The sequence below is a fragment of the Salmo trutta genome, chromosome 6, assembly GCF_901001165.1.
Source record: "Salmo trutta chromosome 6, fSalTru1.1, whole genome shotgun sequence".
In the NCBI taxonomy this organism is placed as follows: domain Eukaryota; kingdom Metazoa; phylum Chordata; class Actinopteri; order Salmoniformes; family Salmonidae; genus Salmo; species Salmo trutta.
The window spans coordinates 12,651,963-12,713,761 of record NC_042962.1 but is presented as its reverse complement, the minus strand read 5'-3'; the positions used below and the strand labels follow the sequence as shown (position 1 = coordinate 12,713,761).

Below are 61,799 nucleotides of genomic sequence, written 5' to 3'. Positions count from 1 at the left end.
AAGTTTTAACCCCACAGTCTGTGTGGACAGTTTTGTTGAGCAGGTGTTTCACTGCCATGACAGAGGGTATCACGTCTGCTGCAGACGCAGTTGAAGAGCTTATTTCTCCAGTCAGTAGTTTGAATGGAGCTAGGAGTGTGTTCATGTTTCCAGTGAGAGTCCACTGGTTTGTAGTGACTGTTACAGGTAACTCGTAGTCGGCTGCGTACACGCCAAGCACTCGTTTTTGTTCCAGCAGGCTCTCCATCATGTAAAAAGTACTGTTCCATCTGGTGGAAACGTCTTGCTTAAGCCTTTTCGTTTTCACTCCAAGTTGGGCTTAACTCTTGTTAGCTGATAAATGGACTGAGTCAAATGAAACGTAATTAGCGATACTGCCTGATAATATCAGTGATGGTGTAGAACTAAATCAGCATGTTGTTTGTGCAACAGTACCTTCTAAATCAAAGAGGATTATGCAAAGCATGAATATGTTAGCTACATGAAGTACACTAAAAAGTGTGTGGTCACCCCTTCAAATTAGTGAATTCTGCTATTTCAGCCACACCCGTTGCTGACAGGTGTATAAAATTGAGCACACAGCCATGCAAACTCCAAAGACAAACATTGGCAGTTGAATGGCCTGTACTGAAGAGCTCAGTGACTTTCAACGCGGCACCGTCATAGGATGCCACTTTTCCAACAAGTCAGTTCGTCAAATTTCTTCCCTGCTGGAGCAGCCTGGTCAACTGTAAGTGCTGTAATTGTGAAGTGGAAACGTCTAGGACCAACAACGGCTAAGCTGTGAAGTGGTAGTCCACACAAGCTCACAGAACGGGACCGCCGAGTGCTGAAGCGCATATCTCACTACCGAGTTCCAAACTGCCCCCGGAAGCAACGTCAACGCAAGAACTGTTCGTCTGGAGCTTCATGAAATGGTCTGGGGCTGTTTTTCATGGTTTGGGCTAGGCCCCAATCTTAACACTACAGCATACAATGACTTTTTAGACGAGTCTGTGCTTACAAATTTGTGGCAAGATATTGGCCATATCGCCCTACACACACACACACACACACACACACACACACACAGAGAGAGAGAGCGCTGAGGGGATCAGTAAATGAGGGGGTCAATACATTCATCAACTTCGAGACAACATAACTTGAGTGGTACAAAACAAGAAAATGAGCACAATATTCATATTGATATTTACACAGACATACGCACACAAACCCATGACTAATGCTTCCCCCTTTCTCTCACACTCTCACACACACACACACACACACACACACACACACACACACACACACACACACACACACACGTTAAAAGATATCGATGTGAGTGGTGGCGCTAGTTGAAGGGAGAGTGTGTGGTAGGTCACCGCCTGTCTCTAGAGCAGTGTTCTAGGTTTAAAAGTGCTTCTGTTCGACCTTGAATAAAAAATAACTTTGATTTTTTGCAATTACCCTATGGAAGCATGTGGCTGATTTCAACTCCAGTATTCCCTACTCACTCACTCACTCACTCACTCACTCACTCACTCACTCACTCACTCACTCACTCACTGACACACACACACACACACACACACACACACACACACACACACACACACACACACACACACACACACACGTTCTATGGAGTCACAGTGTACCGCAATAGATCTCTGTCCTACTGTGTGTTTGCTCGTACACACTTGTGTGTGTGGGGTGGGGATCAGATTCCAGAGGGTCTGAATTCTTGAGAAAATACTTTCAATGCTTGACTAACCGCTCTCTCTTTCTCCCCTCTATTTCCCCCTCTCTCTATTTTCCCCTCTCTCTATTTCCCCCTCTCTCCATTTCTCTCTTGCTCTCTCTCTCTCCATTTCTCTCTCTCTCTCTCTCTCTCTATTTCTCTCTCCCTATTTCTATTTCCTCTCTCTCTCTCTCTCTCTCTCTCTCTCTCTATATATATATATATATATATATATATATATATATATATATATATATATATATATATATATATATATATATATATATATATATATATATATATATATTTATTTATTTATTTATTTCTCTCTCTCCAGGACCCAGCTGGTATATTTGAACTAGTGGAGTTGGTGGGAAATGGAACCTACGGTCAGGTCTACAAGGTAAGACACACCCCTCACCACACACTCAACCTATCAGACAGGAGCGTGCCTGATGACTCCTCCCACATGAGCTCTGATCAACCAAAACGGGCAGGTCAGCTCTGTCACCTTCCCTTGAACTGTAACGAGTTGCCAATGAGGGGAGAGAGTTGAGTTTTATTTTGACATGTATTTTTTTTAACTTCAGGGCACAGTCCAGAAACAACCCCTAGCCTTGCCCCTAAACCCAGGCACTTGTGAGCTAGTATCTCATACCTATTCAATATACATTAAGGGTAAGGCAATTCCACAGTAACGGAATGACTTCGATTCCTCACTTTAAAATGTATGCCAAATAAAACACAAAGTTAAACAAGCCACATAACTCTATGCAGAAAGACTACTTTTAACAATTTCCACAAAGTTTTACAAAAAACAAATTTACTGGAAGAACAGTGCAGATGTAAAGTTTGGAAGAACAGTGCAGATGTAAAGTTTGGAAGAACAGTGCAGATGTAAAGTTTGGAAGAACAGTGCAGATGTAAAGTTTGGAAGAACAGTGCAGATGTAAAGTTTGGTAACAGAATGACGGTAAAATCCCCCTGAGTTTTTAATTTCACCAAGTTTTCAAAAAATGGTTAAATATCTACTCAGAATTAAGATTACAAGATGTTCTCAGAAAGATACGACACCTTGAGTTAGAAAAACAAATATTTTGGTTATAGAACATCAGTAAGTGAAGTGGATTAACACTTTAAAATAATGACGGTAGCGAATGACATCATGGGTCCCTGAACTGTACAGAAATGCATCATTATGTATGTTATCCTCTTCATGGTGTATCCTGAATAGTAACACAAAGGTAGACAAATGTAATATCCTTTTTTGCATGTTTGGGTATTATTCACACACAAGGAATTATTCTAATGAGCTTCGCTCCAAAACATAGAAGTCTATGTTTCACAAGTGTGGGCATCATCAGTACAGTAGAGTTCAGTACAATACAGTACATTGTACTGTAGTGTGCTCTACTGTACTGACTGTACTGTAAATTTACTCTACTCTTCTGTCCTGGGGAGTGTGCTTTCCAAACTTGTGAAACAGACGTCTATGATTGGTTCAGATTTGAACTGACGAAATTCCAACTACGTTTCAATGTCTATGGACGTCCGGTGTTGGTCGGTGCTCAATTTGCGCCAGATACTGCCGGAACAGGATCCGGTAACTCTTCATTTCGCACCGTTTAGTTACGGTATCTATTTGGCCAGATCCGGTACCTGTCATGGCATGGAACATTTTATTTCCACTTTTTGCAATGTAAAACTTCAAATGAAAGCGATCGAAGTTCATTCGAGTTGCCTCTAAATTGTTAATTCTTCTGTCCCCGTAATGTGAAAAAAGTTGATTTCCAGCTTATTGTTTGCTCAACATTGCAACCTATGTTTGAGACCAACGTGTGGCCGTATGAGAAGCACGCGTCTCTCAAAGAACGAGAATGACATTCACTTTCTATGATCTCTCTCTGCTCTGATAGACATCAGCCTGCAAGGCAAAGTCGTGGCTATTTGAAGAATCTCAAATATAAAATATATTAGATTTGTTGAAAAAAAAATTGGGTTACTACACGATTCCATAGGTGTTGTTTCATAGTTTTGATGTCTTCACTATTATTCTACAATGTAGAAAATAGTCCAAATAAAGAAAAACCCTTGAATGAGTAGGTGTTCTAAAACTTTTGACCGTCAGTGTATATAATTTATTTTCCTTATAGAATCAAGATTTTGGAGTCTCAAGTCAGAAGTAGATGTTCATCCACAATATTTCTTAAACTTACAGAAGGCAAATCATTTCTGAAAAACTAAATATGTTGATATTAGTTGGCAGGGGTCCCCCCCTTTGCTTTTGCTGCTATAACAGCCTCCACTTGTCCGGAAAGGCTTTCCACTAGATGTTGGAACATTGCTGCGAGGACTTGCTACCATTTAATCACGAGCATTTGTGAGGTCGTGCACTGATGTTGGGCAATTAGGCCTGGCTCGCAGTTGGCATTACAATTCCTCCCAAAGGTGTTCGATGGGGTTGAGGTCAGGGCTCTGTGCAGGCCAGTCAAGTTCTTCCACACCAATCTCGACATCCCATTTCTGTGTGGACCTCGCTTTGTGCACAGGGGCATTGTCATGCTGAAACAGGAAAGGGGCTTCCCCAAACTGTTGCCACAAATTTGGAAGCACAGTCATGTCTAGAATGTCATTGTATGCTGTAGTGTTAACATTTCCTTTCACTGGAACTAAGGGGCCTAACCTGAACCATAAAAAACAGCCTCAGACCATTATTCCTCCTCCACCAAACTTTACAGTTGGCACTATGCATTGGGGCAGGTAGCATTCTCCTGGCATCTGCCAAACCCAGATTCATCAGTTGGACTGCCAGATCGTGAATTGTGATTCATCACTCCAGAAAACGGCGTTTCCACTGCTCCAACGGCGGCGAGCTATACACCACTCCAACCGACGCTTGCCATTGCACACGGTGATCTTAGGCTTGTGTGCGACTGCTTGGCCATGGAAACCCATTTCATGAATCTCATACGAACAGTTATTGTGCTGATGTTCCTTCCAGGGGCAGTTTGGAACTCGGTAGTGAGTGTTTCAACCGAGGACAGAAGACTTTTACGCGCCTCAGCACTCGGCGGTCCCATTCTGTGAGCTTGTGTGGCCTACCACTTTGTGGCTGAGCCGTTGTTGCTCCTAGACATTTTCACTTCTCAACAGCACTTACAGTTGACAGTTGACCGGAGCAGCTCTAACAGGGCAGAAATTTGACGAACTGACTTGTTGGAAAGGTGGCATCCTATGACGGTGCCACGTTGAAAGTCACTGAGCTCTTCAGTAAGGCCATTCTACAGCCAATGTTTGTCTATGGAGATTGCATGGCTGTGTGCTCGATTGTCAGCAACCAGTGTGGCTGAAATGGCCAAATCCCCTCATTTGAAGGGGTGTCCACATACTTTTGTATATATAGTGTAGCTCGGTATGTAAGTTAGGCTAACCAACTAACAATGCTGTTGAAGACACCAGGGGTTGGAGTTAGGGGTTGTTTTTGGATAAGGATCAGGTATCACTTGATGTGGTTGCAGTAAACTCTTTCTCTGCCAGGGACTTGATGTTCACATCAAACCGCCCTGATGCACTTGTTGCGAGCTAGCTTGTGGGATTACAGCCTCGGTCGGCTGTTCAGGGAGTCTGACAGACAGCGATATGTGGTTAGTGTGAAGCTGTTAGCCTGTTTGTTTTAGATGTTATCTAGCTTTTCACTAGAAGAGTGTTGTTTTGTAGGCCTCATAGCCCATTCCATCTCTCTCTTTCTCTCTCTCTCTGACTGGCGTGTGGGGTCTTGTCAGTAGGGTAGCAGGTAACCATACTCAGGGGGGTCAGGAATGCGAGGAGTCTGAACCAAGGAGTGTTTATACACACACACACATAAAGTCGGAAGAATGTTTGTCTCTGTTTACCACGTCATTCGATCAGATTCCTTCTCTTATCTATTACTATATCTATGTTTCAAGTATTGTTTTATCTGGGTGGACAAAACATTAGGAACACCTGCTCTTTCCATGACATGACATATACTGACCAGGTGAAAGCTATGATCCCTTATTGATGTCACTTGTTAAAAACACTTCAATCAGTGTAGATGAAGGGGAGGAGACGGGTTAAAGAAGGATTTTGTTCCATGGAGGGTGAATGAGTAAGACGATAGATATGTGCGTTTGAATGGGATGTGGTAGTAGGTGCCAGGCGCACCGGTTTGAGTGTCAAACTGAAACGCTACTGTGTTTTTCACGCTCAACAGTTTCCTGTGTGGGTCAAGAATGGCCCACCATCCAAAGGATACCCAGCCAACTTGACACAACTGTGGGAAGCATTGGGGTCAACATGGGCCAGCATCCCTGTGGATTGCTTTCAACACCTTGTAGAATTAATGTCCTGACAAATTGAGGCTGTTCTGAAGGGAAAAGGGGGTGCAACACAATATTAGGAAGGGGTTCTTAATGTTTTGTACACTCAGTGTATATTTCTATATATATTGTTTTAAGCCCTTACAATCGTGGGATTTAGCCTATATGGATAGGGTAAGATTTAAATGTTTCTTACAGAACAAATATGGAAAGCATAACCAAGGCTATTAGACTGAAGGTGAGGACACAACCGTTCACCTGACACAAGACTGGATCCAAACATTACACTGTTGAATTTACTGTACTTTTCACCGCATTTGTTGATAACAAAATCTGAAAATACCCAGAATACATTATATAAGACCCCAAAAATGTACAAGGTTTTGAGGGAGAGGTCTAACTGGTGTCTTCAAGTGGCCACACACCTCTGTAACATTTGCAAAGTTCCTGATTAAATTCAATGCACTTTTATGACTCAAAGAAGAGTCAACTATAAGGTGTTTTTGTAGTTGTTTTGTGTGTAGTTCTTCTAGCTGTGCCTTTGAGGAACTAGAGCAAGCAGACTGGGAGTTGTTTTGTGTGGAACACAGTCCTGCATCCCCGCCATCACACAATTACTGTTGTTGTTTACGCAATTCAAAAACGGTCCATTTTTAAATCACAATCTGGGTCAGGTAGGCATCATTCTATTGCCAAAATAGCTATCTAAATGATAAAATACAATCTTAGTGTTAGGCTTTCACAAAGCAATTCAGAGGAGCAGATGGTCTTTTTGGTGCGCATGGGATGGAGTAATGAGGGCATTCAGATGGGTGGTCCGCAGCAAATGTTCTTCACAATACAACAAACAGGCTCATTGTGTTCAGGACAACCCAGGGTATAATGCCACGTCATCTTGTTACTGTTCTATATCAAGCATTGCGATCATAAGCGTTGACGCTGTATTTTACATGAGTTTTATGATATGGACATTTGCCTTGCTTGTATGACATCAAAACAGTCATCATCTTTCAAAATACATCGAGTCCTCTTAATTTAAAGCTTTCCCTCACTCAGACATCGTTATTTTTGCAAAAGTTGCCCAATTAGCAGGAGGAATGGGGGCAACTTCTTGTCACGTGCGGTGCTCAAGTTCAGAGCGGCTGTCAGTCAAAACCCATACAGAGCTGTGAAGTGGAGACAGATCTCTGATGTCACATATAGCTTGTTACTGTACAGCCACTACGTTCCAAGTTAGGACCTTATCAGTGTCCAAATCTGCAATTCTTTCAACCTGTATACGGGTACGAGTGTGATGGGCTTCTCAGGATGTAGAGTTGTCATCCAATCTGCTCCCACAGAACCATAAGCTACAAGCTTCCCAGGAAATTACACCTGATCTTGTTTTCTTCCTGTGTGTAATATACTTTCCGCATATCTGCCATTCCATTTCCGTTTAAGAGTGTGTGTTTTCTGGCGTGCGTGTGCGGGCTCGCGACCTAGCTTCACTGGTGTTGTGTAAGGGAGAGTGAGTCAGTATGCCCAGAGCGTTTAGGACAGTCAGCTACACACCTGGACCAAGCAGAGTCCTCTCTCTCTTCCTGTCTGTCTGTCTGTCTGTCTGTCTGTCTGTCTGTCTGTCTGTCTGTCTGTCTGTCTGTCTATCTCGGCCTGGTAGGGCAGAATGGAGTTGTGGGTCGTCAGCTGTCTCACAGCATGTCTGAACGAGATGAGAGGGTGAGAGAGCGAGAGAGAGTGAACGAGGGGGGTGGGGTGGGGGGGGGCAGAGAGGGGAAAGGAAAGAACAGTTTAGTTCAGCTTCTCTGCCCATCAAATACAGTCAGTGTGTCTGATGCAATACTGAGAAACATACTGTATTATCTGTGTGTGGTATAGCAGTGATGTGTGAGTTCTTCCACTCCACACAGACACATGCTGACTCAATCCTCATCTTATGTTACATCTTGCTGTTTTGGGCATTATTTAACTTCCCTACTGTAGCTGCCTCTGCTACACTGAGTGTACAAAACATTAAGAACACCGTCCTAATATTGTGTTGCACCCTCTTTTGCCCTCAGAACAGCCTCAATTCGTTGGGTCATGGACTCTACAAGGTGTTGAAAGCATTCCGTAGGGATTCTGGCCCATGTCGGCTCCAGTGCTTCCCACAGTTGTGTCGATTTGGCTGGATGTCCTTTGGGTGGTGGACCATTCTTGATACACACAGGAAACTGTTGAGAGTGAAAAACCCAGCATCCTTGCAGTTCTTGACACACTCAAACCGGTGCGCCTGGCACCTACAACCATACCCCGTTCAAAGGCACTTAAATATTTTGTCTTGCCCATTCAACCTCTGAATGGCACACATACACAATCTATGTCTCAATTCTCTCAAGGCTTAAAAATCTTTAACCTGTCTCCTCCCCTTCATCTACACTGATTTTAAGTGGATTTAACAAGTGACGTCAATAAGAGATCATAGACTGACCAGGAGAATCCAGGGGAAAGCTATGTCATGAAAATAGGTGTTCCTAATGTTTTGTCAACGCAGTGTACAGATGGAGAATTGTCAGTGGGCATCAGCAGCAGTCCTGTGTGTGCTGGCCTGCTGTCAATCAGCCGTCTTTGTCAGGCTGAGAGCTGGGTGACAGGCTGTGGCTTTGGGACTAAAACACAAACTGGTTACATGATGGAACTGTTGGTAAAACTGCTTTATTTTAGATACTCATCTCTCTCTCTGTCTCTCAGGGTCGCCATGTCAAAACTGGCCAGCTTGCCGCTATCAAAGTTATGGACGTCACTGGCGTAAGTCACAGACGCACACACAAAACCGTAAAAACCAAAAACTGCCATTCAGACTCATTTTGAGAAATCCCAAATCCTGTCGACTGTGTTTGTGTACCACTCTAAGGTGTGTGTGTGTGTGTTCCAGGATGAGGAAGAGGAGATTAAAGCAGAGATCAACATGTTGAAGAAGTACAGCCACCATCGGAACATTGCTACCTATTACGGTGCCTTCGTCAAGAAGAACCCTCCTGGCATCGACGACCAGCTATGGGTACGTATGCCTGTGTGTGCCTGTGTGAGTGAGTGCTGTTCAGTTTGGTGTGTGTTAATCCCACTCTCTCTCTCTCTCTCTCTGTAGTTGGTGATGGAGTTCTGTGGGGCGGGCTCAGTAACAGATCTGATTAAGAACACCAAGGGGAACTCTCTGAAGGAGGAGTGGACTGCCTACATCTGCAGAGAGATCCTCAGGGTAGAATTCAGTTCAATTCAAAGGGCTTTATTGGCGTGGGAAACATGTTTACGTTGCCAAAGCAAGTGACAAAGATAAGAAACAAACGTGAAATAATCAATAAAAAATGAACGATAAACATTACACTCATGTTTCAAAGGAATAGAGACAGTTCAAATGTCATATTATGTATATATACAGTGTTGTAACGATGTGCAAATAGTTAAAGTACAAAAGGGAAAATAAATAAACATAAATATGGGTTGTATTTACAATGGTGTTTGTTCTTCACTGGTTGCCCTTTTCTTGTGGCAACAGGTCACAAATCTTGCTGCTGTGATGGCACACTGTGGTATTTCACCCAGTAGATATGTGTAAAGGTTGAGGAACTGGTGGCAGTGAAGTCAGACGCAGGAGAGCAGAAATAGGTAATAGCCGGAGCAGTTTAATACAAAACCCACGGCAATACAAAAATAACCTACATGGGTACAAAACCCAACGGGCACCAGTAACATAGAGTACAAGCACTTACAAACAAACAATTCCACACAAGGACATGGGGGGAGCCGAGGGTTAAATACACAACAATTAATGAGGGAAATGGAAACCAGGTGTGTAAGAAAACAAGACAAAACAAATGGAAAATGAAAAGTGGATCGACGATGGCTAGAAGACCGGTGACGCCGACCATCGAACACCGCCCGAACAAGGAGAGGAAACGACTTCGGTGGAAGTCGTGACAGTACCCCCCCCCCCCCCCCTGATGCGCGGCTCCAGCAGCGCACCGACACCGGCCTCGGGGAAGACCCGGAGGGCGAGGTGCACGGCGATCCGGACGGAGACGGTGGAACTCCCGCAGCCTTGACGGGTCCAAAACGTCCTCCACCGGAACCAAGCATCTCTCCTCCGGACTGTACCCCTCCCAGTCCACGAGGTACTGAAGGCCCCGCGCCCGACGTCTCGAATCCAGTATGGATCGAACGGAGTACGCCGGGGCCCCCTCGATGTCCAGAGGGGGCGGAGGAACCTCCCACAACTCAGACTCCTGGAGCGGGCCAGCCACCACCGGCCTGAGGAGAGACACATGGAACGAGGGGTTAATACGGTAATCTGGGGGAAGTTGTAACCTGTAACTCACCTCGTTCAGTCTCCTCAGGACTTTAAATGGCCCCACAAACAGCGGACCCAGCTTCCGGCAGGGCAGGCGGAGGGGCAGGTTTCGGGTCGAGACGCACCGGGGCCTCACTGCGGTGACGGTCTGCGCCGGCTTTCTGGCGCAGCACGGCGCGCTGTAGGTGAGCATGGGCGGCGTCCCATGTTTCCTCCGTGCGCCGGAACCAGTCGTCCACCGCAGGAGCCTCGGTCTGACTCTGATGCCAAGGAGCCAGAACCGGCTGATACCCCAGTACGCACTGGAAGGGGGAGAGGTAAGTGGAGGAGTGGCGGAGCGAGTTCTGGGCCATCTCTGCCCAGGGCACGAACGCTGCCCACTCCCCCAGCCGGTCATGGCAATAAGACCTCAGAAACCTACCCACATCCTGGTTTACTCTCCACCTACCCATTACTCTCGGGGTGAAAACCCGAGGTAAGGCTGATCGAGACCCCAGACGTTCCATGAACGCCCTCCAGACCCTCGAAGTGAACTGGGGATCCCGATCAGACACTATGTCCTCAGGCACCCCGTAGTGCCGGAAGACGTGTGTAAACAAGGTCTCCGCAGTCTGTAGGGCCGTAGGGAGACCGGGCAGCGGGAGGAGACAGCAGGACCTAGAGAAACGATCCACAACCACCAGGATCGTGGTGTTTCCCTGTGAGGAGAGAAGATCGGTCAGGAACTCGATCGAGAGGTGTGACCATGGCCGCTGTGGAACGGGTAAGGTGTGTAGCTTACCTCTGGGCAGGTGCCTAGGAGCCTTACACTGGGCGCACACCGAGTAGGAGGAAACATACACCCTCACGTCCTTAGCTAAAGTGGGCCACCAGTACTTCCCACTCAGACAGCGCACCATCCGACCTATGCCTGGATGACCAGAGGAGGGTGACGTGTGGGCCCAATAGATCAGCCAGTCACGGACAGCAGACGGAACGTAGAGACACCCAGCGAGACACTGGAGGGGAGCGGGCTCTGCACGCAACACCTGCTCAATGTCCTCGTCCAGCTCCCACACTACCAGCGTCACTAGTCAGGAGGCCGGGAGTATGGGGGTGGGATCCATGGGCTGCTCCTCTGTGTCATACAGCCGGGACAGTGTGTCTGCCTTCACGTTCTGGGAACCTGGTCTGTAAGAAAGGCTAAAAACAAAACGGGTGAAAAACATGGCCCACCTTGCCTGGCGAGGGTTCAGTCTCCTCGCTGCCAGGATGTACTCCAGATTGCGGTGGTCAGTCCAGATGAGAAAAGAGTGTTTAGCCCCCTCAAGCCAGTGTCTCCACACCTTCAAAGCCTTGACGACAGCCAACAGCTCCTGGTCCCCCACGTCATAATTTCGCTCCGCCGGGCTGAGCTTCCTCGAGAAGAAGGGGAGCTTCGGTGGCGTACCCGAGCGCTGAGAGAGCACAGCTCCTATCCCAGCCTCGGACGCGTCCACCTCCACTATGAATGCCAAAGAGGGATCCGGATGGGCCAGCACGGGAGCCGAGGTAAACAGAGCTCCCAGGTGACCAAAAGCCCTGTCCGCCTCAGCCGACCACTGCAAACGTACCGGTCCCCCCTTCAGTAGTGAGGTAATGGGAGCCGCTTCCTGACCAAAACCCTGGATAAACCTCTGGTAGTAATTGGCAAACCCTAGAAACCGCTGCACCTCCTTTACCGTGGTGGGAGTCAGCCAATTACGCACCAGGGACACATGCTCGGCGCATGTAGCGGAGTATATCAGAATGTTATCAATATACCCCACTACACCCTGCCCGTGCAGGTCCCTGAAAATCTCGTCTACAAAGGCTTGGAAGACTGAATGCTCTGATGGAGCATTCATCAACCCGTACGGCATGACGAGGTACTCATAATGCCCTGAGGTCGTACTGAACGCAGTCTTCCACTTGTCTTCCTCCCGGATACGTACCAGGTTGTAAGCACTCCTGAGATCAAGTTTGGTGAAGAAACGCTCCCCGTGCATTGACTCAATCGCCGTGGCGATAAGAGGTAGTGGGTAACTGTACCTCAGTTATCTGATTAAGACCGATAATCAACACACGGGCGCAGACCTCCCTCCTTCTTCACAAAAAAGAAACTCGAGGAGGCGGGGGAAGTGGAGGACCGAATGTACCCCTGACGCAGGGATTCAGAGACATATGTTTCCATAGCCACTGTCCGCTTGTGACAGAGGATAGACGTGACTCCTGGGAAGTGCAGTGTCTACCAGGAGATTTATCGCACAATCCCCCCGTCGATGGGGTGGTAATTGAGTCGCCTTCTTTTTGGAGAAGGCGAGAGCCAAATTGGCATATTCGGGGGGAATGCGCACGGTGGAGACCTGGTCTGGACTTTCCACCGTAGTAGCACCTTTGGAAACCCCTAAACACCTTCCCGAACACTCTTGCGACCACCCCATGAGAGCCCTCCTTAGCCATGAAACAGTGGGGTCATGACAAGCTAACCAGGGTAGGCCTAGCACCATGGGAAACGCAGGAGAGTCAATGAGAAAGAGACTGATTCTGTCCGTGTGACCCCCACATCACCATGCCCAGAGGAATGGGGGCCTCCCTAATCAACCCTGACCCTAATGGTCAACTATCTAAGGCGTGAACTGGGAAGGGTGTAGCCACAGGAACGATGGGGATCCCTAAACTATGGGCAAATGAACTGTCAACAAAATTCCCAGCCGCACCTGAATCGACGAGCGCCTTATGCTGGGAATGCGGGGGAAACTCAGGAAAGGTACGAGCAAAAACGTGTGCAACAGAGGGCTCTGGGTGAGAATGGTGCTTTCTCACCTGGGGTGACGCCCGAGTGCCCTGCCTGCTGCCTCGACCCCCAGAGGAACCAACCCGGCACCGACCGTCAGTGTGACCTCTGCGGCCACAGATCTCCGGTCTCCCTGAGCGCAGCACCTCCCAGCTCCATGGGCATCGGAGCAGTGGTGCTGGGGGATGGAACCAACAGACCCCGATCTGGACGTCCGCGGGTAGCCAGCAGGTTATCCAGCCGAATGGACAGGTCCACCAGCTGGTCGAAGGTAAGGGTGGTGTCCCTGCAGGCCAACTCTCGACGGATGTCCTCGCGCAAACTGCAGTGATTGTGGTTGATGAGGGCCCTGTCGTTCCATCCCGCTCAGGAGGCCGGGGTCCGAAAGTCCAAAGCGAACTCCTGTGCGCTCCTCATCCCCTGCCGTAGGTGGAAAAGCTGTTCGAAGACTGCCCGGAAACGACGGGTGAACTCCTCAAAGTTTGAACTCCTCAAACCCCAGTGTCCTGGCTAAATTCCCAATCTGGCCCTCATACCATCACGGCTGTCTAATCATCCCCAGCTTACAATTGGCTCATTCATCCCCCTCCTCTCCCCTGAAACTATTCCCCAGGTCGTTGCTGTAAATGAGAATGTGTTCTCAGTCAACTTACCTGGTAAAATAAATAAAATAAAGAAAGTGGTCTAACACCGCATCTCCTTCCACCCACACGGCGTTGGCCCACTTTAGGGCTTTCCCCGAGAGGCATGAGATGAGGGCGGACACCCTCTCACTGCCCAAAGGAGCCGGGTGGAAGGTTGCCAGGTATAAATCCAACTGCAGTAGGAAACCCTGGCAGCGAGCAGCCGTCCCATCGTACTCCCCGGGGAGGGTGAGGCGAATCCCACTGAAACCGGGTGCAGGGGGAGTGAGTAGTGGAGGTCCCTGTTGTGCTGGGGGAGGCACTGGAGGAACTCCCTGTCTCTCCCAGGGGTCCATGATTTGGACAACGCGGTCCATGGCGGCGCCGAGATGGTGGATCTTCGCCTCTTGCTCCAGGACGCGCTCCTCGACCCTTATACCAGGGGCACCTGCTCCTGCTGACTCCATATGGTGGTGTGAAATTCTATAAGGGTTGCGGAACTGGTGGCAGTGAAGTCAGATGCAGGAGAGCAGAAATAGGTAATAGCCGGAGCAGTTTAATACAAAACCCACGGCAATACAAAAATAACCTACATGGGTACAAAACCCAACGGGCACCAGTAACATAGAGTACAAGCACTTACAAACAAACAATTCCACACAAGGACATGGGGGGAGCCGAGGGTTAAATACACAACAATTAATGAGAGAAATGGAAACCAGGTGTGTAAGAAAACAAGACAAAACAAATGGAAAATGAAAAGTGGATCGACGATGGCTAGAAGACCGGTGACGCCGAACGCCGAACACCGTCCGAACAAGGAGAGGAAACGACTTCGGTGGAAGTCGTGACAATATGGCAGTTTATCAACATTGGATTTGTTTTCTAATTATTTGTGGGTCTGTGTAATCTGAGGGAAATATGTGTCTCTAATATTGTCATATATTTGGCAGGAGGTTAGGAAGTGCAGCTCAGTTTCCACCTCATTTTGTGGGCAGTGTGTGCACATAGCCTGTCTTCTCTTGAGAGCCAGGTCTGCCTACGGCGACCTTTGTGAATTGCAAGGCTATGCTCACTGAGTCTGTACATAGTCAAAGCTTTCCTTAATTTTGGGTCAGTCACAGTGGTCAGGTTTTCTGCCACTGTGTACTCTCTGTTTAGGGCCAAATAACATTATAGTTTGCTTAGTTTTTTGGTAAATTCTTTCCAATGTGTCAAGTAATTCTCTTTTGGTTTTCTCATGATTTGGTTGGGTCTAATTGTGTTCCTGTCCTGGGGCTCTGTAGGGTCCGTTTGTGTTTGTGAACAGAGCCCCAGGGCCAACTGGCTTAAGGGACTCTTCTCCAGGTTCATCTCGCTGTAGGTGATGGCTTTATCAAATCAAGTTTTTTGGTCACATACACATATTTAGCAGATGTTATTGCGGGTATAGCGAAATGCTTGTGTTCCTAGCTCAACCAGTGCAGTAATATCTAACAATTCACAACAATACACACTAATCTAAAAGAATGGAATTAAGAAATATATAAATATTAGATTGAGCAATGTCAGTGGCATTGACTAAAATACAGTATATACTAATGAGATGAGTAAAGCAGCATGTAAACATTGTGTTCCATTATTTAAGTGGCCAGTGTTCCATTATTAAAGTGGCCAGTGTTCCATTATTACAGTGACTAGTGTTCCATTATTAAAGTGACTAGTGTTCCATTATTAAGGTGGCCAGTGATTCCAAGTCTATAGCAGCCTCTAAGGTGCAGGGTTACATAACTGGGTGGAAGTCGGCTAGTGATGGCTATTTAACAGTCCGATGGTCTTGAAATAGAAGCTGTTTTTCAGTCTCTCGGTCCCCGCTTTGATGCACCTGTACTGACCTCACCTTCTGGATGATAACGGGGTGAACAGGCAGTGGCTTGGGTGGTTAATGTCCTTGATAATCCTTTTGGTCTTACTGCGACATCGGGTGCTGTAGGTGTCCTGGAGGGCAGGCAGTGTGCTCCCGATGATGCATTGGGCAGACCGCACCACCCTCTGGAGAGCCCTGCAGTTGCGGGCGGTGTAGTTGCCGTACCAGGCGGTGATACAGCCTGACAGGATGCTCTCAATTGTGCATCTGTAAAAGTTTGTGAGGGTTTTAGGTGACAAGCCAAATTTCTTCAGCCTCCTAAGGTTGAAGAGATGCTTTTGCGCCGCCTTCACCACACTGTCTGTGTGGGTGGACCAATTCAGTTTGTCCGTCTACGCCAAGGAACTCGAAGTTTTCCACCTTCTCCACTGCGGTCCCGTCGATGTGGATAGGGGCGTGCTACCTCTGCTGTTTCCTGAAGTCCACGATCAGCTCCTTCATTTTGTTGACGTTGAGTGAGAGGTTATTTTCCTGGCACCACTCTCCCAGGACCCTCACCTCCTCCCTGTAGACTGTCTCATCATTGTTGGTAATCAGACCTACTACTGTTGTGTTGTCTGCAAACTTGATGATTGAGTTGGAGGCGTGCGTGGCCACACAGTCATGGGTGAACGGAGTACAGGAGGGTGCTGAGCACGCATCCCTTGTGGGGCCCCAGTGTTGAGGATCAGCGGAGTGGAGGTGATGCTTCTTACCTTCACCACCTGGACGCGGACCATCAGGAAGTCCAGGACCCAGTTGCACAGGGTGGGGTTCAGACCCAGGGCCCCGAGCTTAAGGATGAGCTTGGAGGGTACTATGGTGTTGAATGCTGAGCTACAGTCAATGAACAGGATTCATACATAGGTATTCCTCTTGTCCAGATTGGGGCTCCCGAGTGGGGCAGTGGTCCAAGGCACTGCATCTCAGTGCAAGAGGCGACACTACAGTCCCTGGTTCAAATCCAGGCTAAATCACATCCGGCTGTGATTGTGAGTCAAATCGGGTGGTGCACAATTGGCTCAGCGTCATCCGGATTTGACTGTGGTAGGCCGTCATTGTAAATAAGAATTTGTTCTGAACTGACTTGCCTAGTTAAAGGTTAAATGTAAAAAATACAAATGTAAAAGATGGAAATGGGCAGTGTGCAGTGCGATGGCAATTGCATCGTCTGTGGATCTATTGGGGCGGTAAGCAAATTGATGTGGGTCTAGGGTGTTCGGTAAGGTAGAGGGGATACTATCTTTAACTAGCCTATCATAGCACTTCATGATGACAGAAGTGAGTGCTACGGGGCGATAGTCATTTAGTTCAGTTACCTTTACTTTCTTGGGTACAGGAACAATGATGGACATCTTGAAGTGGGGACAGCAGACTGGGATAGGGAGAGATTGAATATGTCCGTAAACACTCCAGCCAGCTGGTGGAAGGTTTGGGAGGTTATGGCTTTGTTATGGAAGGTTTGGGAATCACTTCTTTTTAGGTGGTTGTAGAATTTAACAGCTCTTTTCTGGATTTTGATAATTAGCAGCCTAATTCTGCTCTACATGCATTAATTGGTATTTTACGTTGTACACAGAGGATATTTTTGCAGAATTCTGCATGCAGAGTCTCAATTTGGTGTTTGTCCCATTTTGTGAATTCTTGTTTGGTGAGCGGACCCCAGACCTCACAACCATAAAGGGCAATGGGTTCTATAACTGATTCAAGTATTTTTAGCCAGATCCTAATTGGGATGTCAAATTTCATGTTCCCTTTGATGGCATAGATTAGAAGTTCCTTCTTGCCTTGTCACCCTCTCTCACCTCTCATTCTCTAACTCCCCCACATCTAAACTAATGCAATCAACATATTTGGAATGAAACCTGCTGACATGAAATAGTGATAAGTTTTGAGGGCACTATGGTGTTGAACGCTGAGCTGTAGTCAATGAACAGCCTTCTCACATAGGTGTTCCTTTTGTCCAGGTGGGGAAAGGGCAGTGTGGAGTGGAAATTGCATCCTCTGTGGATCTGTTGGGGCGGTATGCAAATTGTAGTGGGTCTAGGGTTTCTGGGTTAATGGTGTTGATGTGAGCCATGACCAGCCTTTCAAAGCACTTCATGGCTACAGACGTGAGTGCTACGTATCTGTAGTTGTTTAGGCAGGTTACCTTAGTGTTCTTGGGCACAGGGACCATGGTGGTCTGCTTGAAACATGTTGGTATTACAGACTCCGGTAGGGACAGGTTGAAAATGGCAGTGAAGACACTTGTTGGTCAGCGCATGCTCAGAGTTCACGTCCTGGTAATCCGTCTGGCCCTGCGTCCTGGTGAATGTTGACCTGTTTAAAAGGTTTTACTCACATCGGCTACGGAGAGCGTGATCACACTGTCATCCAGAATAGCTGATCATGCATGTTTCAGTGTTACTTGCCTCGAAGCGAGCATAGAAGTATTTAGCTCGTCTGGTAGGCTCGTGTCACTGGGCAGCTCGCGGCTGTGCTTCCCTTTGTAGTCTGTAATAGTTTACAAGCCCTGCCACATCCGACAAGCGTCGGAGCCGGTGTAGTACGATTCAATCTTAGTCCTGTATTGATGCTTTGCCTGTTTGATGGTTCATTGGAGGGCGTAGCGGGATTTCTTATAAGCTTCCGGGTTAGAGTCCCACTCCATGAAAGCGGCAGCTCTACCCTTTAGCTCAGTGCGGATGTTGCCTGTAATCCATGGCTTCTGGTTGGGGTATGTACGTATAGTCACTCTGGGTACGACGTCATCGATGCACTTTTTGATGAAGCCAGTGACTGAAGTGGTGTACTCCTCAATGCCATCGGAAGAATCCAAGAACATGTTCCAGTCTGTGCTAGCAAAACTGTCATGTAGCTTAGCATCTGCTTCATCTGACCACTTTTTTTATTGACTGAGTCACTGGTGCTTCCTGCTTTAGTTTTTGCTTGTGAGCAGGAATCGGGATGATAGAATTATGGTCAGATTTGCCAAATGGAGGGAGAGCCTTGTACGCGTTTCTGTGTATGGAGTGTGCCTTATAATAACCAACAGTTATCCCTCTCTCTCTCTCTCTCTCTCTCTCTCTCTCTCTCTAGGGTCTGACCCATCTCCACCAACACAAGGTCATCCACAGAGACATCAAGGGTCAGAACGTCCTGCTGACAGAGAACGCAGAGGTCAAACTGGGTGAGACACACAGACAAACAGGAAAACAGACAGACTGGCGGACAGACAGATCAAAATGTTTCACGTGTGTGTGTGTGTGTGTGTGTGTGTTCCAGTGGACTTTGGTGTGAGTGCCCAGTTGGACCGTACGGTGGGGAGGAGGAACACGTTTATAGGGACGCCATATTGGATGGCTCCTGAAGTCATCGCCTGCGACGAGAACCCCGAGGCCACCTACGACTTCAAGGTACCACAGTAGGCTGTGTGTATGTCTGTTTGTGGCTTTAGTGTATTTACCCTGGTCATCTCAATCCCTCCTCTCTCTCTGTCTTTCAGAGTGACCTGTGGTCTCTGGGTATTACGGCTATAGAGATGGCAGAAGGAGCACCGCGTAAGTACCAGTGTCTACCACAACACAACGTAGGCTGGCACAACAGTGAATACTGTGGCATAAGACACTATTAGACATTGTGTGCGTTGGTTGGAGGTATCATGGTTTGTTAACCCTTTCTCTCCCTCTCTGCAGCACTGTGTGACATGCACCCAATGAGAGCTCTCTTCCTCATCCCCAGAAACCCCGCTCCCAGACTCAAGTCTAAGAAGTGGTGAGTTATCACACGCACATACACATATACACATATACACACACACAACACACAACACACAACACACAACACACACACACACACACACACACACACACACACACACACACACACACACACACACACACACACACTGTGTTGTCTCTGTGTGTGTTCAGGTCTAAGAAGTTCCAGTCGTTCATTGAGAGTTGCTTGGTGAAGAGTCATGGTCAGAGACCCAGCACAGAGCAGCTGTTGAAGCACCCCTTCATCAGAGAGCTGCCCAACGAACGCCAGGTCCGCATCCAGCTGAAGGACCACATCGACAGAACCAAGAAGAAACGTGGAGAGAGGGGTGAGACTGACCGCAACACACACACACAAGCACATATGTGCACACACACACACTCACACATCTGCATCCAGCTGAAGAAAAGTCGGCCAAAGGAAAACAAGAAGGTTCAGATCCAACTGGTGTGTGTGTGTGTGTAACTGGTGTGTGTAACTGGTTGATGTGTGTGTGTGTGTGTGTAACTGGTTGATGTGTGTGTGGCCTTCCCTGTGGCTCAGTTGGTAGAGCATGGTGTTTGCAACGCCAGCATGGTGTGTGCAATGCCAGGGTTGTGGGTTTGATTCCCATGGGGGGCCAGTACAAAAAAAAATTAAAAAAATAATGCATGAAATGAAAAGTATGAAATGTATGCATTCCCTACTGTAAGTCGCTCTGGATAAGAGCGTCTGCTAAATGACTAAAATGTAACTGGTTGATGTGTGTGTAACTGGTTGTGTGTGTGTGTAACTGGTTGATGTGTGTGTATAACTGGTTGATGCGTGTGTGTGTGTGTACAGTGCATTCGTAAAGTATTCAGACCCCTTGACTTTTTCCACATTTTGTTACATTACAGCCTTATTCTAAAATTGATTAAATAGATTTTTTCCCTCATCAGTCTACACAGAATACCCCATAATGACGAAGCAAAAACAGGTTTTTTTGCAAATGTATTAGTAATAAAAAATATCACATTTACATAAGTATTCAGACCCTTTACTCAGTACTTTGTTGAAGCACCTTTGGCAGCGATTACAGCCTCAAGTCTTCTTGGGTGTGGCGCTACAAGCTTGGCACACCTGTATTTGGGGAGTTACTCTCATTCTTCTCTGCAGATCCTCTCAAGCTCTGTCAGGTTGGATGGGGAGCGTCGCTGCACAGCTATTTCAGGTCTTTCCAGAGATGTTAGATTGGGTTCAAATCTGGGCTGGGCCACACGAGGACATTCAGAGATTTATCCCGAAGCCACTCCTGCGTTGTCTTGGCTGTGTGCTTATGGTCATTGTCCTGTTGGAAGGTGAACCTTCGCCCCAGTCTGAGGTCCTGAGTGCTCTGGAGCAGGTTTTCATCAAGGATCTCTCTATGCTTTGCTCCATTCATCTTTCCCTTGATCCTGACTAGTCTCCCAGTCCCTGCCACTGAAAAACATCCCCACAGCATGATGCTGCCACCACGTGCTTCATCGTTTGGGATGGTGCCAGGTTTCCTCCAGACGTGACGCTTGGCATTCAGGCCAAAGAGTTCAGTCTTGGTTTCATCAGACCAGAGAATTTTGTTTCTCATGGTCTGAGAGTCCTTTAGGTGCCTTTTGGCAAACTCCAAGCGGGCTGTCATGTGCCTTTTACTGAGGAGTGGCTTCCATCTGGTCACTCTACCATAAAGGCTTGATTGGTGGAGTGCTGCAGAGATGGTTGTCCTTCTGGAAGGTTCTCCCATCTCCACAGAGGACCTCTGGAGCCCTGTCAGAGTGATCATGTTCTTGGTCACCTCCCTGACCAAGGCCCTTCTCCCCTGATTACTCAGTTTGGCCGGTCGGCCAGCTCTAGGAAGAGTATTGGTGGTTCCAAACTTCTTCCATTTAATAATGATGGAGGCCACTGTGTTCTAGGGGACCTGTAATGCTGCAGACACAATCCTGTCTCAGACCTCTACGGACAATTCCTTCGACCTCATGGCTTGGTTTTTGCTCTGACATGCACTGTCAACTGTGGGACCTTATACAGACAGGTGTGTGCCTTTCCAAATCATGTCCAATCAACTGAATTTACCACAGGTGGACTCCAATCAAGTTGTAGAAACATCTCAAGGATGATCAATGGAAACAGGATGCACCTGAGCTCAATTTTAGAGTCTAATAGTAGAATCTGAATGCTTTATGTAAATAAGGTATTTCTGTTTTTCAATTTTGTTTTTGCAAAATGTTCTAAAACCCTGTTTTCGCTTTGTCATTGTAGGCTATTGTGTGTAGATTGATGAGGGGGGAAATAACTTCATCCATTTTAGAACTGTGGAAAAGAGAAGGGGTCTGAATAGTTTACAAATGCACTGTGTGTGTGTGTGTGTGTGTGTGTGTGTGTGTGTGTGTGTGTGTGTGTGTGTGTGTGTGTAACTGGTTGATGTGTGTGTGTGTGTGTGTGTGTAACTGGTTGATGTGTGTGTGTGTGTGTGTGTGTGTGTGTGTGTGTGTGTGTGTGTGTGTGTGTGTGTGTGTGTGTGTGTGTGTGTATGTGTGCGTGTAACTGGTTAGTGTGTGTGTGTGTGTGTATGTGTGTGTGTGTGTGTGTGTGTGTGTGTGTGTGTGTGTATGTGTGCGTGTAACTGGTTAGTGTGTGTATGTGTGCGTGTAACTGGTTAGTGTGTGTGTGTGTGTGTGTGTGTGTGTGTGTGTGTAACTGGTTGATGTGTGTGTAACTGGTTGATGTGTGTGTGTAACTGGTTGATGTGTGTGTGCTGCAGATGAAACAGAGTATGAGTACAGTGGCAGTGAGGAAGAGGAGGAGGAACGGGACATGGGGGAGCCAAGGTAGGGTGTGTGTGCTTGTGCGTTCATACACTAGTGTTTGCGTGTGTATTTGCCTCCAAATGTGTAGGAGAGAGATTTCCACTTATAAACTCTCCCTCTCCTATCTCTCCTCTGATTGGTCCTTGTCCAGCTCCATCATCAACGTTCCAGGAGAGTCGACGTTAAGGCGGGACTTCCTGCGGCTGCAGCTGGCCAATAAGGAGCGTTCTGAGGCTCTGCGGAGGCAGCAGTTGGAGCAACAGCAGAACGAGGAACACAAACGTCTCCTGTTGGCAGAACGACAGAAACGAATAGAGGAGCAGAAAGAACAGAGGAGGAGACTGGAGGAGGTAGACTGCTTTTCACTCCATCATGCCCACCTGAACACAACTTTTCTGCTTCAGATGGTTTCTGTTCACATTGCATTTTCCACCACTGTTCAGCTCAATTACATATCTGGTGACAGCTATGACGCTCTCTCTCCCTCTCCCCCTCTCTCTCTCTCTCGCTCTCTCTCTCTCTCTCACTCTTTCTCTCTCTCTCTCTCGCTCTCACTCTCTCGCTCTCGCTCTCTCTCTCTCTTTCTTTGTCCAACAGCAACAGCGTAGGGAGCGTGAGATGAGGAAGCAACAGGAGAGAGAACAGAGGAGACGCTATGAAGAGATGGAACAACTACGGAGAGATGAGGAGAGGAGGCACGCAGAGAGAGAACAGGTACACACACAGGTAACTCTCAGGTGCGCACACACCCACACACTTGTCTCTCTCACTCTTTTACACACACACACTCATTACCCAGGAATCACCCCAGTCTGCCACAGCTCTGTTGCAGACCAGACATAGACTGACATTTAGGTTTTATGTCCCAGGGCAGGTATAGTTAGGGTCTGGGGCTAGGGCCTGGATGACTCTGCTTCATTAATGCTTTTCTTTCACTCTGATGTTTAACACTCTCTCTCTAGTAAAACGTGTTTTTCTCTCTTACACACTTGATTCAATATTAAGTACCTTGGGGTGGTTCTATACATCAAGTCTCTTTTCTTGGCAATGACTTTTTATTTTTCTTCGACTGAATCTGTTTATCACTGCGCTCTCTCATTCCTCCCTTATCCCTTCCTCTCTCCACCTCCTATCATGTCACTCCATCTCGCTTCTATTTTGGTTTTAATCCTTACTTTGGTTTCTTTCTCAAAAAAACATTTTCCTTAATCTGTCCTTGTACTCTCTCTCTCTCTCACTCCCTCACCCCCTTTCTCCTCCTCCTCACCCCCTTTCTCCTCCTCCTCACCCCCTTTCTCCTCCTCCTCACCCCCTTTCTCCTCCTCCTCACGCCCTTTCTTCTCCTCCTCACCCCCTTTCTTCTCCTCCTCACCCCCTTTCTCCTCCTCCTCACCCCCTTTCTCCTCCTCCTCACCCCCTTTCTCCTCCTCCTCACCCCCTTTCTTCTCCTCCTCATCACCTTTCTCCTCCTCCTCATCACCTCCTCCTCATCACCCCCTTTCATCTCCTCAACTCCTTTCACCCCCTTTCTCCTCCTCTTCACCACCTTTCTGTCTCCGTTGACTGCTCTGATCACTCACCTGGCTGCTCTGGGCTCTGATTGGCTGATCTCCTGGCTGTCTGGCCTGTGATTGGGTAGGAGTATATCCGTAGGCAGCTGGAGGAGGAGCAAAGACAGCTGGAGATTCTACAGCAACAACTACTCCAGGAGCAGGCTCTACTGATGGTAACCTCTCACCCTTGACCTCTCACCCCTGAGTCCTCAGCCTATCACCTATCCACAAATACCCCTCATCTCTCTTGTTGCACAAGCATATACACTATATATACAAAAATATGTGGACACCCCTTCAAATGAGTAGATTCGGCTATTTCAGCCACACCCATTGCTGACAGGTGTATATACAGTTGAAGTCGGAAGTTTATATACACCTTAGCCAAATACATTTAAACTCAGTTTTTCACAATTCCTGACATTTTATCCTAGTCAAAATTCCCTGTATTAGGTCAGTTAAGATCACCACTTTATTTTAAGAATGTAAAATGTCAGAATAATAGTAGAGAGAATGATTTATTTCAGTTTTTATTTCTTTCATCACATTCCCAGTGGGTCAGAAGTTTACATACTCAATTAGTATTTGGTAGCATTGCCTTTGAATTGTTTAACTTGGGTCAAACGTTTTGTGTAGCCTTCCACGAGCTTCCTACAATAAGTTGGGTGAATTTTGGCCCATTCCTCCTGACAGAGCTGGTGTAACTGAGTCAGGTTTGTAGGCCTCCTTGCTCACACACATGCTTTTCAGTTCTGTCCACACATGTTCTATAGGATTGAGGTCAGGGCTTTGTGGCCAATCCAATACCTTGACTTTGTTGTCCTTAAGCCATTTTGCCACAACTTTGGAAGTATGCTTGGGGTCATTGTCCATTTGGAAGACCCATTTGCGACCAAGCTTTAACTTCCTGACTGATGTCTTGAGATGTTGCTTCACTATATCCACATAACTTTCCTCCCTCATGATGCCATCTATTTTGTGAAGTGCACCAGTCCCTCCTGCAGCAAAGCACCCCCACAACATGATGCTGCCACCCCCGTGCTTCACGGTTGGGATGGTGTTCTTCGGCTTGCAAGCCTCCCCCTTTTTCCTCCAAACATAACGATGGTCATTATGGCCAAACAGTTCTATTTCATCAGACCAGAGGACATTTCTCCAAAAAGTACGATCTTTGTCCCCATGTGCAGTTGCAAACCGTAGTCTGGCTTTTTTATGGTGGTTTTGGAGCAGTGGCTTCTTCCTTGCTGAGCGGCCTTTCAAGTTATGTCGATATAGGACTCGTTTTACTGTGGATATAGATGCTTTTGTACCTGTTTCCTCCAGCATCTTCACAAGGTCCTTTGCTGTTGTTCTGGGATTGATTTGCACTTTTCGCACCAAAGTACGTTCACATCTAGGAGACAGAACGTGTCTTCTTCCTGAGCGGTTTGATGGCTGCGTGGTCCCATGGTGTTTATACTTGCATACTATTGTTTGTACAGATGAACGTGGTACCTTCAGGCGTTTGGAAATTGCTCCCAAGGATGAACCAGACTTGTGGAGGTCTACAACTTTTTTTCTGAGGTTTTGGCTTTAGATTTTCCCATGATGCCAAGCAAAGAGGCACTGAGTTTGAAGGAAGGCCTTGAAATACATCCACAGGTACACCTCCAATTGACTCAAATGATGTCAATTAGCCTATCAGAAGCTTCTAAAGCCATGACATCATTTTCTTGAATTTTCCAAGCTGTTTAAAGGCACAGTCAACTTAGTGTATGCAAACTTCTGACCCACTGGAATTGTGATACAGTGAATTATAAGTGAAATAATCTGTCTGTAAACAATTGTTGGAAAAATTACTTGTGTCATGCACAAAGTAGATGTCCTAACCGACTTGCCAAAACTATAGTTTGTTAACAATACATTTGTGGAGTGGTTGAAAAACGAGTTTTAATGACTCCAACCTATGTGTATGTAAACTTCCGACTTCGACTGTAATTGAGCACACAGCCATGCAATCTCCATAGACAAACATTGGCAGTAGAATGGCCTTACTGAAGAGCTCAGTGACTTTCATCGTAGCACCGTCATAGGATTCCACCTTCCCAACAAGTCAGTTTGTTACATTTCTGACCTGCTAGAGCTGCCCCGGTCAACTGTAAGTGCTGTTATTGTGAAGATCACCATGCATAGTACCAACTGTAAAGTTTGGTGGAGGAGGAATAATGGTCTGGGGCTAGGCCCCTTAGTTCCAGTGAAGATACATTTTAACGCTAGAGCATACAAAGACATTCTGGATGATTCTGTGCTTCCAACTTTGTGGTAACAGTTTGGGGAAGGCCCTTTCCTGTTTCAGCATGACAATGCCCCTGTGCACAAAGCGAGGTCCATACAGAAATGGTTTGTAGAAGAACTTGACTGGCCTGCGCAGAGCCCTGACTTGAACCCCATCCTACATCTTTGGGATGAATTGGAACGCTGACTGCAATCTAGACCTACTCACCCAACATCCATGCCCGACCTCACTAATGCTCTTGTGGCTGAATGGAAGCAAGTTCCCGCAGCAATGTTCCAACATCTAGTGGAAAGCCTTCCCAGAAGAGTGGAGGATGTTATAGCAGCAAAGGGGGGGACCAACTCCATATTAATGCCCATGATTTTGGAATGAGATGTTCGACACGCAGGTGTCCATACTTTTGGCCATGGAGTGTACTTTGTGTTTGTGCATTTGTTTCCTGTGTAAACTGTGTGTATCTACAGGAGTACAAGCGTAAGCAGATGGAGGAGCAGCATCAGGCTGAGCGTCTCCAGAGACAGCTGCAGCAGGAGAGAGCCTACCTTGTGTCCTTACATCAGCAGCAGCAGCAGGAGCCACGGCCACAAGACAACAAACAGCTGTACCACTACAAAGACACAGCCCCCAATAACGACAAACCTGCCTGGGCCAAGGAGGTACTGTTCGCACGCACACATCACACACACAGCGCTTATAGATGTGTTCAGTATATGTGGTTACACACCAACAGTATATTATGTTTCCTACAATGATCTCTCTCCTCTCAGGGTTGAAGTTTTCTGAAGAGTGGGAGCCCTGTATCATTGCTATGTCTGGACTATAAGATATAAAAATGTCTCTCTCTTTTTCCAAAACACACAGTGTCTCCATCATGGACAGACCCTCTGTTTCTGTGTTTGTTTTTTTCAGGTTCTTCCGCAGTAATGTGTGTGTGTGTGTGTGTGTCCACATAGCTATATGTGTTTGATGTGTTCAGTGACAGTGTGATGTTCTGTCTCTAGGTAATGCGTCAAACCCAGAGTAGCTCAACTCGTAATCCTCCCATTAAGCACCAGTCCTTTAATAACCAGCCTCGAGATGCCAGCCTAGCACTCCTCCTGTTCCCTGGTTACACCCCTGCTCCCATCCCCCCTCCTACCCTGCCCAATCAAGTCCCTCCAGGGAGAGGCTTCTCCAATCTGAAGGCAATAATGTGACCGTTCCGTGTATACGTGTGTCCTTTGCCCCTGATCCCGCCCCTGACTCCTCTCATCCAATCATGCGTCGCCCTGAGGCCAGAAGGAAGAGCCCTGAGGGAGAAGTTCAGGAGTTGAGGGGGAGGTGTCCAGGTCGACAGATCAGTGAGGGAGACACCCACTTCCGGTGTTTCTGAGACACTTCCTCCCTCTCTCTCTCTTCAGAGGTGGACTAACCCTAACCTTTAACCCTTGGCTGGTGTGTCTGTGGAGCTCTCTTTCTCTCTCCCATCCCTCCTTTCTTCTGAACGAGACTCTCCTTTCCTTATTAACAATTTTCTCTTCCCTTACACCAGGGGACGGACTCCTGAAAGAACCCTTGCTGGAATGTTCTATGTTCTAGAGTAGTTGCTAGAGAGTTCTAGAATGGTGGCTGGATGTTTCTAGAATGGTGGCTGTATAGTTCTAGAATGGTGGCTGGATAGTTCTAGAATGGTGGCTCGATAGTTCTAGAATGGTGGCTGGATGGTTCTATGTTACTGGTGTTTTTTTAGAATGGTGGCTGGATAGTTCTAGAATGGTGGCTGGATAGTTCTAGAATGGTGGCTGGAAAGTTTAAGAATGGTGGCTGGATAGTTTAAGAATGGTGGCTGGATGGTTCTAGAATGGTGGCTGGATGGTTCTATGTTACTGGTGTTTTTTTAGAATGGTGGCTGGATGGTTCTAGAATGGTGGCTAGATAGTTCTAGAATGGTGGCTGGATAGTTCTAGAATGGTGGCTGGATAGTTCTAGAATGGTGGCTGGATGGTTCTATGTTATTGGTGGTTTTTTAGAATGGTGGCTGGATGGTTCTAGAATGGTGGCTAGATAGTTCTAGAATGGTGGCTGGATGGTTCTAGAATGGTGGCTGGATGGTTCTAGAATGGTGGCTGGATAGTTCGAGAACAGCTTTCTTTTCTCTCTTCATTCTAGAATGGTGCCTTGCGTTTTTTAGAATGGTTATACATCTCTCTCTTCCTCTAGAAGTCAGACTCTGTCAGTCAAACTGTTTTAGTCGGCTTTATACATAGGCTCCATGTTCTTAGGGACACACTCCAGCTCCTGATTTAACCTATATCCAAACCACACACACACAGAAACACACACTTATCCAGCTTGCCCCCCAGTGGCCACTGTGAGCTGATGTAGGCCAGCCACAGCTATATCTGTCTAACCCACATGGGTGGATCTGCTTCCCTCTGGACACACACACCCCCCAACACACACCCACACACACACCCAAAAAATGGCAGACTGTAGCCAGGTCTGTCTCTGTGGTCTCTCCTGAACATGGCTTCTCCTCCATGGTAATAAGGGAAACTGGAGGTTTGACACACGTCACACATACATGCATTGATAATCTGTCACTGACTGCCAGTATAAATGAGTGTGCTCTGTGTCTGTGTGTCAGGTGGAGGAGCGTTCCAAGCTGAACAGACAGAGTTCTCCAGGTCTGCATCATAAAGTGTCCAACCGTATTTCCGACCCGTCACTGCCTCTCCGCTCTGAGTCCTTCAGCAGTGGGGGCATTCAGCAGGCCCGAACACCACCCATGCACCGCTCTACAGAACCACAGGTGGGTGGGTGGGTGGGTGGGTGGGTGTGTGGTGTGTGTGTGTGTGTGTGTGTGTGTGTGTGTGTGTGTGTGTGTGTGTGTGTGTGTGTGTGTGTGTGTGTGTGTGTGTGTGTGTGTGTGTGTGTGTGTGTGTGTGTGTGTGAGTGAGTGAGTGTGAGAGACTGGGAAAGTGGATGTGCACGTTTACCCTTTTTGACGTTTGTTTTTCACTCTGAGTAACTCTCCCTTCCACCCTCCTCCCCATCCCGTTCCCCCACCTTCCATTCCTCCTCTCCTTTCCTCACCTTCCTCTCTTCCTCCTCTACACCTGCTCCTCTACCTGCCTGGTCCTGATGTAAACCTCATCCTCTGGTCCTGATCTGATCTGGTCCTGATCTGATCTGGTCCTGATCTGTTCTGGTATTGTCAGATGGCCCACCTGGTACAGGTGAAGTCCCATGGTCTGTCTGGGTCCCAGTCTCTCCATGACCCTGCAGGGGTCACAGGCTTGTTGCCCTCCCCGACCCCCCCCCCCCCCCCCCGGCCGCCCCCCCATGCCCCGCCAGAACTCTGACCCCACCTCAGACACCCCTTCTCCTATTCCTCTCCCCCGCCTCGCTCCCCCACTCGACAAATTGGACCGCAGCTCCTGGCTACGAACGGACCTAGACCTACCTCCCAAGGTCTGCATGACAATGTCTGTGTTTCTGTCTGGAATGCAATGTGTCTGAACTTTTGGTGCCCCTTATCATTTTTAATCTCAAATCTCTACGTACATATTTTGGCAAATTTAGTTTGAGATTGAGAATACAGTATATGATCCCACATTTACACCTGTTCTAACATGTTTTTAATGTGTGTGTGTGTGTGTGTGTGTGTGTGTGTGTGTGTGTGTGTGTGTGTGTGTGTGTGTGTGTGTAGGTGCCCCAGAGAACCACGTCTATCTCTCCAGCACTGGTCAGGAAGCACTCTCCTGGGAGTGGACCTGGGGGCCTTGCTCCTAGAGCTGGATCACACCTGATACGGGCCAGGTACACACACACACACACACACACACACACACACACACACACACACTCCATGCTCCTTTGTGAATCAGGCACTTGATGTTGTGTTTGTGTGTGTTGCCAAAGTAACCCAGACCTGCGGAGGACTGATGTCTCCATGGAAACACCCCTGAAGAGGACAAGCAGCAGCAGCTCGTCCAGCTCCTCCCAGGGGGGAAGCAACGAGAGAGGTACCACCACACGCAGGGGGTTTCTCAATATGCATACCACCGTGCTCCACACGCTCATGCTCCGAGTGCATTCTCCAAGGACGTTCCCTTGAGTACTCTGGAGAACGCATTAAACACTCCATTTGAGAAGCACTCACACTCCCCCCACTGTATTACCTCACGCTGCACCTCCCCCCACTGTATTACCTCACACTGCACCTCCCCCCACTGTATTACCTCACGCTGCACCTCCCCCCACTGTATTACCTCACGCTGCACCTCCCCCCACTGTACTACCTCACGCTGCACCTCCCCCGACTGTATAACCTCACGCTGCACCTCCCCCCACTGTATTACCTCACGCTGCACCTCCCCCCACTGTATTACCTCACACTGCACCTCCCCCGACTGTATTACCTCACGCTGCACCTCCCCCCACTGTATTACCTCACGCTGCACCTCCCCCCACTGTATTACCTCACGCTGCACCTCCCCCCACTGTATTACCTCACGCTGCACCTCCCCCGACTGTATTACCTCACGCTGCACCTCTCCCCACTGTATTACCTCACGCTGCACCTCCCCCCACTGTATTACCTCACGCTGCACCTCCCCCCACTGTATTACCTCACGCTGCAACTCCCCCCACTGTATTACCTCACTCTGCACCTCCCCCCACTGTATTACCTCACGCTGCACCTCTCCCCACTGTATTACCTCACGCTGCACCTCCCCCCACTGTATTACCTCACGCTGCACCTCCCCCCACTGTATTACCTCACGCTGCACCTCCCCCGACTGTATTACCTCACGCTGCACCTCCCCCCACTGTATTACCTCACGCTGCACCTCCCCCCACTGTATTACCTCACACTGCACCTCCCCCGACTGTATTACCTCACGCTGCACCTCCCCCCACTGTATTACCTCACGCTGCACCTCCCCCCACTGTATTACCTCACGCTGCACCTCCCCCGACTGTATTACCTCACGCTGCACCTCTCCCCACTGTATTACCTCACGCTGCACCTCCCCCCACTGTATTACCTCACGCTGCACCTCCCCCGACTGTATTACCTCACGCTGCACCTCTCCCCACTGTATTACCTCACGCTGCACCTCCCCATTCACTGAACCTTCTTCCAGCCAGGACAATGGCAACAATAGAGACGAAACAATATATACACAAAGCCGTGAGGGGAATGGCACCTCCGTACCTTCAGGCTCTGATCAGTCCCTACACCCAAACGAGGGCACTGCGCTCATCCACCTCTGGCCTGCTGGCCCCCCTACCTCTGCGGAAGCACAGTTCCCGCTCAGCCCAGTCAAAACTGTTCGCTGCTCTGGCACCCCTATGGTGGAACAAGCTCCCTCACGACGCCAGGACAGCGGAGTCAATCACCACCTTCCGGAGACACCTGAAACCCCACCTCTTTAAGGAATACCTAGAATAGGATAAAGTAATCCTTCTAATCCCCCCCACTAAAATATTTAGATGCACTATTGTAAAGTGGTTGTTCCACTGGATATCATAAGGTGAATGCACCAATTTGTAAGTCGCTCTGGATAAGAGCGTCTGCTAAATGACTTAAATGTAAATGCAAAGAAAACATTTTACTTCATAACTATCAGCTATATGTGAATCGTAAAAATGTAGCAAACCAGATAGTTTAACAAGAAAAAATTACGGAAAACTAATGGGTAGATGTCAATTATTCGTGGATGGGTAGCTAGCTAGCTAACAATTCTTCATGGCTCTCTGGCGCTAGCTAGCAATAGTAGCTAGCCATTCAGCCGTATTGAAATACTATAGGTTTGCGATTTACACACTCTACAGTGGGTATTGTAGGCAGGTAAACATGTCAAAATGAACACAGCATGTATTTATTAAGATAAAATATTGTAGTCATTGGGGGGGTTAGAAGGATTACTATATCCTATCCCAGGTATTCCTTAAAGAGGTGGGGTTTCAGGTGTCTCCGGAAGGTGGTGATTGACTCCGCTGTCCTGGCGTCGTGAGGGAGCTTGTTCCACCATTGGGGTGCCAGAGCAGCGAACAGTTTTGACGGGCTGAGCAGGAACTGTGCTTCCGCAGAGGTAGGGAGGCGAGCAGGCCAGAGGTGGACGAACGCAGTGCCCTTGTTTGGGTGTAGGGACTGATCAGAGCCTGAAGGTACGGAGGTGCCGTCCCCCTCACAGCTCCGTAGGCAAGCACCATGGTCTTGTAGCAGATACGAGCTTCAACTGGAAGCCAGTGGAGTGTGCGGAGGAGCGGGGTGACGTGAGAGAACTTGGGAAGGTTGAACACCAGACGGGCTGCGGCGTTCTGGATGAGTTGTAGGGGTTTAATGGCACAGGCAGGGAGCCCCGCCAACAGGAAGTTGCAGTAATCCAGACGGGAGATGACAAGTGCCTGGATTAGGACCTGCGCCGCTTCCTGTGTAAGGCAGGGTCGTACTCTGCGAATGTTGTATAGCATGAACCTACAGGATCGGGTCACCACCCTACGTGTTCCATTTTCCATACTCTGATTTGGACTCATACTCCAACCCTCCTGTGCTCCAATTTGCGTGCTCGGAGCACGGTAGTATGCATTTTGAGAAACCCACAGATTCCCATGTGTGCTACTATAAAGGTTTCAGCTTTTAAGACTATACAGACAGATATGTGATTAGTTGACTATTTACTGAGCAGTGATGTGATTGGTTGACAGGGGCGGAGGGGTCTATGGCGCCGCCCCAGGAGACCAAAGAAGAGAGCAGAGATGTGACACTAACACGACCTAGCAGGCCCGCAGTGAGTGTATATATACACACACACACACACACACACACACACACACACACACACAATTCATTTTCTTCTCTGAACTAACCAATCCATGTCTTATCTCTTTCATCTTCTCTTCTCTTTTTCACTCCCACATTCCTGTTTTATTCGCTACCTCCTCTTTCCTCTCTGCGTTTCTCTCCATCCTGTTTAGAGCTATAAGAGAGCTGTAGATGAGGTTAGTGGCATTTCTCCTCACCCTTTCTCTATATCTCAACCATTCACTCCCTTGCTCCTTCACTCATTCACCCATTCAGGTATTCACTCACTCGTTCACACTCACTCACCCTCCCACTCTCTCCCTCCCTCCCACTCTCAATCTCTCTGATGAGTGCAAAAGGTTTGTCTCTCCCTGCAATAGTGATAGATTTATCTCTCTCCCTCTTTCTCTCTTATTGACCCTCTTTTTCTCCACCTCTCTGGATCATCCAGGACGAGTTGGTAAGATATCTATTGGCCTCCACGTACACGCTCATGTACACACAGTCCCCTCTTTTCACGTGCATGCCCCTTTCTCCTCTAGCTCACCTGTCCTGCTCTACCTGTGCCGTTTGAAAGAGGCAGACTGGGGAGCATTGGAGCTGTGTGATGACCTCTAACCCCTGACCTCTAACCCCTGACCTCTAACCCCTCTATTAGTGACCTTTCCTGACCTTTCCTGACTGAAGCCTCATTGTTCCTCACTCACGCTCTGGGGAATTAGTTAACGGCTGAAACATGTATGTGTAAAACATTGTGCCAATAAAATATTGCCCATGAATCAAAGCAACTGTTACCGCATCCACCGCGTGAGTACTGACCTTTTTATAATACCCTCTCCTGACCTTTGACCTTCAGGACCTGACGGCTCTGGCCAAGGAGCTGAGGGACCTGCGTCAGGGGGAGGAAACTAACCGCCCGCCCGTCAAGGTGACGGACTACTCTTCGTCCAGTGATGAGTCACAGAGCGACGAAGACGGAGAGGAGGGAGGGGGAAGAAGTAACGACGGCTCTGTGTCTGTCAGCGACATCCCACGCATCATGTGAGTGTGTGTTAGAAGGTGTGTGTATTACAAAGTGAGTGTGTGTCAGCATTTTAGCTATGTATTTTAAACTTGTGTGTGTCAGGCCGGCTGCAGGGCAGAGTGGCGGTGAGTCGTACGGTGTGATGGGAGGACATGATGATTCCCACGGCAACAGTTCCCAAGACAGCTCCCTGATGATGAGAGAGGTCAGTCACCTTCAATCCCTGACCCCATGGCTCCATTCTGCCCGCTTTATACACAACTCAACACCCAGCATCCAGGCATGCACTCAGCTCGTGGGTGTGCTGTGTGTGCGTGTTCGTCTCTGCATTGTCACCAGTCGTTACTCTGCTTCTTCACTCCTCTGGGTTCACCCACCTTCCATATCAGGGGCAGAATGTACCCCTTAACCACAGATCCAGATGAACCCCCTAACCTTAACCATTATATTCCAACCTTACCTCAACCACAAATCTAGAATCCGCTTACCTTTCCCAAATCCTACCCATCACAAGGAAATACATTAATCTGACCTTAGATCAGTGTGTAGAGTGCCCCTCACTCTCTCTCTGTTCCAGACCTATGGGGACAGGAGGCGGAGCTCCGCTCTCGCCGACAGCAACGGTTTCTTCGGCAACGCCAATCTGCCCGATCTGGTGCAGCAAAGCCCTTCCCCCCTGGTCTCCCCTGGCAATGGCTCTGGGCGCAGCCACTCCGAAGTAGGTTCACTAGACCCCTACACCCCAACTGCTTGTGACCTTGCACCCTACACCCTTACATGCTAGCCATCTACACACAACCCCCCTACATGCTAGCCCCCTGCACACAACCTCACTGCACACAGAACCCTACACCTGAGCCCCTTGCCTCTGTGCCCTTGTGTTCTCTCAGCGTCCTAAAACTGAACAAGAAGAAACACTCACCCTCCACTCCCCTCTAGAGTCTGTTTGACTCTTGAGACTAAACCCACTCTAATCCAGTCCATATCCATTTCTCCCATCCATTCTTTTCCTTTGCTGCTGATGGTCACATGCTCGCCTCTCTCTCCTGCATGTTGTGTGCACATGGCAAACCAAGTCTAATGTTGCTCAACACACTTTCCACTCTGGCAACCCATTAGAGCAGTGATCACCAACCTTTTCTGATTCAGATTAGAGCTGTGGCGGTCATGAAATTTAGTCAGCCGGTGATTGTCAAGCAAATAACTGCTGGTCTCACTGTAGTTGACCGTTAGTTAACATAAACATGTTTAGCATCTCCTGGCTTCCACGAATACATTTTGAGAAAAAAACATTTAAAAAATAATTTTAGTATAGTCACCATCACAAAATATGCATTATTTATTTTAGGCAGGTCTAAAGAAACATCATATGAAGAAAATGTAGTCTATTTCAGAAGAATAGTATATTCTGAGTTGTCCTTATGTTTGGCCCTGATCTGGCTATGCCAGTTATTTATGCAACTTTAGTTGTGATATGCAAATGTTGGGCGTATATATATGTTTTTTTAATACATTCTAGGGCTGCATGATGCGACTCTAATGATGATTTGAAAAAAGTTACATGAAAGGCATGAGCTCTGCTTTTTTTTTTGTTGGTGCAGGCTGCACACACTTCATCAGTCTCTCATTCACAATTTGAGAAGCACTTGATAATAACTTGAATTTCCCAGTGATGAGCCCGTAATGCTCCCTATAAAAATCCATGCCTTTAGCGGCCAGTGGCCATTGTGCCCTTGGGCTGAAAATAATAATACAAATTCCCTTCTCCCGGCTGTGTGCTCCGTGGCACCTCTCACTCACATGGCTCTCTCAGATATCTCAATTCAGTTTAGCCAATGCCCGTCATGTGATTGGGCCTTCTCACAGGCTACAAGTGAAGACAGACATGTCGGTGCCACAAATGCGCGCGTCCTTATCGATTTCCAAGGCGCTTATTGAAGATGTTGGAACTGTCCACATTTACTTTTCGTCACCCAACAAGGTGAGTAGGCCTAACGAACAGCAAAAGCACTAGTCTATGTCAATCTACTATTGACTACTACTATCCCCCATAGTACAAAAGTTTACCTGTTCTATTGGTGAACTTGTCCTTCTGTGCGAGAAATAAATATTCCAAACATAGTCTGGGACAGTTGTGGGATGCGGTAGATCCCAAATAAATACAACCACTAGAATCTAAAAAACGTTTAATAGCAATGAGGCTGATGCAACAGATCAGAACGTATTTTCTATTTCTTTAAATTCTAAGTACAGCAATGTGCGCACGGTAGAAGGCTAGAAGCGCAAAGGTTCCAAAATACAATCATTTAGCGGGAAAACACCAAAAGTGATCGCAAATGCAATTATGCATGTAATGCTTTATTGTAAAGGTGCATTTTTTTCTAACTTCCGTGATTCATACAAGGCCCTCCCTCGCCCTCCCTTCGGCAAATTCGACCACGACTCCATCTTGCTCCTACCGTCTTATAGGCAGAAACTCAAACAGGATGTACCCGTGATTAGGATCATTCAACGCCGGTCTGACCAATTGGAATCCATGCTTCAAGATTGATTTGATCACAGGGACTGGGAAATGTTCCGGGCAGCCTCAGAGAATAACATCGATCTATACGCTGACTTGGTGAGTGAGTTTTTAATGAGGTGCATTGGACATGTACCCACTGTGACTATTAACCTACCCTAACCAGAAACTGTGGATGGATGCAAAACTGAAAGAGCGATCCACCGCATTTAACCATGGAAAGATGACTGGGAATATGGCCGAATATAAACAGTGTAGTTATTCCCGCCGCAAGGCAATCAAACAAGCGAAATGTCGGTATAGGGACAAAGTAGAGTCCCAATTCAACTGCTCAGACATGAGACGTATGTGGCAGGGTCTACAGGAAATCACAGACTACAAAAAGAAAACCAGCCACGTCACGGACACTGACGTCTCGCTTCCAGACAAACTAAACACCTTCGTTGCCCGCTTTGAGGATAATTCAGTGCCACCGTCGTGGCCCGCTAACAAGGACTGTGCCCCCCCCTCCTTCTCTGGCTGACGTGAGTAAGACATTTAAACGTGTTAACTCTCGCAAGGCTGCTGGCCCAGACGCAATCCCTAGCCGCGTCCTCAGAGCATGTGCAGACCAGCTGGCTGGTGTGTTTACGGACATATCCAATCGATCCCTATCCCAGTCTGCTGTCCCCACATGCTTCAAGATGGCCACCATTGTTCCTGTACCCAAGAAGGCAAAGATAGCTGAACTAAATGACTATCGCCCCGTAGCACTCACTTCTGTCATCATGAAGTGCTTTGAGAGACTAGTCAAGGATAATATCACCTCCACCTTACCGGCCACCCTAGACCCACTTCCGTTTGTATACCGCCCCAACAATCGCCATCGCACTAAACACTGCCCTATCCCATCTGGACAAGAGGAATACCTATGTAAGAATGCTGTTCATTGACTACAGCTCAGCATTCAACACCATAGTACCCTCCAAGCTCATCATTAAGCTGGAGGCCCTGGGTCTCAACCCCGTCTTGTGCAATTGGGTCCTGGACTTTCTGATGGGCTGCCCCCAGGTAGTGAAGGTAGGAAACAACATCTCCACTACGCTGACCCTCAACACTTGGGCCCCACAAGGGTGCGTGCTCAGCCCCCTCCTGTACTCCCTGTTCACCCATGACTGCGTGGCCACGCGCACATCCAACTCAATCATCAAGTTTGCAGATGACACAACAGTTGTGGGCTTAATTACAAACAATGACGAGACAGCCTCTAGGGAGGAGGTGAGGCCACTCGGAGTGTGGTGTCAGGAAAACAACCTCCCACTCAACGTCAACAAAACCAAGGAGATGATCGTGGACTTCAGGAAACAGCTGAGGGAGCACCCCCTATCCACATCAAAGGGACACCAGTGGAGAAGGTGCAAAGTTTTAAGTTCCTCGGCGTACACACCACAGACAAACTGAAATGGTCCACCCACACAGACAGTGTGGGGAAGAAGAAGCAAGCTCTTCAACCTCAGGAGGCTGAAGAAATTTGGCTTGTCACCTAAAACCCTGACAAACTTTTACAGATGCACAATCGAGAGCATCCTGTCGGGCTGTATCACCGCCTGGTATGGCAATTGCACCGCCCTCAACTGCAAGGCTCTCCAGAAGGTGGTGCGGTCTGCACAACGCATCACCGGGGGCAAACTACCTGCCTTCCAAGACACCTACAGCACCCGATGTCACAGGAAGGCCAAAAAGATCATCAAGGACAACAACCACCTGAGTCACTGCCTGTTCACCCCGCTACCATCCAGAAGGCGAGGTCAGTACAGGTGCATCAAAGCTGGGACAGAAAGACTGAAAAACAGCTTCTACCTCAAGGCCATCAGACTGCTTAACAGCAATCACTATCTCAGAGAGGCTGCTGCCTACGCTGAGACTCTATCACTGGCCACTTTAATAAATGGATCACTAGTCACTTTAAACAATGTCACTTTAATAATGTTAACATATCTTACATTACTCATCTCACATGTATATACTGTACCTTATACCGTCTATGGCAGCTTGCCTATGCCGCTCGGTCATCGCTCATCCATATGTGTATATGTACATATTCTTATTTCATCTCTTTAGATTTGTGTGTATAAGGTCGTTGTTGGGAATTGTTAGATTACTTGTTAGATATTACTGCACTGTCGGGAACTAGAAGCACAATAATTTCGCTACACTCGCATTAACATCTGCTAACCATGTGTATGTGTCCAATAAAATTTGATTTGCTAGAAAGGTTAAATTAATCAAGTGCACCTACTGAATCAAGTGCACCTACCGCCAACAGCACAATAAGAATTTTTTTAAATTAGTGCAAGCCTTTATCGTTGGCTTTTCCACAGAAATGCTTGGGGATCGACTAGGAATGCCTTGAAGATGGCAATCAACTGGTTGGTGACCACTGTGTTAGATTATACTGAAACCCCTCCCACCTGGCTACCTGTTAGATTATACTGAAACCCCTTCCACCTGGCTACCTGTTAGATTATACTGAAACCCCTCCCACCTGGCTACCTGTTAGATTATACTGAAACCCCTTCCACCTGGCTACCTGTTAGATTATACTGAAACCCCTTCCACCTGGCTACCTCAAAGGACAGAAATTGGGGCCTGTAGTTTTTCCTGGTCAGATCACGTGGTCTGGGATACCTCTGAGATCTGATGCTCTGAGGCCCTGATCCCAACCCTCTCTCTGATTGGCAGTACGGCATGGGCAGTGGCAGTGGCTCCAAGTCCTCCTCCTTCACGCCATTCGTTGATCCACGAGTCTACGGAACCTCCCCCACCGATGATGATGATGATGATGATGAAAACTCTGCGTCCGGTGAGTCCGTTATCTTTACATTTTAGTAATTTAGCAGACGCTCTTATCCAGAGTGACTAACAGTTAGTTAGTGCATTCATCTTAAAGCTACAATCCTTCGTTGTTACATCCATTTATTTTTTTTTACTTATAAATGAATGATACAATATAGATTCTTGAAGAATATAACTTAGAAATGCCTCATGAGCTTAGTTCAACTGTCATACCTCATCAGAACCCAAAATATACAGCACATTCGTAAAGTATTCGGACCCCTTGACTTTTTCCACATTTTGTTACGTTACAGCCTTATTCTAAAATGGATTCAATAGTTTTTTCCCCTCAATCTACACACAATACCCCATAATGACAAAGCAAAAACTGGCTGTGATGTAACAATGTGGAAAAAGTTTCTCCCATTCTTCACAGTCATAGAAAATCAAATGTTCCTCTATAGAAGTAGCTATCACCAATGGCTTCTTTCATCTTTGCTCAAGCTCCTGTTGCCAGTGAATTGCTTAGGAATCAGTAGGTTGTGCAAATGTTTCTTTATGTTTTAAGGTTGTTCTGTGGTTTTAAGTTTGAAAGGTTATGTGAACGTTAGTTTAATGTTACCCTGTGGTTGCAGCCCACTTTGCGAATGAGCTGCTGCTTCAGGAGCAGGCCAGACTGAACGAGGCCAGAAAGATCAGCGTGGTCAACGTGAACCCGACCAACATACGACCTCACAGCGACACGCCTGAAATACGCAAATACAAGAAGCGCTTCAACTCTGAGATACTGTGTGCTGCTCTCTGGGGTAAGACACTTCAACTATACAGTACATATACACACACGTTGTGCTATTGTGTGTGTTTTAGTATTATTTGTGTGTGTCTAGGTGTGAACCTGCTGGTGGGGACAGAGAACGGCCTGATGTTGCTGGACCGTAGTGGTCAGGGGAAGGTCTATAACCTGATCAACCGCCGACGCTTCCAGCAGATGGACGTTCTGGAGGGACTCAATGTCCTGGTTACCATATCAGGTAGGACTGACAGCTACTTAAACACAATCAGACCTTAACAAACGGTTCTGGAGCTCCATCGGAGCCGAGTGTTGTGGTTTTGACTGTCCGGTCTCAAAAGGCAGACTTGTGTTTTCTGAACAACTCGAGGACTGTAGCAATGCTTTGTTCAGATTGGAAGATCACTCTCAAAGAGCTAACAGGCTGAAGACTTTTCCCTCTCTCCTCCCTCTTCTCCTTTCCCCTCTCTCTTCTACTCCCTCATCTCCTTTCCCCTCTCTCTTCCTCTCTCTCTCTCTCTCTCTCTCTCTCTCTCCTCTCTCTCTCTCTCTCTCTCCTCCCCTCCCCTCTCTCTCTCCTCCCTCTTCTCCTTTCCCCTCTCTCTTCTACTCCCTCATCTCCTTTCCCCTCTCTCTTCTTCTACTCTCTCTCTCTCTCTCTCTCTCTCTCTCTCTCTCTCTCCTCCCCCTCCCCTCTCTCTCCTCCTCCCTCTTCTCCTTTCCCCTCTCTCTTCTACTTCCTCCCCTCCCCTCTCTCTTCTCCCCTCTCTCCTCCCTCTCCTCTCCTCTCCTCTCCTCCCCTCCACTCTCCCTCTCCCTCTCCCTCTCCCTCTCCCTCTCCCCTCCCCTCCCCTCCCCTCCCCTCTCTGCCTCCTCCAGGGAAGAAGAATAAGTTGCGTGTGTACTACCTGTCCTGGCTGAGGAACAGGATATTACACAATGACCCCGAGGTGGAGAAGAAGCAGGGCTGGGTCACTGTAGGAGAGCTGGAGGGCTGTGTGCACTACAAAGTTGGTATGTGTGTGTGGACGTCCGGGAGGTGGTGGGGGCTGGGTGAAGTGTAAACCTGTGTGTTGCATTAGCCCATTGAGCTAAAGCCTAGGCATTATCACGGGTTACTAACACAAGTCTCAGTGAGTGATTGACTCTCCTGTGTGTGTGTTGTGTCCAGTGAAGTATGAGAGGATCAAGTTTCTGGTCATCGCTCTGAAGAACTCAGTGGAGATCTTTGCCTGGGCACCCAAACCCTACCACAAGTTCATGGCTTTCAAGGTAACACAGAGTATGATCTCATTTCCTCCACTACCACCTGGGTGATGCCCAGCAGCCATTTCCAAGCAAAATGCTCTCCACACATCAGTGATCACAGTATCTCTTTCTCTATTCCCTGCTGTCTCTCGTTCTGTCTGTCCGTCAGTCGTTCACTGACCTGCAGCACCACCCCCAGCTGGTTGACCTGACGGTGGAGGAGGGTCAGAGGTTAAAGGTTATCTATGGCTCCAGCGTCGGGTTCCATGTCATTGATGTCGACTCTGGCAACCCTTATGACATCTACATTCCCTCCCACGTAAGAGTGTGAGTGTGTGTGCGCTCAGAGAAGGAAACCTGAACCAGGTAACATCTGATTTCTCCACTCTGGTGGTGAGCCGTTGGTTCCCCTTTGAACTACGACCTCTTAAATGGTAACCGTACCTACTGTGTGGCAGTTCTGGTTTCAGGGCTCAAATACCATGACATTTACCATTTATGTTGTTCAAACCATGACAATGCTATTTTGTTTACATTCTGTGCTACCATGGTGATTGTGTGGATGTTGGAGTGGGAGATTCCATTGTTGCAGCAGTTTCTCCTCGCACAGGGGGGTGGGGAGCTGGCCACGAGACAGGGAGGGGGGAAAGAAGAGAGAGAGATTTAGAGAAATACGGGAAAGAAAGAGGTAGAGGAGTTGCGGGGGTCGTACTCTGTGCCCCCCCCCCCCCCCCCCACTGTGTGGTATCTATCGCCCCCGGCAGATTCAGAGTCAGGTGACGCCCCATGCCATCGTGGTGCTGCCGCGGACCGACGGGATGGAGATGCTGCTGTGTTACGAGGACGAGGGCGTCTACGTCAACACCTACGGACGCATCACTAAAGACGTGGTGCTGCAGTGGGGAGAGATGCCCACGTCTGTTGGTAGGTCTCTCTCACACTCTCACTGCCCCCCTCACACACACTTCTATGCCTCTCACTGATTCACATAACTCTTGTTCTCCACCGCTCACATTCTCACACACACTATCCCTCACTACCCTCACTACCCCCACTATCCCTCACTACCCTCACTACCCCCACTATCCCTCACTACCCTCACTACCCCCACTATTCCGCACTACTCCTCACAACACCCCCCCAAACTTCTCGATAAAAATAAATAAATACAATTCTCTAAATAAGCTTTTATGGACAATTAACAATGTCAAAACACTGCATGTAAAATTAGACCTGGACTAAACCATAAGACCTGGACTAAACCGTAAGACCTGGACTAAACCGTAAGACCTGGACTAAACCGTAAGATCTGGACTAAACCGTAAGACCTGGACTAAACCGTAAGACCTGGACTAAACCGTAAGACCTGGACTAAACCGTAAGACCTGGACTAAACCGTAAGACCTGGACTAAACCGTAAGATCTGGACTAAACCGTAAGACCTGGACTAAACCGTAAGATCTGGACTAAACCGTAAGACCTGGACTAAACCGTAAGATCTTGACTAAACCGTAAGACCTGGACAAAACCGTAAGACCTGGACTAAACCGTAAGACCTGGACTAAACCGTAAGACCTGGACTTATTAAAATAGTTCACCCTGCTTTTTTCTGTCTATGAAAATGCTAATTCTTTTGACAAATTTCATCACAATCATGCACATACACTAATAATTAACATTATGTAGCAGGCCTTTTAGAAAATTTAACACAGGTCTCATAAACAATCTCTCAAGCGCTAACCCACGTGATAGTGAGTAGCCAGCTAATCTTTTATATGCTAACAAGGTAGAACAGTTGAACTATTATATATACACCCTCCTGTCCATCTCCTTCTGTCTGAACAACTGCCTGTTCACTTTAACATACTGAAATCAAGTAGCCTACCTGGATAAGAAGATGCTTATTTCTCAGAACAAGTTGCCAATTCCTGATATAAATGTGTGTTTTTGTGTTCATTGCGCATTTATAAAACTACACAGCTAGCCCATGACTGTCTGTAGCTATAATGCTGCTAGCAGTACCGTAGCGCCGCGCGCGACAAACTGAGCATTAACTTTCTACAATCATGTTCATTGACACTCAATTTAGCAGTGTCTGCTCTGTTCAACATTTTGGGAGTTGAGACTTTAAAAGGGTATTGTAAGAAAGTTTAAGTTCTCGTCTATTACAGTAAAATAATGTCTCCAAGCGTTTTGGTGTCCATATGACCGATTTTCGTTGGACCAAACCTCAAATGCAAATAGTGAATTTAAACTGCTTGTTCTCAGAGAGGAAGAAGTCATCTTTCATTGTTATTTTGTGAGTGACAGGGGGAGGAGCTTGGTGTGTGAGTGGGAAGGAGCACAGTGCACAGAAGGAGCACAGTGCACAGAAGGAGCGAAGGAGACGATACCAAAAATACATAGAACGGTCATAAAAACTAAGAACAATAAAACCTTGATTCTTGTGACTCCGACCACTGCTCCTCCCGCCCGACTCCGACCCCTGCTCCTCCCGCCTGACTCCGACCCCTGCTCCTCCCACCCGACTCCGACCCCTGCTCCTCCCGCCCGACTCCGACCCCTGCTCCTCCCGCCCGACTCCGACCCCTGCTCCTCCCGCCCGATTCCGACCACTGCTTCTCCCACCCGACTACGACCCCTGCTCCTCCCACCCGACTACGACCACTGCTCCTCCCGCCCGACTCCGACCCCCCTTCCACATGCTATACAGTTGAAGTCGGTAGTTTACATACACTTAGGTTGGAGTCATTAAAACTCATTTTTCAACCACTCAACAAATTTCTTTTTAACAAACTATAGTTTTGGCAAGTCGGTTAGGACATCTACTTTGTGCATGACACAAGTAATTTTTCCAGCAATTGTTTACAGACAGATTATTTCACTTATAATTCACTGTATCACAATTCCAGTGGGTCAGAAGTTTACATACACTAAGTTGACTGTGCCTTTAAACAGCTTGGAAAATTCCAGAAATGATGTCATGGCTTTAGAAGCTTCTGATAGGCTAATTGACATAATTTGAGTCAATTGGAGGTGTACCTGTGGATGTATTTCAAGGCCTACCTTCAAACTCAGTGCCTCTTTGCTTGACATCATGGGAAAATCAAAAGAAATCATCCAAGACCTCAGAAAAAAAACTGTAGACGTCCACAAGTCTGGTTCATCCTTGGGCGCAATTTCCAAACCCCTGAAGGTACCACGTTCATCTGTACAAACAATAGTACGCAAGTATAAACACCATGGGACCACGCAGCCATCATACCGCTCAGGAAGGAGACGCGTTCTGTCTCCTAGAGATGAACGTACTTTGGTGCGAAAGGGCAAATCATTCTCAGAACAACAGCAAAGGACCTTGTGAAGATGTTGGAGGAAACAGGTACAAAAGTATCCATATCCACAGTAAAATAAGTCCTATATCGACCTAACCTGAAAGGCCGCTCAGCAAGGAAGAAGCCACTGCTCCAAAACCACCATTAAAAAGCCAGACTACGGTTTGCAACTGAACATGGGGACAAAGATCGTACTTTTTGGAGAAATGTCCTCTGGTCTGATGAAACAAAAATATAACTTTTTGGCCAATAATGATCATTGTTATGTTTGGAGGAAAAAGGGGGAGACTTGCAAGCCGAAGAACACCATCCCAACCGTGAAGCACGGGGGTGGCAGCATCATGTTGTGGGGGTGCTTTGCTGCAGGAGGGACTGGTGCACTTCACAAAATAGATGGCATCATGAGGGAGGAAAATTATGTGGATATATTGAAGCAACATCTCACGACATCAGTCAGGAAGTTAAAGCTTGGTCGCAAATGGGTCTTCCAAATGGACAATAACCCCAAACATATTTCCAAAGTTGTGGCGAAATGGCTTAAGGACAACAAAGTCAAGGTATTGAAGTGGCCATCACAAAGCCCTGACCTCAATCCTATAGAACATTTGTGGGCAGAACTGAAAAAGCGTGAGCGAGCAAGGAGGCCTACAAACCTGACTCAGTTACACCAGCTCTGTCAGGAGGAATGGGCCAAAATTCACCGAACTTATTATGGGAAGCTCGTGGAAGGCTACCCGAAATGTTTGACGCAAGTTAAACAGTTTAAAGGCAATGCTACCAAATACTAATTGAGTGTATGTAAACTTCTGACCCATGAGGAATGTGATGAGAGAAATAAAAGCTGAAATAAATCATTCTCTCTCTACTAATTATTCTGACATTTCACATTCTTAAAATAAAGTGGTGATCCTAACTGACCAGACAGGGAATTTTTACAAGGATTAAATGTCAGGAATTGTGAAAAACTGAGTTTAAATGTATTTGGCTAAGGTGTATGTAAACTGCCGACTTCAACTGTATATAATAACACACACGTGCAACTCAGACACTTACACCACTCTGCATGCTCCTACACACTTCCTACCCCTAGAGTCGTGCCCCCACTCCCAGCACAAGGAGAAATGTTTGTGTGTCTGTTTGTTTGCTACTTTGTTATAATGTTATTTTTGTGTTGCTGTTTGGTTGGCAAACGGATGATACTGAAATATTGTGGATATCTACCTGTGCATGATCTATCTACTTGTTTCTCTAGGTCTAGGATCTCTCTATCTACCCGTCTCTCTAGGTCTAGGATATCTCTATCTACCTGTCTCTCTAGGTCTAGGATATACAGTGTATTCGGAAAGTAGTCAGACCACTTTCTTTTTCCCCACATTTTGTTAATTTACAGCCTTATTCTAAAATGGATTAAATTAATTTGAATTGCCATCAATCTATACACACTATCTAATAATGACGAAGCGAAAATGGGAAATTATTTTGTTGCGATTTTATTTAAAATAAATAAGTATTCAGACCTTTTGATATGAGATTCGAAATGGAGCTCAGATGCATTCTGTTTCCATTGATCATCCTTGAGATGTTTCTACAACTTGATTGGAGTCCACCAGTGGTAAATTCAGTTTATTGGACATGATTTAGAAAGGCACACACCTGTCTATACAATATCCCACAGTTGACAGTGCATATCAGAGCAAAAACCAAGCCATGAGGTCAAAAGAATTGTCCGTAGGCCTCAGACAGGATTGTGTCGAGGCACAGATCTGGGGAAGGGTCCAAAAAATGTCTGCAGCATTGAAGGTCCCCAAGAACACAGTGGCCTCCATCTTTCTTAAATGGAAGAAGTTTGGAACTACTTAGACTCTTCCTAGAGCTGGCCGCCCGGCCAAACTGAGCAAGCGGGGGAGAAGGGCCTTGGTCAAGGAGGTGACCAAGAACCTGATAGTCACTCCGATAGAGCTTCAGAGTTCGTCTGTGGAGAAAGAGAACCTTCCAGAAGGACAAGTGCTGCAGAGACAACTCTGCAGCACTCCACCAATCAGGCCTTAATGGTGGCCAGCCGGAAGCCACACCTCAGTAAAAGGCACATGACAGCCCACTTGGAGTTTTCCAAAAGGCACCTAAAGGACTCTGACCATCAGAAACAAGATTCTCTGGTCTGATGAAACTAAGTCTGAATGCCAAGCTTCACGTCTGGAGGAAACCTAGAACCATCCCAAAGGTGAAGCATGGTGACGGCAGCAACATGCTGTGGGGATGTTTTTCAGCGGCATGGACTGGGAGACTAGTCAGATCGAGGGAAAGATGAACGGAGCAAAAACCTGCTCCAGAGCACTCAGGACCTCAAACTGGGGCCAAGGTTCACCTTCCAACAGGACAACAACCCTAAACCCACAGCCAAGACAATGCAGGAGTGGCTTCAGGACAAATCTCTGAATTTCCTTGAGTGGCCCAACCAGAACCCGGACTTGAACCCGATCAAACATCTCTGGAGAGACCTGAAAATAGCTGTGCAGCGACGCTCCCCATCCAACCTGACAGAGCTTGAGAGGATCTGCAGAGAAGAATGGGAGAAACTCCCCAAATATAAAGTACTGAGTAAAGGGTCAGAATACTTTTGTAAATGTAATAGTTTATTATTTTTTTTAATACATTTGCAAAAAACCTAATAACCTGTTTTTGCTTTGTCATTATGGGGTATTGTGTGTAGATTGAGGGAGGGGAAAAAACTATTTAATCAGTTTTAGAATAATGCTGTAACGTAACTAAGTGGAAAAAGTCAAGGTGTAAGAATGCACCGTCTACCTACCTCTCTCGCTAGGATGTACAGTACCAGTCAAAAGTTTGGACACCAGCTCATTCAAGGGTTTTTCTTTATTTTTACTATTTTCTACATTGTAGAATAATAGTGAAAACATCACAACTATGAAATAACACATATGGAATCATGTAGTAACCCAAAAAGTGTTAAACAAATCAAAATCTATTTTATATTTGAGATTCTTCAAATAGCCACCCTTTGCCTTGATGACAGCTTTGGACACTCTTGGCATTGTCTAACCAGCTTCATGAGGAATGCTTTTCCAACCGTCTTGAAGGAGTTCCCACATATGCTGAGCACTTTTTGGCTGCTTTTCCTTCACTCTGCGGTCCAACTCATTCCAAACCATCTCAATTAGGTTGAGGTCAGGTGATTGTGGAGGCCGGGTCATCTGATGCAGCACCATCACTCTCCTTCTTGGTCAAATAGCCCTTTCACAGACTGGAGGTATGTTTTGGGTCATTGTACTGTTGAAAAACAAATGATAGTCCCACTAAGCGCAAACCAGATGGGATGGCGTATCGCTGCAGAATACTGTGGTAGCCATGCTGGTTAAGTTTGCCTTAAATAAATCACCGACAGTGTCACCAGCAAAGCAATATCATACCACCTCCTCCATGCTTCACAGTGGGAACCAAACATGCAGAGATCATCCATTCACCTACTCTGCGTCTCATAAAGACAGAACGGTTGGAACCAAAAATCAAACATTTGGACTCATCAGAGCAAAGAACAGATTTCCACTGGTCTAATGTCCATTGCTCGTGTTTCTTGGCCCAAACAAGTCTCTTTTTATTGGTGTCCTTTAGTAGTGATTTCTTTGCAGCAATTTGACCATGAAGGCCTGATTCACGCAGTCTCCTCTGAACAGTTGATGCTGAGATGTCTGTTACTTGAACTCTGTGACTCATTTATTTGGGCTGCAATCTGAGGTGCAGTTAACTCTAATGAATTTATCCTCTGCAGCAGAGTTAACTCTGGGTCTTCCTTTCCTGTGGCGGTCCTCATGAGAGCCAGTTTCATCATAGCGCTTGATGGTTTTTGTGACGGCACTTGAAGAAACTTTCAAAGTTCTTTACATTTTCCGGATTGACTGACCTTCATGTCTTAAAGTAATGATGGACTGTCGTTTGTCTTTGTTTATTTGAGATGTTCTTGTCATAATATGGACTTGGTCTTTTACCAAATAGGGCTATCTTCTGTATACCAACCCTACCTTGTCACAACACAACTGATTGGCTCAAATGCATTAAGAAGGAAAGAAATTCCACAAATTAACTTTTAACAAGGCACACCTGTTAATTGAAATGCATTCAAGGTGACTACGTCATGAAGCTGGTTGAGAGAATGCCAAGCGTGTGCAAAGCTGTCATCAAGGTAAAGGGGGGCTACGTTGAAGAATCTCATAAAATATATTTTGATTTGTTTAGCACTTTTTTGGTTACTACATGATTCCATATGGGTTATTTCATAGTGTTGATGCCTTCACTATAATTCTACAATGTAGAAACTAGTAAAAATAAAGAAAAACCCTTGAATTAGTAGGTGTGTCCAAACTTTTGGCTGGTACTGTATCTATCTACTTCTCTGTAGGTCTAGGATATAGCTACCCGTCTCTGTAGGTCTAAGAGACACTATATATACAAAAGTGTATGGACACACCTTCAAATGAGTGGATTCGGCTATTTCAGCCACATCCGTTACTGACAGGTGTATAAAATCGAGCACACAGCCATACAATCTACATTGACAAACCTTGGCAGTAGAATGGCCTTACTGAAGAGCTCAGTGACTTTCAACGTAGCACTGACATTGGATGCCACCTTTCCAAGAAGTCAGTTCGTCAAATGTCTGCCTTGCTAGAGCTGCCCCGATCAACTGTAACTGCTGTTATTGGAAGGTGGAAATGTCTGTGCGCAACAATGGCTCAGCCCCGAGCGTGACTGGCGAGTGATGAAATAAAAATGGTCTGTCCTCGGTTGCAGCACTCACTACCGAGTTCCAAACAGCCCCTGGAAGTAACGTCAGCACAATAACTGTTCGTCGAGAGCTTCATGAAATGGGCTTCCATGGCCGAGCATCCACACACAAGCCTAAGATCACCATGCGCAATGCCAAGTGTCGGCTGGAGTGGTGTAAAGCTTGCCGCCATTTGACTCTGGAGCAGTGGAAACGTGTTTTCAGGAGGGATAAATCACGCTTCACTACCTTGCAGTCCGACAGACAAATCTGGGTTTGGCGGATGCCAGGAAACGCTACCTGCCCCAATGCATAGTGCCAACTGTAAAGTTTGGTGGAGGAGGAAAATGGTGTGGGGTTGTTTTTCATGGTTCTGGCTAGGCAGTGAAGGGAAATCTTAACACTGCAGCATACAATGACATTCTAGACAATTCTGTGCTTCCAACTTTGTGGCAACAGTTTGGGGAAGGCCCTTTCCTGTTTCAGCATGACAATGCCCCATGCACAAAGCGAGGTCCATATAGAAATCCTTTGTTGAGATCAGTGTAGAATAACTTGTCTGGCCTGCACAGAGCCCTGACCTCAACCCCATCGAACACCTTTGGGATGAATTGAAACGCTGACTGCGAGCCAGGCCTAATCGCCCAACATCAGTGCCTGACCTCACTGATGCTCTTGTAGCTGAATGGAAGCAATGTTCCAACATCTAGTGGAAAGCCTTCCCAGAAGAGTGGAGGCTGTTATAGCAGCAAAGAGGGGACCAACTCCATATTAATGCCCATGATTTTGGAATGAGGTGTCCACATACAGTAAATGACCAAAAGTATGTCTACATGTCTCTATAGGTCTTGGATATACAGTGGCAAGAAAAAGTATGTGAACCCTTAGAATTACCTGGATTTTTGCATACACTGGTCATAACATTTGATCTGATCTTCATCTAAGTCACAACAATAGACAAACAGTGTGCTTAAACTAATAATACACAAATGATTGTATTTTTCTTGTCTATATTGATTACAACATTTAAACATTCACAGTGTAGGTTGGAAAAAGTATGTGAACCCCTAGGCTAATGAATTCTCCAAAAGCTAATTGGAGTCAGGAGTCAGCTAACCTGGAGTCAAATCAATGAGATGAGATTGGAGATGTTGGTTAGAGCTGTCCTGCCCTATTAAAAAACACTCACAAAATATGAGTTTGCTATTCATTGCCTGATGTGAACCATGCCTCGAACAAAAGAGATCTCAGAAGACCTAAAATTTAGAATTGTTGACTTGCGTGAAGCTGGAAAGGGTTACAAAAGTATTTCTAAATGCCTTAATGTTTATCAGTCCAAATTGTCTATAAATGGAGAAAATTCAGCACTGTTGCTACTCTCCCTAGGAGTGCCCGTCCTGCAAAGATGACTGCAAGAGTACAGAGCAGAATGTTCAATGAGGTTAAGAAGAATCATCAAGTGTCAGCTAAAGATTTACAGAAATCTCTGGAACATGCTAACATCTCTGTTGACGAGTCTACGATTCGTAAAACACTGAACAAGACTGGTGTTCATGGGAAGACACCACGGAAGAAGTAACTGCTGTCCAAAAGACAACATTTCTGCACGTCTGAAGTTTGCAAAAGTGCACCTGGATGTTGGCAAAATATTCTGTGGACAGATGACACTACAGTTGAGTTGTTTGGAAGGAATACACAACACTATGTGTGGAGAAAAAAATCCACAGCACACCAACATCAAAACCTCATCCCAACTGTAAAGTATGGTGGAGGGAGCATCATGGTTAGGGGCTGCCACAGGGCCTGGACAGCTTGCTATCATCGACGGAAAAATGAATTCCCAAGTTTATCAAGACATTTTGCAGAATAATGTTAGGCTATCAGTCCTCCAATTGAAGCTCAACAGAAGTTGGGTGATGCAACAGGACAACGACCCAAAACAATGAAGTAAATCAACAACAGAATGGCTTCAACAGAAGAAAATACGCTTTCTGGAGTGGCCCAGTCAGAGTCCTGACCTCAACCCGATTGAGATGCTGTGGCATGACCTCAAGAGAGCAGTTCACACCAGACATCCCAAGAATATTGCTGAACTGAAACAGTTTTGTAAAGAGGAATAGTCCAAAATTCCTCCTGACCGTTGTGCAGGTCTGATCCACAACTACAGAAAACGTTTGGTTGAGGTTATTGCTGCCAAAGGAGGGTCAACCAGTTATTAAATCCAAGAGTTCACATACTTTTTCCACCCTGCACTGTGAATGTTTACATGGTGTGTTCAATAAAGACATGAAAACGTATAATTGTCTGTGTGTTATTAGTTTAAGCAGACTGTGTTTGTCTATTGTTGTGAGTTAGATGATCAGATCAAATGTTATGACCAATTTATGCAGAAATCCAGGTACTTTCAAAGGGTTCACATACTTTTTCTTGCCACTGTATATACCTCTCTCTTTAGGATGGTGACACTTCCTGTTTGTCTTTATGTACATACATCAAATACTTTCAAGTACTTGAGCTGTGCTTGATTAAGTTACCTCTGTGCCATGGAATAGTACCAAAAGTGTACGGTCCAAGCTAAATCAAGCGCCCTAAAGTATTTGGCCCAGGTCTATTAACGACGCCCATCACATCTAATTACAAAGCTCAGGGTTAGGTTTAGTTAGTGATGGGGAAACCAGTATCCTATTTCTTTAATCCCAGTAGATCTCAAATGGATCTTGATAGATCCCTGTGTCTTTAGATCAGCTCTGCCCTTCTCTGCGTCTCTTCTGTCTCTCCACTCTAATAACAAGCTTCAGTTTGTCTTGTCTGTCTGATTGACTGTTTTCATTTGGCTCATTCTGTCTCTGTTTGAAACACTGTGGGTTTGTGTTGTTGTGTTTTGAGACTGTACTCAGTCCTAGGAGCTTCTACCCCTGAGTTTATATCTCCTTCCTTTAAAAGGCCTCTCAACCTCGGCCCCAACACACAAATACTATATAAACATATACAGCCCCAAGCCACCATGACCAATACAAACCAGTACATACAAACACACACACATACACAGAGACAGGACCACACCGACACACACACACTCACTCCAGTCCGTTGGCCAGCCCACTTCCTGAGTACACAGGACCAGGATGACAGAACTGGGTGGTACATTCACCCAACTATCCTTATGATGCTACTGCTGTAACCATCCTCATAGTCATCAGTCACCTGCACAATCCCTGCTACAGTATTACCACCCAGGGACAGGGTTACCATCCTGTAGAACCACCATACAAGAGTCATCACAGTCAGTAGACTCTCAGATGGCCGTTTCTCCTAGTAGCTCTTTGCGGTTCACTTTGACTCTCCCCCCCATAACTCTGGGGATCTCTCCTACTAGTGTTGTCCCCTGGGTCCGTATGAAACTGCCCCCTCCCCATCCCCCCTCAGGGTGGATAGCTCAGGTGTTTGACTTTTTATCCGCCATTCAGATTTAGAAACAGAAACTGCTGCAATGATTTCCTCCCGGAGGCGTGGCCTAGGGGTGTGATCTGTGATTGGGTGACTGGTTTGAGTGAGTGCTCTCCTGTCCAATCCCCTGTCTGTGTGTCCCTGTTCTTCCCCCAGCCTACATCCACTCCAACCAGATCATGGGCTGGGGAGAGAAGGCCATTGAGATCCGCTCCGTGGAGACGGGACACCTCGATGGAGTTTTCATGCACAAGCGAGCTCAGCGACTGAAGTTCCTGTCGGAGAGGAACGACAAGGTGTGTGTAAGCACAAACACATGTATACAAGCTAAGAGCACACACACAAGCTGCAAGAAATCCTAAAAATATAAGCCAACATACATGCTAACCTTCCTCATTATGCTGTGTGCTTGTCTGCAGGTGTTTTTCGCCTCTGTGCGTTCCGGCGGCAGCAGCCAAGTCTTCTTCATGACCCTGAACCGGAGCTCTATGATGAACTGGTAACCCTGGCAACCCCTCCTCCTTACTTCTTCCCTCCATACTGTACATACCTAACCAGAGGTCAGGGCGGAGGGATGAAGACAGAGAACTGAGACAGACGAGTGAACACAGAGCGGCTGGCGGCTCAGCAGAGACGGGAGAGAAACAGTCTCCCATCCAACTCCCATCCAGGCAGACATCTGTAGTAGCAACCTACAACCACAAGAGGAGCCAGAGAGGACAGCAACTGTCCAGATCACGCTCAGACAACACTCTTTCTCTCTGTTGTCTTAGTTTCTCTCAGGCTCTGTCCGAGATGGCCCACTATTTCCTACATAGTGCAATACTTTTGGTCAGAGTAGGCATTTTGGACGTAGCCTCAGTGTTTATCCCAGGTGTTTTTGTTTTGGGAGGTAGTGACAGGATGTGCTAGTGTAGTCTCCCTAATGGGGTCAGGGGTCAGCGACCAAGGGTATTGTCATGACCCCTGACCTTTGTGTATATATGGTAGGGGTGAGTGTAGATTCCTGACTGCTGGAGCAGTTAAAAAAATATCAATATTGTCACCAATGGTCACCAAAAAAATGATACTCTTGGCATAGATGCCATTCTTGTTCTAGTTCACCTGTGCTCCCCACTTTCTCTGCGAATGTTCTATTTGACAGTCAATCTATTTGCCGTATTTCTATCGTTACACATTTGTAAATGCCATATTCTATGATCTGAAACAGACCTGCTTTCCTATCGGACACTCTTCCACTGAGACAGAACAACAGAGGACAGACAAAAGGAAGACAAAGGATGATGAGAGACCGAGAGCAGTCTGAGTTTGTTTAGTTTATCTTCCTCTTGAATTTCAGCCTGTTTTGGTGGGAGTTTTGGCCTTCCATGGTGACATCACTATTTTTGTAAATTAGTTAGACCAATAAGAAAGAGTTCCAATCCTTTCTGCCAATAGCAGCTAATGTTATGTTTCCCCCTCACCACTCAAACCACTCCCAGACAGTACTAGAAAATTATTGCTTAAGAAATGTGTTTCTTTTTTACCATTTTAATAGAAAACAATCAGTAAGGTACTTAATTGTTACGCAGAAATGATTTGATATGGAGATAAAAATGGCTGCATTGGACAGACGTATGGGTTGGTTAATGGTCAGACTTCTTCCTACATGCCACCTCTTTTCTCCAGCTCTTCCCCTGTCTCCTTTGGTTCACCTGGTTCTGTACATGGTGCGTAGTGACACATCTCTCCCCGTCTCTGTTGGTTTACCTGCTTCTGTACATGTGCATAGTGACACCTATACTACTTGTCATCATCAATCCTGACTTCTAAACTAAGGCAATACACAGGTCTAACTGGAGAGATGCGTGGTTGGAACGATTAACTTTCCAAAATGAGACCCACCATGTTAGCGTCAGTCAGGACCTTACACTGGGGTCGTTTAAATGTACTCAAACTAGCTTTAGACGGCCAGATAGAATGACCACACTATGAATCTCCACCATTAAGTTGAATCACATGTAGTCTTCTAGGATACAGTGTCTGGCTCTGTAACATAAGATCTGCCAAGGTAGTTGGTGAAAGTAGAGGAGAGTGTCTGTGTGTACTGAACCAATGATGATGATTGACTACTGATGTGGCGTTGTATGTAACACAGGGTAATAGGCATGAGCCTACTCCATCCACTAATCGCTCACCTCTTCAGTCGTCATAGATCTGAAAGGACTGGATAAATATGTGTGACCGACTGGTGTATGAACCTGGGTTGGCAGCCATCTTGCTTTTTCCCATCTAGTCCTGTCAGATCTGTGAACACTGCAGGAGTTTAGGTTAGAGAGAAGGGGGTTGATTCCAAGAAACCGTAGGAGAAATATGATTAAGCATTTCATTATATCTGACTGATCATTTAGAAAAAGACAGCCATCATGTTCATACTATAAGGCTTTCTACAGAATAGAGAAAATGGTTTAAGGGATTTCTAAAATGTTTTTATCGTGGTATAATTTGTATTTACATTTTTTGTAAGTATCAGAGTATGTGTGTGCATATGAGACTTGTCTTCCCTGCTAACAGTACAGGATTAAACTCTGCCACTGTTAAGACCGTCAGTGCGTTGAGTGACTGAGTGTGTGCTCTCATCTCATCTGAATCACTGGGACAATAACCCCGCCCCCAGACTGGTACTCCACTCCACTATGTGATGTTGAAACATAACTGTCCTTCCGTGTACAGACATGATTACAGAGATGTCCTCTACTGCTTTACTTTACTGTCTGGATGTCTTCTTCTGAAATGTAAAATGCACAGCAGCACCATCACACACTGTTGGCCAAGTCGTTCCCTCCCTGCCAACTTTGTCTCCCATCTTGAGCTCCCTAACACACACATTATTCTATCAGAGGTGCCGGTACTCAAGCTGTAGCAAATGAGAAGAGCCTGATCTCTGTACCAGTACCGGTCAGCACCAGCCCACTTCAACCACTGGTCTGAGAGCAGTTCTCCAGTGTTCTGTTCTGGTTGTCAGCATGTAAAAGTGTGGGGAGAGCAGATCAGGACTGACTGCAGAAGACCTTCTCACAGCTTCTTTAGACTTTTTTTGGCCTCAAAGCTCACATCACAAATATTTGTTTTTCAATTAGTGAGGAGAATTGTATTAAACATTGATAAGGGAACACAATGTTAGGATGGTATCTGTACACTGGATCCTAGCGTCCTTACAGTTTAGCAATAAAGAGAGCTAACGACTGACTTAATGTTCTGACACAGAGGGAGCTGATGAGCATGGATACATGTGATTACTGATGGTGATTAATGTGATTCTGGATGCTTTTTGTTTGACTTTTCAATGTAACCTACTGACACACACACTTCATGTTTCCAAATGACAACATGCATTAAAGATGTGCTGTGTGAATGACTCATTTCTCCTAATTCAATTACTGGGTTGTGAGCCTATATTCCCTCTCATCCAGTGTGCTATCTTCGGCAAACATATACTCCTTTAGTTCAATATTGGGCTAACGTCCTAACGTTACATGTAGTAGTCCAAGGACCTTACATGTTCTTTTTAGAGGTGAATTGGCTCTGGCAGCCAAAACAGCCAAATACTCCATCTAAATGTGAATCGATTCTCAATTGCGGTACAGTCCTAGAAACATAAAATACTCTACTTTCATATCACATAAAAATTTCACAAATTCTAAAATATACATTTACTGTACTCCAGTGGAGGCTGGTGGGAGGAGCTATAGGAGGATGGGCTCATTGTAATGGCTGGAATGGAATTAATGGAACGGTATCAAACATAGAAACCACGTTTGACTCCATTGGAGATCTCACTTGTTCATTTAAGGAATGGCCTTAAATTAACAAACTCAGGGGCACCGGGCTATGCAAGACGAACTCAATTAATCACAAAGAAATCCAGAATTATAGCCAAATTGGTAAAAGGCTTCAGTGTGGTTAATGCGTGAATTCTGTGATGGCCCTGTATCTACTCATCTTTTTAAACCCCCAGTTCCAGCTGTGTGTGTGCAATTTGCTGCCTCTATCACTACATTTACAATCCTAAAACATAGCTGCCCACTACATGGAATTCTATGGCTAAGCTTCCAACATTCTAATGTCAATGGCAAAATAATGGTGATTTTGTAAATAATAGTTGTAGCTGACGCTTTCAAAGTTGGTTATATTATATATAATTTGAAAGGTAATTTCATGACTTTCAGAACCACTTATCAAACAAAGTTTAAAATGTATCAGGTTTAAAAAAAAATTAAGCCGTTTATACAAGTAATTTTGATATGTATCCTAGAGGTCAAAGTCCTTTTGACCTGAAAATTCCCAAAACGTGTCTGATGGATAGCTGTGAATCTAAGCTTTCCAATTATATATGACCAACGGATTTAAGTGAGCAATAACGTGTTATGTACTGACATTGTTTGTCATAGGCTAAAATACATATGGGAGAAATGAAATTAATAGTGATAACATACAGAAAGTTACAATTGCTGCACTGCTTTCAGACATTTTCCAACTCTAGGGTCATATATGTTAAAAAAAAAATCACCACGATACGAACCCCCCTGGCTCATGGACTAAAGGATTGCTAATTAGCTATCTTGGTCTCCAAACACTTGTATGTGAATGGAAGGACGCCGCAAGCGGGTTGTCACTGAAAACAAATACTGTTGGCTGCAACTGCGTTAAAACAGTGTACAGTAAGTGTATATTTTTAATTTGTGAAATTATTTTGATGTGATATGAAAGTAGAGGGCTTTGTGTTTTTTGAATTGTACCACAATTGAGAATCGATTCACGTTTAGATGGAGTATTTGGCCGTAAGAGCCGATTCGTCTCTAACAGAGCATGTAAGGTCCTTGGACTATAAGGAGCGAAGTTATGCACCTTTAGTCCATTATTGGGCTAGGGACTACTAGAGACACATTTTTTGGACTACCACTTTAATGGAAACCATATAAATAGCCCTCCCTATAGGCATGCGTTTCCACTTGATAGCAGTCAGTCAAAACTGACTGAAAAACTAACATTTGCTTTTCGGTCTTGACGTTAGGCATAACGTTAGCAGTGTGGTTATTTGACTTATTTAACCCTTATTTTACCAGAATTTAACTGTGAACATTCTCAATTACAGCAACGACCTAGGGGAGAGTAAGGGGGATGAATGAGCCAATTGGAAGGTTTAGTGTTAGGTTTAAAATCACATTAGGAGAGAATGTATAAATAGGCGGGGTTTATGATTTGTGGTAACTTGTGACGAGCCTACGGATGCCGCAGTAAAATTGGTCGCGCTTGCGCAGTCCCGTTCCTCTTTTTCCTGGAAGGTAAGCGTTGCATGGCGCGTGCTACTGTTCACGGGGCAAAACATACAACTTTTAGTAGTTAATGTCAGTTTATTTTTGACTGGTCATATTCGTTTTAGATTTTGATAGTCGAAAGAGAAGTGAAAAGGTCGAAATGAAGTTTGTTTGCTGAGTGTAGGTGCTCTCAGCGATAGGGTGTGGGTCCCATGTTTCTGTATCCACGGCTCTAATGAAAAAGAGGCATGAGGCCTTCCGCGCGTTTGTTGGAAGTTGTTAGTCATCATGTCTTGCTAGACATACTAGCCTAGCCAGCTAGCCAAATGTTGACAACTCCGCTAGGAAAGCTAACCATGTTGTAATGTACTTTGACATGAGACTTTTAACATGCATATAGTTGTGTAATGACTGAAATTGTAACTTTCTGAAAATAACCTTTTTTTTTGTTTAGACAAAACATTGTTTTGGTAATCGCTAGCTAACATTAGCTAACTGGCTAGGTAACAATGTGTTCGTAATCACTAACGCTTGCTAGCCATGTCGTAGCTGACTGGCTACATTTTAATGAAAGTTCGTTGTACAAATATGGGGACGTTATCTACATTGGCATGGATTAAATGCCAACTACTTAAAATGACCCGCACGTTGACAAAATGAGCTTTCCGGCAACAGCATGGAATAGTCATTCTAGCTAACGGCGGCAAGCTAAACACTTTCAATCTAGCTAGCCAGTTGGATAACACGTTACCGCTTCTATTTACAAACCAACGAGTCGCTTAATAGTTTAACACTCAACATTGGTATGTATGTCATTATAATCCGTAATCGGTGTTAGTGTATTCGTCCAACTTGTTCATCAACAGGCATGGTTAACTAGTTACCTAGCGTGTTGCCGGGCCTGGCCGAATATCTTGTTAGCCTCTTTACTAACCTAGCTAAACTTGTCAGAAGTTGGTTTAACGGTATCGCTGGTACTTGTTTATCATTAGCTAGCTGACGTTAGCGCAGGGGAAGTTGTCTAGCCAACAGGGGCAATAAATGTTGTCCGGTCGGTTCCGGGCCAGGCCTCTCCGTTATTGACCGGGGCACTATGATGCGGCAGGTTTATTGCGCGGCGAACTCCGGTTCTGCCTCCCGAGTGAAGGCGCAGGCCAAACTGGGACACGTGGACAGGGCGTGGGGATGTTTAACCAGACGAGGTCGGGCCTTGGTCGTCTCTTTTCGTCTGATTTGTCAAATAATTATGTTAAGAGTCACCCTTAATATTGTCTGCAAGCTTTCCACTGGTGCTGGGACGTCCATTCCCACGTCTTCATCCTCCACATCACGTGTGTCAAACTCAATCCACGGAGGGTCGATTGGATGCAGGTTTTTCGCTCCTCGTACTTGATTGATGAAATAAGGTCACTGATTTATTAAGGAACTCCTCTCAACTGGTTGTCTGGGTCTTAATTGAAAGGGAAAAGCCAGCAGACACTAGGCCCTCCATGTGATGAGTTGGACACCCCAGCTCCACATGTTGGCTATGACGTAGTCCCCACTAGCCATGGATGGATGGGTGTTGTAAAGTTTAGTCATGAAGTCGATGATATTTAGGAGAATGCGATTTGAAAGGGTCAGGAGCCAAATGCTCAGTAATTTCACTTAACATGCTTTGCAAAAACTACTAATCCTGCCTGTTTACATGGACATGTCTGAAATCAATCAACTTTGATAAATGCAGAAAATCAGTAATCTAAATAAACGTTCTACCAGAGCAGCCATGTTTATGGGAAACCAATTTGATTCTGAGTTCGGACATATACAGTTTGTATGTAAACTATTTCTAAGACGCATGCTTCCAGTTTTTCATAACTCACTTGTGCATAACACCTTAAGCAGACCGAAAGTGTCATTGCATCAATGCTTTGTAATAAATTGTCAGAACTTTTTTCGTTATGTAACCCAACATTTTTAGTGACTGTGCAACAAAAGTTAAGCAATCACCCTTTGCTACTGTTTCGGTTTAGCCTACGCTTACTATTTGATTGCATACGTTTTGGATGAATACAATGTGCGCACCACTCGGAACACACTGCCTCTGCAACACAATGCTCCGAAGGCAAACGCAACACTCCATTGGAAATAAATGTACACTAAACAAAAATAAGAACGTAACATGTAAATTGTTGGTTTCATGAGCTGAAATGAAAGATCCCAGAAATTTTCCAGATGTACAAAAAGCTTTTGCAAATGTTTGGCACAAATTTGTTTACATCCCCATTAGTGAGCATTTCTACTTTTGTCAAGATAATCCATCCACCTGACATGTGGCATATCAAGAAGCTGATTAAACAGCATGATCAATACACAGGTGGACCTTGTGTTGGAGACAAAAGGTCACTCTAAAATGTGCAGGCTTGTCACAACAATGCCACAGATGTCTTAAATTGAGGGAGTGTGCAATTGGCATGCTGACTGCAAGAATGTCCACCAGAGCTGTTGCCAAATAATTTAATGATAATCTCTCTACCATAAGCTGCCTCCAACATTGTTTTAGAGAATTTGGCAGTATATCCATCCGGCCTCACATCTGCAGGCCACGTTTTATGTCGTGGAGTTATGGTTTGGGCAGGATTAAGCTACGGACAACAAACATGATTGCATTTTATTGATGGAAATTTGAATGCGTAGAAATACCGTGATGAGATCCTGAGGCCCATTTTAAGAAGATATCTGTGACCAACAGATGCAGATCTGTATTCCCAGTCATGTGAAATCCATAGATTAAGGCCTAATGTGTTTATTTCAATTGACTGATTTCCTCATGAACTGTAACTCAGTAAAATCTTTAATTTGTTGCATTTTATTTTTGTTCAGTTTACTTCTGGTGTACCAAACCGTAATGATGCTGTCTGATCGGTGCTGCACATACAGATCAACTACACTGCAGGAACTCTGATTTAAGCTGTTAACATGTCTTGATGTTTCAGAATATTACTCACACAACCAGGTTTTTAATCGGCGTATGCTTACTTCGATTCTGACCGTGCTCCGGTTTAGATACGCAGAGTAAGGCGTTTACATAATAATTGCCATACACGGCCTACTGCCATCAGTTTAATATGGAATTATTAATGTGCGTGTTAACACTCATTGGCCCTTTACACCTTTAGGACTCGCTGTTCTTGAGCTGAGCTATGTGTGAGTCATTTCTCTGGCATTTTAAGTGTTGTGATGTCTTTCAGAAGGTCAAGAGTGGACTGAGTTTTGGGACTATAGTCAAAAGTTAAATTTCTCCAGTACAGACCAGTGGATGTATTGCCAGTGCGGTAGCTCAATCAGGGATGTTTTTCCTTATTTAATCAGGGTTTCTGGACTTTTCTGATCAGTATTCATACATCATTGAATTCAACTGTCACTGCTGTAGCTGTAATTGCTTGTTCTAACCTATGCATCTTCCCCTGCAGTGCCCCTAATCCATCGCACCATGGCAGACACTGATCTTGACTTCACCACCGGAGAGTCTGGCGCCTCCGCCACCATTCCTATGCAGTGCTCTGCCCTGCGAAAGAACGGCTATGTGGTGTTGAAGGGACGCCCTTGCAAGATCGTGGAAATGTCCACCTCCAAGACAGGAAAGCACGGACACGCCAAGGTAGGGGATTGACTAGACATGCAT

The 61,799-nt window shown here is 46.2% G+C and overlaps 1 protein-coding gene and 1 pseudogene across 2 annotated transcripts in view; both read left to right on the top strand.

Annotated features, from left to right (window-relative positions):
• Positions 1–2,062: 2,062 nt before the first annotated feature.
• Positions 2,063–56,235, top strand: LOC115195437 (TRAF2 and NCK-interacting protein kinase-like; annotated as a pseudogene).
• Positions 56,236–58,062: 1,827 nt separating this feature from the next.
• Positions 58,063–61,799, top strand: part of eif5a (eukaryotic translation initiation factor 5A) — an 8,605-nt gene continuing 4,868 nt past the window's right edge. Inside the window, exons 1-2 of one of the 2 annotated variants that reach the window (XM_029755276.1) lie at positions 58,063–58,162; positions 61,588–61,775. In XM_029755276.1, the coding sequence (XP_029611136.1) occupies positions 61,608–61,775 (168 nt within the window). In that variant the 5' untranslated portion in view covers positions 58,063–58,162; positions 61,588–61,607. Of the gene's footprint in view, positions 58,163–61,302; positions 61,322–61,587; positions 61,776–61,799 lie in introns of those variants that run through there. The other variant, XM_029755275.1, reaches the window with a different exon arrangement.